Source organism: Symphalangus syndactylus, chromosome 18, assembly GCF_028878055.3.
Source record: "Symphalangus syndactylus isolate Jambi chromosome 18, NHGRI_mSymSyn1-v2.1_pri, whole genome shotgun sequence".
NCBI classification, from domain to species: domain Eukaryota; kingdom Metazoa; phylum Chordata; class Mammalia; order Primates; family Hylobatidae; genus Symphalangus; species Symphalangus syndactylus.
The window spans coordinates 20,449,879-20,511,189 of record NC_072440.2 but is presented as its reverse complement, the minus strand read 5'-3'; the positions used below and the strand labels follow the sequence as shown (position 1 = coordinate 20,511,189).

The following is a 61,311-nucleotide window of genomic DNA, read 5'->3' as shown; positions in this document are numbered from 1 at the left end:
GCACGCCAGACTGCTGTTCTCAAATACGGGTCAAATATTAAGAGAAGGGGGCAGAGGGCTGGAAAGCACCAGGTCCAAACTCCAGAGGGGTGGGTTGGGGAGTGCAGAGAAAGAGGTAGAATCATGTCGAGAGTCTGCAGCTGGGAACCAGACACCAGGTTTCTGCCTCCAGCTCTGCAACTAACCACCGTGACACCTTGACCCAGTCTCTGCTCCTCTTTGAGCCTCAGTTTCACAATATATGAAAAGGAGATAAGAATGATTTTATCACCGGGCACGGTGGCTCACGCCTGTAATCCCAGCAGTTTGGGAGGCCAAGGCAGGCAGATCACGAGGTCGGGAGTTTGAGGCCAGCCTGGCCAATATGGTGAAACTCTGTCTCTACTAAAAATACAAAAATTAGCCGGGCATGGTGGTGGGCGCCTGTAATCCCAACTGCTCAGGAGACTGAGGCAGGAGAATGGCATGAACCCGGGAGATGGAGGTTGCAGTGGGCCGAGATCGCGCCACTGCACTCCAGTATGGGCAACAGAGTGAGACTCTGTCAAAAAAAAAAAAAAAAAAAACAAGAATGATTTTACCATAAGGGTAAGGGACTTGGGGGAGTGGCTGGTCCCTAGCAGAGACTCTAAGGTGCTGCCGTTGTTACTCCATCTGTCCCTCCTCCTCCGCCAAGAATGCCGTGAAGGCAGGGGCTGGAGGTATTTGACTCTCAACACAGGTCCCACACTCATGGTGTCCACTCCTTCAGCAAGTTTCCTGAGGAATGGCTGCATTACAGTCAGCGCTTCCTTCAGGAAAGTACGGGGGCCATGAGAGGCCAGCACACACCACTGGATGAATGAATGAGTGAGTAAGCAAATGAATGAGTGAATGAATCCATCTGCCCAGTTTCTCCCCAGTGGAGGGGCTCCCAGCCTAGCTTCCTCCCAACCTGTCCCCCACTCTGCTCCCTTGATAGCTCTATGCCCCGCACCCGCCCTGGCCCCAGGTAGATGCAGCAGGTGGCCAGGGCTGCAGGTGGCCAGTGCAGAGGAGGCTCTTGCTCAGGGACAAATGTGCTGCATCCCACAGACTAGCAGCCCAGACACTGCCTGCGTGCTCTCTGCCCAGCCCCAGCCTGAGCAAGCCTTCCTTGCAGGCCCAGAACTCTTAGTGCTTGGTGGCCAAGAGTGCAGGCTGGCCTGAGAACCAGAGCAGAGGCCTCACTCACAGCCAGCCCTGGAGGGCCAGCGACTGGAGGGTGAGTGATTCCCAGGTCTGGAAACACCAGGGCCCTGCTCTGGCTTTCAGTACATTCACGTGTAGCACCAAATCTGATTCCCACGGCAGGATGAAGGCATTGTTAGGTGGGGAAACTGAGGCTCAGGGTAGGAAGTGTCTTGCCCGAGGTCCCAGAGTGAGACAGAGGCAGAGAGGAATAGGAATCAGGGCTCAGTTCTTCCAGCCTGCAGTGCTGAGGGGGTCCTCATATCTCCTTGTTTCCCCCATCACCCACACCCTGCCCCCCAGGCGCAGTGTCCCAGCACGAGTTCCTCGGAACCCCAGTTTCCTCATCATCAGTGTGGCTGACCATAGTTCCAGTTTCCTCCAACCGTGTGGCTGTGAGGATTCAATGACAGGCTGTCATTTGCATAGACATTTCTCCAAAAGAGATCTATGAATGGCTGATAAGTGCATGAAAAGATGCTCAACATGACTGCTGATTACGGAAATGAAAATGGAAACCTGTCCCTTCAGTGGTGGGACCATGTCACACCCACTAGCATAAAGACAGTGATCAAAAAGACAGAAGCCAGCGTTGGTGAGGATGTGGGGAAACTGAACTTCTCCCAGGTTGCTGGTGGGAATGCAAAATGATTCAGCCCCTCTAGAAACCAGTTTGGCAGTTCCTCAAAATGTTAAACATGGAGCTGCCACATGACCCAGCAATTTTCCTCCTAAATATTTACAAAGGAGAAATGAAAGCATACGTCCACACAAAGACATGTACAAGAATGCTCACGGAAATATTATTTTTAATAGTCAAAAGGTGAAAACAACCCAAATGTACATCAATGGATAAGTGGACAAATTGTGGTATGTCCTTACAATGGAATATTACTTGGCCATGAAAAGGAATGTTCTTTCCGGCTGCTCTAGTGGAAGAAATAACAAAGAACAACAAGGAATGGAGGAGTGACACATGCCACAACATGACGCTCACTGAAAGAAGCCAGTCACAAAAGGCTACACATTGTATGATTCCATTTATACGAAATGTCCAGAACAGAGAACTCTCTAGAGATAGAAAGCAGAGGAGTGTTCCAGGGGCTGGAGGAGGGGAACAGGGAGTGGCTGCTGATGGGTGTTGGGTTTCTTTGTGGGATGATGTAAATGTTCTAAAATTAGATTGTGGTCATGGTTGTACAACTCTGTAAATATACTGAAAACCATTGACTCATATACTTTAAGTGGGTAAATTTTAGGGTATGTAAATTCTCTCCCAAGAAAGTGCTGTAAAAAATGGGCTCGTCCAAGTCCAGGATGGACAGCCTGCGGTTCAAGCCCAGGAGGCAGGAGCTACTGTGGTTCTTATTCTTGCTATCTGCACTCTCATCTCTTTGATTCTTCACAACCACCCTGTAAGGTGGGCACTTGGCAGAGGAGGCAATTCGAGTTTTGGAGAAGGAGGAGCCCCAATACTTCCCTGGCCTTCTGGACAGACAACAGCAGGGTGAGGGGCAGCCTTCCCAGGGAGGCTGGCTGGGGGCTCAGTGAGCTTCAGTTCCACATGCTGGGGCTCTGTAGTAGACTTGGGCAGGGGGCACTCTAAGGTCTCCAGGCCTCTGACCCTCCTACCCCTCCCCACTCCAGGCCTCTGTTTTCCCATCTAGCAAAAGGGCTCCATCAGTGGTTTTCAAACTGTGCTCCAAGGCACCCTGGGGCCAAGAAGAGTTTGCAACCACCCCAAACAGAGGATGTCCCCGAGGTCCTCCTGGGACCCCACCCACCTCCCTGCCTCCCCTTCAGTCCTGGTCCACCCCTGAAAGGCAGGATGTGGCTGCCAAAGGTAGGTAGGGAAGAGGAAGGCGTGGGGGGCTGTGCGCAGGAATCTACATCCTGGGGACCCGGAGATGGGAACTCCAGGTGCCTGGAGCCCGGCTTCCGGCTCCAGCCTAGGGAAGAATCCTCGGCCGCCGCCTCCCGGGATGAAACCGCCTGGCTTGCAGCCCAGAGCCCTTCCCGGACATGCTGCCGGCATCTCAGCTTCCCTTCTGGTGGAGGAGACACTCTGGAGCCGCTTGCTCAGGGCTTGGGTTTCCAGGACTGGATCGTCCATGGCTGTGGCTACTGAGTCCCAGATACCCCAAGTATCCAGCAAGAGAGTGAAGCCAGGCCTGTGCCGAGCGCTGGGAACCCTGCGCATTCTGTTTGCATGAATTTAAGCCCAGCACACCCTTCTGCGGAGGAGGACGACCAGGTCGGGGGCTATACATGAGCAATAGGGAGTGGTGAGGCCTGAGGCCAAAGGGAGCACCCCTGGCCCTTCCAAAGTGGGCAGTGGCTACTTGGCTCCAGCCTGCAATGCCAGACTTTTGATTTTTCAAGACAAGCCAGAAATCTGGGTTATAATTTGAAATCTCCAGAGTTTGGAAAAGTTTTATGAGCAAAACACATCCACAAACGGGGCACAGCCTGCAGGCTACCCATGGGCAACATTATCTCCCGGATGGGTACAACAACTGACTTTTTTATTTTTATCTTTTACTTTTTTTCATTTTTGGTAGAGACAGGGTCTTACTGTGTCACCCAGGGTGGAGTATGGTGGTATGATCATAGCTCCCTGCAGTCCAGACACCCTGGGCCCAAGGGATCCTCCTGCCTCAGCTGCCCGAGTAGCTGGGACTACAGGCACACAGCACCATGGCCAGCTAAGTTTGTTTTTTTGGGTTTTGGGGGGGATGGTCAGGGGTAGAGATGGGGCCTCACTATGTCTCCCAGGCTGGTTTTTTTTTTTTTTTTTTTTTTTTTTTTTTGAGATGGAGTCACGTTCTGTCACCCAGGCTGAAGCACAATGGTGTGATCTTGGCTCACTGCCACCTCTGGGTTCAAGCAATTCCCCTGCCTCAGCCTTCTGAGTAGCTGGGATTACAGGCACGTGCCACCATGCCAGCTAATTTTTGTGTTTTTAGTAGAGACGAGGTTTTACCATGTTGGCCAAGGCTGGTCCCGAACTCCTGACCTCAGGTGATCCTCCTGCCTCGGCCTCCTAAAGTGCTAGGATTACAGGCGTGAGCCACTGCGCCTGGCCCCAGGCTGGTCTTGAACTCCTGGCCTCAAGCGATCCTCGTGCATCGGCAGCTCAAAGTGCTGAAATTACAGGTGTAGGCCACCGTGCCCAGCCACAAGCAGCATCTTGCAGATGAGAACACTGAGGCTCGGGGGAAGCAACACGTGCAGTCCCCGAGTGGTAAGTAGCCCAGCTCAGACTCAAGCTCGTCTCCGAATTCCAGATTCCAGGAAGGATGCTTCCATGAAGCTATTCCTTTGCTTTGAAAAAAAACAACCCTTCCCTTTACAGCCTCGTCAAATAACAATGGAACACCCACCCATACACCGCAGCTCAAGGAAGCTGTTTCTGTACTGATGCCTGCCATTCTCCAAGAAAAAACTCCGCCATTCACGGGGTGTGTTTAAGGCGGAGAAGAGAATACAAGTGCATCTCCCCGCGTACCCGCCTAGGGCATCTCTGGAAAAATATACTCAAATACTCAAGAAACGGCGGGGGAACGGGGTGGGTGGGGGACTTCTTTCTCACTGCATATCCTTTGAGTATTTTGATTATTTGGACATGTGAACATATTCGCTCTTCAGCAAGTAAATAGTTGTTTTGTTTGTTTTTCATTGTTCCCTCAATTCATTCTGAGCCTGGGACAGGAAGGGGCATTTGCAGGTGTCTCTGGGGCCCGGAGCCAACTCCCTGGGAGCTGGAGAGAATTGGGGAGGGGAATTAAGCCTGGATGGGACCCCCTGTGTGCCAACCACCCTGCAAATACCCACCCACCCCTGTGTGCACAAGTACACTTGGTCCTCACAACCACCCTAGAATGGGAAACAGTTACAATCCCCGTCTACACATGAGGAAACTGAGTCACACAACCAGAAGTTATAGAAGCCTGTTTGGAGCTTGGGGGCCAGGTCCTAGGCCCACCCCTGCTCCTCCCCAGGCCCTCCCGTTTCTCAGTTGGGGATCCACAGCCTGGGATCTGTCACAGCCCAACCCAGGCTCCAGGCCCCAGGCTCATTCTCCCGTTCCCTCTGGTGAGCTAGTGGGGCAGTTCTGGCCCCAGTGGCACCACCACACTCCTGCCTACTCAGCTGGGCTTGAAGCAGCTGGATTCCTTCCAGGAATGGTCCCATCCCAGGTCCAAAGACCATCTGGGCTCCATCCAGAGGCATTTCCACCCCAAACCTCCGGTGCAGCTGGGGGCTGCACACACACCCCTGCCCGCCCCATGGAGCCTGTGCCTGGGAATCCCTCGGTACTTCCTGCCCAAGGTGAGATTTGCAGGCAGGATACCCAGAGAACTCAAGGCGTCCCCTCGGGCATCTCACAGCATCGCCAGGAGGAGTTTGGCACCCCATTGACTCCTGTGAAGAGACCAGAGAGATTAGACCATTAGGTTAAAGTCACACAGCCAATGGACAGGAAGATAAACTGCTGTTATTCAGAGTCACCTAGACCTGCTTTGGGTTATGGAAGAAATATGCAAATAGGGCCGGGCGTGGTGGCTCGCACCTGAATCCCAGCACTTTGGGAGGCCAAGATGGGCAGATCACCTGAAGTCAGGAGTTTGAGACCAGCCTGGCCAACATGGTGAAACCCCATCTCTACTAAAATTACAAAAAAATTAGCTGGGCATGGTGGCAGGCGCCTGTAATCCCAGCTACTTGGGAGGCTGAGGCAGGAGAATTGCTTGAACTTGAGAGGCAGAGGTTGCAGTGAGCCGAGATTGTGCCACTGCACTTCAGCCTGGGTGACAGAACAAGATTCCATCTTGGGAAAAAATAAATAAATAAATAAACAAATAAATAAATAAATAATAAAAATACACAAAAATTAGCTGGGCGTGGTGGTGGCACAGGCCTGTAATCCCACCTACTCGGGAGGTTGAGGCAAGAGAATCACTTGAACCCAGGAGGCAGTGAGCAGAGATCGCACCACTGCACTCCAGCCCAGGTGACAAAGCGAGATTAAAAAAAAAAGAAATATGCAAATATGGCAAATCCATTCTCATTGGAAAGGAGTCATACTATGCAGATGAGGCTCCCCACTGCTCTCCATCCCCCTCCTCTGCTTCACTTTGCTTCCCAGCATCTACCCCTCCAGACGTGTCACAGGGCTACATGTGAATTACTGTCTGTCTCCCATGAGACAAGGACAGTGTCTGTTGTGTTACCCACTGAGTTGTGTTCCCAGCACCTTGAATGTAAAATAAGGAGATCATCCTGGATGATTTGGGTGGGCCCAGCACGATCACAAGAATCCCTGGATGTGCAAGAGGGAGGCAGAAGAGCGAGTGTCAGGGTCAGAGGGAATGGAAGACGCTGTGCTGCTGGCTTTGAGGGGCAGAAGGAACCCCAGGTCAAGGAATTCGAGCGGCCTCTAGGAGCTGCAAAGGCAAAGGAGAGCCCGTGAAGGCACAGGCCCTGCCCGCACCTTGACTTTAGCCCACGAGACCCACTTCAGACTTCCGACCTCCAGAGCTGTAAGAGCTCACATCCCTGTTATTTTAAACCACTACATTTGTGGTCATTCCTCACAGCAGCGATAGGAAACTGATAGGAAACTAATGCAGTTACAGTGTGGGCTCAAAAACACTTTCCTCTGAATTTACATTTGTTTTGTTTTGTTTTGAACTGTCTCACTCTGTTACCCAGGCTGGAGTGCAGTGGCACGATCACGGCTCATTGCAGCCTCGACCTCCCAGGCTCAAGCGATCCTTCCACCCCAGCTTCCTCAGAGCTGGGACCACAGGCGTGCACCATCACACCTGGCTAATTTTTTTTTTTTTTTTGAGATTGAATTTTGCTCTTGTCACCCAGGTTGGAGTGCAATGGCATGATCTCGGCTCACTGCAACCTCCACCTCCCAGGTTCAAGCGATTCTCCTGCCTCAGCCTCCCAAGTACCTGGGACTACAGGTGTGCACCACCACACCTGGCCACTTTTTGTATTTTTAGTAGAGACAGGCTTTCACTATGTTGGCCAGGCTGATCTCAAACTCCTGACCTTAGATGATCTGCCTGCCTCATCCTCCCAAAGTGCTGGGATGACAGGTGTGAGACCCCGTGCCCGACCGTGTTGAAGTGTTAGAAAGTGTGCTTCTTCATTGGTGTGGAGCCCCACCTGGTCAGCATGGATCCAACCCCCTCTTGCGTGTCCCTCTGTGTGGAGGGTGCTCACAGAGGACTGGCAGGCATCCAGGACCATTTTTCCTCTTTCACTATGACACACAGTGCCACGAGCGTGTCCATGAGCACAAGGGAGTGTTTCCTAAGACCTGCCCAGGCCGTTCCTCACTGTGGGGCCTCGCGGACATCACATCCCCTCTCTGAGCCTCAGTGTCCTCTTCTGTTAAATGGAGCATCTGATGGTCCCTCCCTCACAATGCGCTCTCCCTGTGCCAAGCTGGTGTCCTCTCCTGTCCTCTTGGCAGGGCCCTGCGGGGAGGCAAAGGACACAGCGGGAGACTCCACCCTGACGTTCAGCTGTGATCAGCGTGTCAGGCCCTGCCTGGCTTGCCCTGTAGAGCTGAGCTCCAGGGAAGGTCCAGCCCAAGCTGCACACGCACCAGGTTCACAGAATGAAAAATCAGTCATGCGTGCTTGGGCTGGGTCATCAGAGCCTCTGAGGTCAGGGGCTCCAGGAGGAAGGATCACAGTGGCACAGTGATGGGGACAGCAGGAAATCCGGGAACAGCCTCCACAATGGCCACCCCTTGGCTGGGGACTGTGAGCCAGTCACCATCCATGCCAGGCCTCAGAGTCCTCCCCTGTAAAGGAAGACAACAATGACCCCTCCTGGGCTGTGCTGGGGACCCAGCGAGGGAGTAAGATGTAAACAGAGATGGAAATGACACACTTCCTGGCCCTTAAGAAGCTCAGGTCTGGACATTAGTAAACAGGCTTTGACTTTGTAGAGAGAGTGGCTCCAAGAGGGAGCTGGGATCTCAGAGCCCCACCCCCGCTCCATCCAGCCTGGGGAACCAGGGAGGACTTCCCGAGGAAGGGGCATATGGAACCCTTGGGGCCGTGCAGCTAAGCCCGGAAATGCCCTTCTGCAGGAGTGGCCATCAGCCCTCCTGAGGCCCAGCAATGACCAGGCCAGGGCAGGAAGCCAACCAGGGGACTCCAGAGGGGCTTTCTGGGCGGAAGTGGAGGTGGGGTTCCTCAAGGTGGAGAATGAAGTCAGGGCTTGGCCGACCCGGCAGGTGATTCCTCCTGGCCAGCCCCTGGCCTGTCCAAGGAGGCGGTCCCACGCCCCAGGGCTGCCCCATCACCAGCCAGTGGTCAGGCCTGGGCTGCCTGATGCCCCCTGTGCTGACTCATGTCCGCCCGGCTGTCCCTGGCCGGAGGGAGGGGGCGGACCCTACTCCACACTTGACCTTATCAGGCCTTGCTGGTGTCCAGCTGCCGGGACGTGGGCAGGGCCTCGGCCTAGCAGGCACGACTCTGGACCTCTCAACTCCCTCCCTGCCCTGGTTGGGCAGGGTGTGCATGAGCTCATGGGAGCCCCAGGCAGGGCAGGGCAGGGCAGGGCAGGCAGGGCGGCTGCCCAAGAAGGGATGAGGCCAACAGCCTGGCTGGGGTGCCCCCGTGGAGCTTGCCCGGCGGCCCCCTGCCCGGCGGGACAGGGCTGGGCATGAGCTATTTTTAGTTCCTGAGTGGGCCCCAAATGTAGCAGCTGGTACCCTACATTCCTACCACACAGCCCAGCCTGGCACACAGGGCACGCACCCAGTATGAAGGCACACACATGTGGACACACCCACGCACAAGAACACTCCAACTGTACGAGCATACACATGAGCGTGAATGTGCAGTGGTGTGCACATGAGCATGTGCCCACATCCGTGTACAGAGACATGCTCACTCCACCCGCCTTTACACAGACACACCAACTGCTATTCACGTGTGTACAAACATGTGCACACCCACCTCCCACAGGCACGCTGACATACACAGAGGCCTGCACATAAGGCCCACCCAGGTGTACACTTCGGGGACACCAGCTGGCTGAGGGTCACTCAGCGACATAAGCAGCCCCGGGTCCCCGCCTGTGTGTGCACACACGGAGTGACAGCTTTAGAGACTTCCATTCCTTGCTGGCCCTGCTAACGATGCCCTCAGGGATGTCCCAGTCTGGCGGCTGTAAACAGGCAATGAGCACAATGGGACTCTTGTTCTTTCAGGCATAGCACAGAGGGCTGGAGGTGAACAGAGGAGTGGCGGCCCAGCGTAGGGTGGTCAGGGAAGGCTTCCTGGAGGAGGGGGTCTTTGAAGGAACAAGCAGGGAAGGATCTGCTTGTTTGAATGAACCCAGCTTAGACTGAGTAATTTTCTCTGCTTAGGGAAATAACAACCATGGCGGTAAACCTTTGTCACAGCTCCCATTTGCCACATACTTCCTCGGCACCAGGCTCCATGTGTGTCGTCTCATTTCATCCTCATGACAACCTTATGAGGCAAGTCCTACTACGGTCACCACGTGCAGATGAAGCCCCTGAGGCAAAGACGGGCCTTGACACGTGGCTGGTGAGTCTGATCCCAAAGCCCGTGTTCCTAACCCAGCCTGCAGGCACTGGTGGTGACTTTGTTGGTCATGGAGGGTGTTCCAGTTATCCATTGCTATGCTGCAAATGATCCCAAAATTTAGTGGCTTAAAACAAGAGTAATCATTTGTTTCTCTCACAGATCTGCAAGTCAAGCCAGGCGCCACAAGAAGGCACAGCACTGCTCTATGAGGCATCAGCTGGGGCAACTTCAGTGGGAGCTGGAGGTCCCATTGGCTCTACTCGGGCTGACAGCTGGCAGGAGTGGAGGGTCCTCTGTTCCTTCCCACACCAGCCTTTCCATGGGGCTGTTGAGCTTCCTCACAGCGTGGTGGCTGAGTCCCAAGAGGTGGGAAGCGGAAGTTGCAGTTTCTCATGGCCTGGGTCCAGAAACTGACACAGCCTCACTGGCAACATATTGATCAAGCATCCACAGAGCCCAGATTCAAGGAAAAAGTACATAGGCTCCCATCTTTCAAGAGGAGGAGTGTCAAATAACTGGGGGGAGAGCATGTTCTAAAACCACCAGAATAAGAATGGAGGGGACTCCAAGGCAGGCAACCAGTATCTAATGCAGAGCCTCCTGCCCTGTTCCAGACCTCAGAACTCCAGCTAGGGCCACGAGTCAGCCCAGTGCAGACCACAGACCACCCCCCACCCCTGCTCGTTTCCTTTACATTTTTTTCTTTCCTTTTTTTTTTTTTTTTTTGAGACAGTCTCACACTGTTGTCCAAGCTGGAGTGCAGTGGCACTATCTCTGCTCATTGCAACCTCTGCCTCCCGGGTTCAAGTGATTCTCCTGCCTCAGCCTCCCCAGTAGCTGGGATTACAGGTGCCCACCACCACACCAGGCTAATTTTTTTCTTTTTTTGTATTTTTAGTAGAGATGGGATTTCACTATGTTGGCCAGGCTGGTCTTGAACTCCTGACCTTGTGATCTGCCCACCTCGGCCTCCCAAAATGCTGGGATTACAGGCGTGAGCCGCCATACCCGGCTTTTTTTCTTTTCTTTTCCTTTTCTTTCCTTTTTTCTTTCTTTCTTTATTTCTCTCTCTATCTTTCTTTCTTCTTCTTTCTTTTTTTTTGAGATGGTCTCACTCTGTCACCCAAGCTGGAGGGCAGAGGCACAATCTTGGCTCACGGCAGCCTCAACCACCCCAGCTCAAGCAATCCTCCTACCTCAGCCTCCCCGGTAGCTGGAACCATAGACATTCACCACCACACCCAGCTAATTTCTTTTTTCATGTATTTTTTGTAGAGACGGAGTTTCACCATGTTCTCCAGGCTGGTCTTGAACTCCTGGTCTCAAGGGAGCCACCTGCCTCGGCCTCCCAAAGTGCTGGGATTACAGGCTCTGTTCACATTTTTCTGTGTGTGTGCCAAGCACAGAGGGGCCACTGTGTGTGGCTACAGAGGCCCAGCTGGCCTGGCACCTCGGCTGGAAAGGGGCAGCCTCTGGGTAGAAGAGCTGGGTGCCCAGGTGGGGAAGGCATTTCACTCAGCCCCTGCCACAGCTCCTGTGGAGCCCCAGAGTTCCAGGCTCCTGGGTCCTATCTCCTCTGCTTTCTCCAAGCCCATTCCAGGGAAACAGAAACCCAGACAGGGCTTGGGAGATGTCACTCCTGGGTCCTGAAGTGACACCCCAGAATAGATGCTCTCCTGAGGTCCCCTCTCCTAAAATTTTATAAATCTGGGGTTGGAAGTGCCCCATACTGTAAAATCCAAAAGTCTGTTTCCCTGCTTCTCTTTTTCTTATTTAGTTATTTATTTATTTTGAGATAGGGTCTCACTGTGTCACCTAGGCTGAATAGCAGTGGTGCAACCATGGCTCACTGCAGCTGTGAACTCCTGAGCTCAAGCGATCTTCCCACCTCAGCCTCCCAAGTAGCTGGGACTACAGGCATGTGCCACCACACCTGGCTAACTTTTGTATTTTTTGTAGAGACGAGGTCTCCCTATGTTGCCCAGACTGGCCTTAAACTCCTGGGCTCAAGCGATCCTCGCACCTTGGCCTCCCAAAGTGCTAGGATTACAGGCATGAGCCCCTGCACCAAGCCTCCTCTCCTTCTTAAGATTCTGAGTTTCTGTTTTGACTCAATTTGACAGCATCAGTCAAATTGCAAACGGGCTTACCCTTTGACCCAGCAATTCTCCTTCTAAGGAAACTTCCAGCCTCCAGAAATCATCAAGCACGTGCAGAAGAGATGAGGCAAAAGTGTTCACAGTAGCTTCTTGCGTAACCAAGGAAAACTGGGAGCTGCCCCCACCCGCACCAACAGCCAGAGCCATTTATGGAACGTTTACGGAACACCGCGTCTGGTATGTGCCTATGAAACTTCTGCATTCAACAAACAAAACTTCTGCATTCAAAACACCACATTTCAAAACAAAACTTCTGCATTCAGCATGCCACAGTCATGTGTGGAGAGCAGAGAGGAACCCTGGAGGGAGGAGCTGCAGACGGAGCAGGGCCGTGGGGCAGGTGGCTACTGGTTTTCTGTAATAAATTACCATACACTCGGTGGTGGAAATAACAGACATTTATTCTCATAGCTCTGGAGGCTAGAAGTCCAAAATCAAGGTGTCTACAGGGCCATGCTGCCGCCACGGCTCCAGGGGGGGCAATCTTTCAGCTTCTAGGGACCCCCGGGTTCCTTGGCCTGTGACCACATTGTTCCAATCCCTGCCTCTGACTTCCCAGGGCCCTTTCCTCTCCTGAGTCTCTGTTTGCAAATCTCCCATCCCTTTCTCTTGTAAGAACACTCTAACTGGATTTAGGATCCACCCCAACCCAGGATGACCTCATTCTGAGATCCATACTCTAATTACATCTGCAAAAATCTTTATTCCAAATAAGGTCATGTTCTGAGGTGCAGAATAGATGTGAATTTTGGGGAGACTCTGTTCAACCCACAACAATGTGGAAGGCCAATGTGTCTTCTCTATCATTTGGTCCTGCTGCAAGGAGGGTGTGTTTCTGGACCTGTGTATTATTTGTGTATCATTTCATTTATGCCTAGTGTTCCATTATTGGGAGTTATTTCTATCCTGCTGCTAAAGGTCATTGCCAAGGTCTGATTGTAAGTTTTAAAAATTGCAACCTAAGGCATAAATGGGTTAATTTTTTTTTTTTTTTTTGAGACAGGGTCTCTGTTACCCAGGCTGGAGTGCAGTGGCACAGTCATGGCTCACTGCAGCCTTGGCCTCCTGGTTTCAAATGATCCTCCCACCACAGCCCTGCTGAGTAGCTGAAACTATAGACATTCGCCACCGCACTCGGCTAATGTTTTTTAATTTATTTTTTTAGTGATGGAGTCTCACTATGTTGCCCAGGCTGGTCTCAAACTCCTGGGCTCAAGCGATCCTCCCTCCTCAGCCTCCCAAGTAGCTAGGATTTCAGGTGTGCACCACCATGCTTGGCTAATTTTTAAAATTATTTTAGAGACAGGGTCTCACTATGTTGCCCATTCTAGTCTCAAACTCCTGGCCTCAAGCGATTCTCCTACCTCAGCCTCCCAAAGTGCTGGGATTACAGGCATTAGTCACTGTGTCTGACCTCATTTTAACTTTCAAAAAGTTCTAAAATCCCAGAAGACAAGTTGTCTTCAAAGATCCTTTGCCTCCCAGGGTCAATGTCCCCAGTTTTCTGGGAGGCCCAGGGGGGCCCCTTGGCAATGAGGTGGAAATGGTCAGCATGGCAGGGTGGGCGCCTCTGACACCTGCCCTGCTGACCAGGCTGGAAGTTGCCGTGGCATCCTCAGGCCTCCAGATGGTGAGCCTACCTGAGTCAATGACGAGGTGATGGCCGACGTTCCCAGCCCAGCACTTGCTCCGGATAGGAGCTGGGCACCTTGGAGCATGGCAGGGCCAGGGAGTGGGGGACAGTGGACTGGGGGCTCTGTCTGGTACCAGCGGCCCACCTGCCCATGATAGGCTCCTCAAGGGTCCTGGGTAGTCACAGATCCCAACCCCTCATTTTTGGTTTTGTTTTGTTTTGTTTTGTTTTTGAGACAGAGTCTTGCTCTGTTGTCCAGGCTGGAGTGCAGTGGCACAATCTCATCTCACTGCAACGTCTGCCTTGTGGAATCAAGTGATCCTCCTGCCTCAGCCTCCTGAGTAGCTGGGATTATAGGCGCCCGCCACCACGCCCGGCTAATTTTTGGTACTTTTAGTAGAGACGGGGTTTCATCAAGTTGGCCACGCTGGTCTCAAACTCCTGACCTCAAGTGATCTACCTACCTCGGCCTCTCAAAGTGCTGGGATTACAGGCATGAGCCACCACACCAGGCCTCCAACCCCTTGTTTTATCAATAGGGAAACCAAGGCTGACAGAGAAGAAAGGGCTTGGCCAGGGTCACCTCCTGAATTAGGAACCATGTGGCCTGTCCCACTGCTGCTCAGCAAGAACCTCCCCAACCTCCTCCATACCCGCTAGGGCAGCCCCAGTGCCTCTGCCAGAGCGGCTCTGCATTCTCCCCAGCTCCCCCTGCGAGGGGAGCAGGAAATGACCAGCCCTGTGCACAGATGAGGGAAACTGAGACTCAGGCTGGCGGAGGGGCAGAGGGGGTAAGAACCAGTCAGCAGACACTAGGCTCAGATCCCCCCGCCAGCGCCCCAAGGACACAGAGACACCAGACTCCCCAGTGTCCCGCGGCGGGGTCCACTGGGGCTGGGAGGAGCCCTCCTAGCCCCGCCTGGCCTCTGGGGTTCTGTCTTCTTTCCTGATGGTGCCTTGCCTGTCTCCTGCAGGCTGTGCTGTGGCCCAGGGCCCAGGACAGAGCAGGGTTTGCTGGACCGATGACAGTCACATCCTTGCCTGTGCCTGTGAGTTTGGCAGGCTTCGTCTGTGTTTCTCCTTGCTCACATCAGGGGCTGGGAGACCGGGGTACTGCAGGGTGGGTACCCTGGTCGCAGATGCCAGGGGCACTCAGCCGAGTCCCTGTGGGTCTTGGGTAATTAATTAATCATTGGGCCATTTAAAGATTAACAGCAGAACGGTGGGAGAATGGCTTAACTCATGATAGGGGCACGGAAGGGGAGCTTTCCCTGTCCCTGTCGACCCCTGGACTCTGTGACATGGGTTAGGGAGTATGGAGGCTGGCTCTGCAACCCCACCCCTTCCTTCCTGTCCCCCCACCATCCCCAGCCTCTCCTGGTCCCCAAGGAGGGGTTCTGAGCTCACAGTGAGGGGCCTGAGGCATATTACATGGGCCAGAAAGTTCCAGGAGCAAGAACCAGCCCCAGCTGGGCTTCCCTCCACAGGCACTGGCTGGGCTGTGTGGCCTTAGGCGAGTCACTGCCCACTCTGAACCTCGTTTCAGAGGAAGGCACTCATAGCACGTGGTTGCAGATTGGAAGAGAGGACGTCCGCACTGTCCACGAGCTCAGCGCACAGTAGGTGCTCAGGACTTCCTCCCAGAGGCCCGGCCCCCCAAGTCTTCACATTGTGCCTCCTCGGGTCAGAGCCACTCTCCTCCGAAAATAACAGTCAAGTTCATTCTAACCCCCAGGCAAGAGAAAGGGTCCCTTTCTCCAAGGCCGGGTGGGGAAGATGAGTCAGCTTCCTCACCTGGGCTGATTCACACCTGTGTGGAGCGCGGGTGGGGAGGAGACAGAGACCATTCCTCCCTTCGCTCTGGGGCAGCCCATTCCAGCAGGCCTGAGCTGGAACGGGGAGGGATTCAAGATGAACCAATACCCTCAGAAGGGGTGATACGGTCCCAAGGCCCAGAGAGGAGCAAAGATGGATGCCCTTGCACAGCACCCCAGAGGCAACACCATGGGCAGGGAGCCACGACCCTGCTCCTTTCCCCAGCTGCTCCTCCACTGTTAGGTAACAGAGCCCAGCCCCACCTCCCACCAGCCCACCCAGCTGAGCCGGCCATCGCCCCTCCCTCCAAAGGTGCCCAAGGGGTCAATGAAACCCGGTGACTCAGGGCGGGAAAGACCCGTGAAGTCATCCAGCGGCCGGGGCCACCTCTTGAGGCTGTCCTGGCCTCTGGTCTCACCGGCCTGGGAGTTCCCCAGCTGTCTGCTCCCCTGGCTGCAGGACAGAGGCAGCCGCCGGTGTGGATGGAGCATGACCTCAGAGGCTCCCAGCCCTTGGCTCAACGCTGTCGGCCCCAACTGCAGGCCTCAGAGGAGCAGGCCCCTGGCCCGCCCAGCGCCTTCCTCGCGGCCCCACCACGGAGAGGAGTGAAGGAGACACCTCGAACGCGGTGTTGGCGCAGGGCCCAGGGCTTGGCTGGAGAGGGAGTCAGGGAACACTGTGATCATTTTTATGATCTGCGGGGCACCCACCTGAGCAGCCAAAGCTTCATCACTGTGTTCATCAGAAAGGTGACAAATGGTGTTGCCCATGACCCAAGGCCCCAGACATTGGAGGAACAGGGACACAGGCTCAAATCTGACCTTCCCCAGCCTTGAGGCTTGGACCCCTTCACGCCCCCTCTCTGGGCCTCAGTTTTCTCATCTGTCAAAGGAGCTGGTGAGAGCTGCCTGGCCTGGTGGCTGGGAGGACAAAATCAGTGTCTCAGCAGGAAACAGACAAGGGGGATGCGAGGAAAAGATCTTAGAGACCTGGCTGAGGGGACTAGATCCAAGCTATGCTAATGGCAGGAGCTGTTTCCATCCCGGAGCCGAGGACTCTGACAGCCAGCGAGAGCTGGAGGCAGAAAGAAGGCTGAGAGAGGAGCTACAGCTGTAGGGGCCGGCTGGGATGAGGAGGGAGCAGGGGACACCCCACTTCTCCCCATGGCACCCCTGTCTGCAGCGCCTCCCCCGGCCGACCCCACTGCCCAGAGAGCCCACTTCAGGGCACAGCCCGCGGGGAGGGGCCTGATGGGAATGCCCTCACAGCCAGCTCTTACTGAGCACAGCCAAGCTTCGTCCTGAGCCCTGGGGACACAGTGGTGCCCAAGACAGCCCAAGACCCCATTCCATGAGGAGAGAAAGAGGGAGAGTGAAGGAGGTGAATTGGGCAGCGAGAGATGTTTTAATCCAAGGAAAACCCTACAGGGCGATCAGAGACCCCTTAACAGACGAGGCCCCGACAGTTGGTGGCACAGGGAACCCCGACGCCCGCCCCCATCACTCTTCCAAGGCCCCACAGAGGTTGCTCAGGCTTGCAGGGGGTGGGGACCCAGGAAGGCTCAGTCAGCCAGCGCCCCCCTGGGCCATTCCAGGCTCTGAGCCGCCGCGTGGCGGGGGGGGCAGGCTGCCAGCCGAGGGAGCCCACCACAGGGGAGCCGTGTGCATTCCCAGACGGGCACATTCCCGGGCACATTCCTGCCGGGGAGCCACTCTGCCACCCGCACCGCCCTGCCTGCTCCCCGCACACAGTGCCCATTGTCTGCCCAGACACTTTGAGCTGCCGCCGCCCCCGGCCTCTGCCACATCCCCACGCCTCCCATTCCCGGGTGGGGCTCCACAAGCCCAAGCACCCCTCTCCCAGTCCCCAGCCCTGAAGGGCACCTGCCATTTTTCTTGGAATCAAGCAAGGATTAGAGGAGGGAAGTGACTTGCCCCAAGTCACACAGGCCAAATCCAAATCGAAATCCAAATCCCTGGACCCCCAGCGAATGACTCTTCCCTAAGAGCCCTTCCTCCTCCCAACCCTACACCCCTGGGCTGAGGGGCACCCTGGCTCAACAGCTTAGACCCTGCCTCCCGAGCACCTGCTGTGGGCCAGGCCCTGTGCCGGCCCCTGCAACCCTGCCTCCCTCACGGGGCCCAGCAGCCCTGCTGGGTGTGAATTTCCCCAGTATCGCACAGGACCAGGAAGCTGACTCAGGGCAGGGAGGAGTTTGCCAAGGCCACCCAGTGAGGAAGCCAGTGAGCCGAGATCCAGCCCGGCCCACGCGCTTTCCACCTCCTGCAGGGAACAGTACAGGGCAGAGCCTGCCGGGGTGGGAGGGACCGAGGGAGTGTCCAGGGGAGAAAGTGGTATCCAGACAAAGCCTTGAGGGGAAGGGCCCTGCTCCACAAAGGCAGGCTGGTCTGCTGAAGCGGGTAGGCCTTTGTTTGCTCATTCACCCAGCATGTGGATCCAAGCCCTAGACCAGGCACTGGGCTAGGATACAGGTGAAAAACAGGGTGAGGAGTCAGGACAGCCTGCCTTCAGGGAGATGGGTCAGATAATATGCACTCTCCAGGTCATAAAACCAGGGGGTCGGCCGGGCTCGGTGGCTCACGCATGTAATCCCAACACTTTGGGAGGCTGAGGCGGGGGATCACGAGGTCAGGAGTTCGAGATCAGCCTGGCCAATATGGTGAAACCCCATCTCTACTACAAATATAAAAATTAGCCCAATATGGTGGCGTGCGCCTATAATCCCAGCTACTCGGGAGGCTGAGGCAGGAGAATAGCTTGAACCCGGGAGGAGGAGGTTGCAGTGAGCTGAGATCGCGCCACTGCACTCCAGCCTGGCGACAGAGCGAGACTCCATCTCAAAAAAAAAAAAAAACCAGGGGGCCGCTGAGTCTAAAATATCAAGCGCCCCTTCCTTCCCACTCCCCACCCCTGGTTTCCATCTCTCCTTAGCACACACGGGGCCAGTTCTAACCCACTTCCGTGCCCATCAGTAGAGAGTCACTCTACTGAACTTCCCTGCTAAGAGGTTTTGCAGGCGCTGTTGCCTCCCACTGCCGACACCCTTCCCCCAGAGAGCCTCAGGGCTTCTCCCTTGCTTCCTTCAGGGCCCTGTTCAAACAAGACCACCCTATAAAAATAGCAACTCCACGCCCACCCCAGCACGCAGCACCCATCTCCCCCTGACCCTGCACCCGTATTCTGGTTCTTCCCATGATGTGATTTCCCACTTATTTACTTGCTTTTCATGTTTAATGTCTGCCCTCCCATCACCCCCGCTAGAATGGAAGGTGTTATGAGAGTTGGGATTTTTATCTGTTTTGCTGTATGAAGTAGATGCGGGAAGAATCAAGACTGATGATAAGATTATTTCAACTCAACATACCAGTAAAACCGGCTCCAAGATCAAGATAGAGAATATTTCCGGCCTCCAGAAGCTGCCCTGGCTCTCCCTCTGGTCAGTACCCACCCCTGCCCCCAAGGGTAACCACTCTCCCATCACCAGGACCCCGCCCGGTCTGGACCTCCGTGTCAGTGAGACCGGCGTGTGATTTTTTGCAGGCATGGGCTTTCTGCACTTGGCATGAGCTCTGCCCCTGCTGCTGCTTGTAGCCAGGGTCACCAGTGGGCTTTTACCTTAAGCAGCAGGTAGACAGTGGGGCTGGGGACAGCTGCGGGGATCCAGAGTTCTAGGAGGTGTGGCGGACCAGCTGGGCCCAGGACTGGGGTTGGAGGTGAAAGTCAGGCAACATCAGCTCATCAACGGCATTTCAAGCCGTGGAATTTGAGTACTATTGAGCTGGCCATGCCACTGATGGAATCGTTTCTTGCTGCTGCAAAATCGAGGGCCACATGCTACAGGTCAGGCCTTCTGCCCCCCTATCCGCTGTGAGGTGCTTGAAGGACTGGTTTGGAAACAGACCCCTATTTCAGAAGCAGAGTTGAGGCTTAGCAAGGGAGAATGACTGGCTCAAGGTTACTCGGCTGGTAGGTTTGGGCCAGGACTCCTCGCTCTGCACTGGACGCCGCTGCACTACCTTCTGGGTGTGCCAGTTTGGCATGGGGAGGCCAGGCTCACACCCAAATCAGGACGTAGCCTATCGTGAGGGTCTGGGTGAGCTGGGAGGTGTTCAGAATAGGAGAGCAACCCACAAAGGCTCCCCGGAGGAAGCAGGCTTGGTGCTGAGCCACAGGAGCCTGGGGCAGGGTAACCCCCACCTGAAGTCACTGTCTCCCCAGCAGTGACATCATTAGCAAGCCAGAATGGGCAGGGCACACAGCTGGAGGACCACGCAAGCTCAGGCGGGGGCCAGGTGGGCGGTTGGAAATACGTCACTAGCCGGGGGGGCCAACCCCCATCAGCGGCCATTGACCTCTAGAAGATGGCTGGGCCTCACACACCTTGGAAACCAGAGCAAGAGGCCATCAGGGTGGGGAAGGCGGCCCATCACCTCCTGTACAAGTGCCTCATTTTACAGGTAGGGGAACTGAGGCCCGAGGCAGGTCTTGACTATCCCAGGATTACACGGCAAGTGAGGGGCAGATGCAGGAGAGGGGTCCAGGCCTCCTCCCTCCCAACAGTGTTCTGTCTACCCTCCAAGTTCTGTCTCACCCAGCCAAGGGCCACTCTGCTCCTGCACTGCTGGGCTGGGGTGGTGGAAGAGATGGGAAAGTGGAAGAAGGCAGGGGCTGTGTTCACGAGGGGCCCCTGAGGCTGTGAGGATGGTCCATGCCCCCAGGGAGACAGGCTGGTGGAGGGGGAGGGAGCACAACTCAGAATTCATCTTCTTCCCCAACATGCTCCTCCCGCAGCCCTGTCTCCTCACCAGGCCCAGGAACTGGTGCCTCAGCAACTGCTGCATTTTCAGGAATTTTGCAAACTGGCTTCAAAACACAGCCATGATTAGACATCAAAGTATTTAAACTTACAATTCAGGGCCAGGCGTGGTGGCTCACGCCTGTAATCCCAGCACTTTGGGAGGCTGAGGCAGGTGGATCACTTGAGGTCAGGAGTTTGAGACCAGCCTGGCCAACATGGTGGAACCCAGTCTCTACTAAAAATACAAAACAAAACAAAAAACTAGCCAGGCGTGGTGGCACACACTTGTAATCCCAGCAACTCAGGAGGCTAAGGCAGGAGAATCACTTGAACCTGGAAGGCAGAGGTTACAGTGAGCCGATATCGCACCGCTGCACTCCAGCCTGGGTGACAGGGCAAGACTGTCTCAAAAAAGCAAAACAACAATAGCAAAAAAAACTTACAATTTCAATAAACATTCAAAACTCATCATCCCCAATTACTTGACCACATTCTCCTACGTATCTATGTTTTTGAGGTTATTTACATCTGTGGATCTGTGCTGGGAGACATGCCCCTCTCCCCAACCCCCAATGCAGAGACTTCAGGTTTCTAACTTGAACTTACCCATGGTGGGTATGTTTACACCACAGAAATTGGCAAATGTGGCAAGTTAGGGATCTAAGCCAGCCCCCACCCTGCCCAGAGAGCCAGTTGTTAAACATTAACTGGAAGGGCTGCAGTGGCTCACGCCTGTAATCCTAGCACTTTGGGAGCCTGAGACGGGCAGATCACCTGAGGTCAGGTGTTCGAGACCAGCCTGGACAACATGGCGAAACCCCATCTCTACAAAAAATACAAAAATTAGCCGGGCGAGGTGGTGGGTGCCTGTAATCCCAGCTACTCGGGAGGCTGGGGCAGGAGAATCACTTGAACCCAGGAGGCAGAGGTTGCAGTGAGCCAAGATCGTGCCATTGCACTCCAACCTGGGCTACAGAGCAAGACTCTGTCTCAAAACAAAAAAACAAACAACAACAATAAAACAAAAACCACTAACCAACATGCCTCTGCCCTTGTCCTATCCATCCACAAAGCTCTCCCTCTGGATTGTCTCCAGAATCTCCCCGCTTCCACCCCGTCCTCCACCCTTTCTCATCTGGACTGTTGCAGCTGCTCCTGGCTCACCTCTCTGCCTCCCCAAGGCCCTTTCTCCACCCAGCAGCCACAGAGTCTCACTCTGTTGCCCAAGCTGGAGTGCAGTGGCATGATCACAGCTCACTGCAGCCTCAATCTCACAAGCTCAAGCTATTCTTCCACCTCAGCCTCCTGAGTAGCTGGGACTACAGGCACATGCCACCTTGCCTGGCTAATTTTTTATTTGTTTGTAGAGACGGGGGTCTCACTATTTTGCCCAGGCTGGTCTGGAACTCCTAGGCTCAAGCGATCCTCCTGCCTTGGCCTCCCAGAGTGTTAGGATTACAGGTGTGAGCCACTGCACCCAGCCCAGAAAGACCTTTCTAAACTTAAAGAATAAATGACAAGGCTGGGCGCGGTGGCTCAGGCCTGTAATCCCAGCACTTTGGGAGGCCAAGGCGGGCGGATCACTAGGTCAGGATATTGAGGCCATCCTGGCTAACATGGTGAAACCCCGTCTCTACTAAAAATACAAAAAATTAGCCGGGCGTGGTGGTGGGCGCCTGTAGTCCCAGCTACTCAGGGGGCTGAGGCAGGAGAATGGCATGAACCTGGGAGGCAGAGCTTGCAGTGAGCCAAGATCACGCCACTGCCCTGCAGCCTGGGCAACAGAGCGATACTCCATCTCAAAAAAAAAAAAAAGAATAAATGACACAAAACAATAAAACAAAGATGCTGCGCCTGGCTTCAAAGTCCTGCCCTATCCTATCCCTTAGCTACAGGGGGTCCTGGCTGATGTGCCTTCCTCCAGGCCAGTTCCAGCCTCTCACCTTCTCCTTGGCCTCTCATTACACAAGCCTCCGCCAGACGGCTCCTCCAGGAGACCCTCCAGATCCCCCCACCCCCCATCTCCCTGTGGAAACAGCCCAGCCACTCACTGACCCAGCACCCACTGGATTTGTGTCTTTGCACAAACCTCTCTGTGCTAATCTTCCAGATTGTGTCTGTCCTCACGCTAGACTGGAAGCCCCGTGTGGTGTGGGCAGGACTTCTCTCTGTCCCACTCATGATGTCTCTCCGGCACCTAGTGCAGTGCCTGGCATATAGTAGATGCTCAGTAAATATTTGAGCAAATGAGTCCATAGGAGGGCACAGGACTCTAAACCTGTTATCATCGGTGCCCATGCAAGGAAAAGAAGGGTTGGGGGCATGGTCAGAACCCATCCCCCATTCTCCCCCAGCCCACCCCAGCCTGTTCTGCCAGCCCCAGGCCGTGGCTCCCTCCCCAACTCTCCCTCAGTCCAGACTTCCAGCATGTGCCTGGTCCTTCCCACAGCAACCCCTTCCCTTGGGGCTGGTGGGGAAGAGGCGGGAGGAATTCCTGGCCCCGAGTCAGAGGAGGTGCCCCGGCAGGCAGGCGGGAGGCAGCGCACACACGCCAGGGACTGCTCCGAATTCCAGCTCCCACGGGCCGCTGGGAGCCCGCCAGGCAGGGCTGGGGAAGGGCAGGGAGCCCCTCCTCGCAGGAGCCGGGAGGGCACGGGAAGCCTACGGCAGGACAAGGGAAGAAGTCAGCGTGGAGACAGGGCGGGAGGGCCGGCCTGATGGCCCACCACTCCCAGCACCCAGATGGGAAGACTGAGGCCTCCTGACGGCAAACTCTGAGCTCCTGACTCCTCCCAGGCCAAAGACCTGAGGCGGCCAGTAGTGCATGGGGAGAGGGTTGGCTGTGACCAGAGACCAAACATTCCGGGATGAAGCGGGGGCGTTTAAGGGCCGATTAACAGGAGACCCATGGAAAGAGCCCCAGACTGGCCGGGAGTCCTGGGCTATCCCAGCTCTCAGTGAGACCGGGAGGAGGCCCTGCCCCTGGCTGTGCCTCGACGCCCCACTTGCCCAAGGTGGCCCCAGCATGCTCAGCCACTGGGAGTTCAGTGGGCAACCGGAGAGGAGTCTCAGGGGAGGGCAGGGGAGGGCAGAGCTCCCAGGAGGCTCTCAGCCAGGCCCCTTCTGAGTCCCCTTCCTGTCCCTGCCCCCTCCCCTTCCTGGGTCAGGGCCAGGTGCGATGGGCTCAGGCAGCGGCCCCTCTCCAGCTGTCAGCGCTGGAGCTGCCGCCAACACCCACACCAGCACACCTGGCCTGCCCTGTGCCACCCTGCCACCCGGCCACCACCCCTTTCCCAGCTCCTCCCTGGGCCCCACCAGCTCTTGCGGCGCCCTCGGCCCACAGTGTGGTATCTCAACTCTGGACAGCTGGATCCAGACTTCCAGAACCACAGTGCTTTGAACTACAGAATCCTAGAACGACACATTCTTACAACCAGAAAATTCCAGGACCATCGACTACTGGGATATTTTCCATTCTAGTCCCAAGAATTCTTAGAACTAAGTAATTTCAGGAATGCATATCTTACAAAGATCAGACCATGGAAACTAGGACTTATAATTTTAGGAGCGAGGGTTCTTAATTCCCAAGTAACAATCCCATTGTCCCAGAGGATAGAAGCCCCGTGTTCTTCACACCACCCAGAGTAACAGACACCCAGGAGCAGAGCAAGGCGCCTTGGCTGGGGGCCATTCACAAGGCCTGTACCTTGTGAGCCTGCACCTGGAACAGAGAAGGCGGGAAGGGACAGGGGAAGACAGAGGGCACCTCTGAGCAAACCGGAGGCGCTGAGGGCCTCTCCTCCAGGCCCAGGGAGGCTCCCTCCACCTTGGCCAGGAGAGAGGAACCGAAGAGAAAAAACGCAGTTGATGCCACAGGGTTTGGGCGGCGGGTGTGTGGTCACCGGGGGTAGCAGGAGCTCTCGCCTTCCTGGCGGGAGTTTGGAATTTTCTCCTGGCAGGAAGGGCCCACCCTCCCAGGAATGGAAAACAATCCTTGGCAGCTGGCCCCTGAGGCGTGCAAGGTCTTTGACAATCAAACGCGATTGTCCTCCCTGCCTCACCCCCAGCACAGTGCAGGGGGGAAACCGAGGCAGAATCTCCGTCTAAATCAAGAATCTGAATCTGCCTCTGGCGGATTCCAGTCTTCCCCATCTGTGATCATGGAATGTCAGAGCCCAAGAGAGACACAGGGGTGGGGCCGGGTGAGTCCCTGCCAGGGCAGGTGGGAGCTGAGACCAGAGAGGGCAGTGGTTTGCCTGAAGTCACTCAGCAGGCTGAGGAGGTCTCTTATTGACTCCACTGAGGCTCACTTCCAGGGCCTCCTCCAGGAAACCTTCACAGGCTGCCCTTCCTGAGGCCCCTTTGCCCCTTAAGACTTTCTCAGCCACCGAGCCGGGAGCTCTGGCTTTTTTTTTTTTTTTTTTTTTGAGATGGAGTTTCGCTCTTGTTGCCCAGGCTGGAGTGCAGTGGTGTAATCTTGGCTTACTGCAACCTCCGCCTCCTGGGTTCAAGGGATTCTTCTGCCTCAGCCTCCCAAGTAGCTGGGATTACAGGCACCCGCCACCATGCCGGGCTAATTTTTTGTATTTTTAGTAGAGACGGGGTTTCACCATGTTGGCCAGGCTGGTCTCGAACTCCTGACCCCAGGTGATCCATCCGCCTCAGCCTCCCAAAGTGCTGGGTTTACAGGCGTGAGCCACCGCACCCGGCCTCTGGCCCTGTTTTCTAAGTGTTTGGTATGAGTGTCTCACCTTCCTGGCCTGGGCTGTGATGGTGCCTCCCCATCAGCCTGGAACCAGATGGAAACCATGAGCTGAGGCCTCCAAGCCCCTGCTCCGAAACCTCCCACAGCTCTGCGCTGCTCCGACAAAGTCCAATGCAGCCTGGCACTTGCAGGAGGTGGAACCTGTGGCTGCCCGATCCCTTGGTCCCACTGGGCATGGGTATCCCCGAGTTTCTCGCAGCCCTCACCCGTCCATCTCTCCCTCTGCAGGCTTGGCCCTCGCTGCCCCGTCCCTGTGGCCACTTTCTCTTCTTCCTCTTTCCTGGCCTGTTCGGCCTCCCCTGAGACCGCCTTCCTCAGGAGTCCCTGCCTGGGGTGGGACCCTTCCCCAGCCTGCCTCCCCAGCCCTCACACCACTGCTCAGCACTGGCAGCCTCTCCCTCTGCCTGGCGCCCCCTTCCTGAGGCTGGCCTGGGTCTCGCTCACACTGGATCTTAGACTAACCCCCGTGGTGAATGTGAGCTGAGGGCCGACTGTGGGTCTCAGCCGCTCACACGCCTTCATTCATCAAATCCTGGCAACAACAGGAGGCGGCCTGTTAATTAAAATTAACCAAGCATGGTGGCAGGAGCCTTAGCATCTCCATTTTTCAGATGATAAGACTGAGGCACAGTGTGGTTAAATCACTTCCTCAAGGTCACGCAGGAAGTGGTGGAGCTGGGAATGGAACCCTGAAAGTCCGCTCCAGAGTTTACGCGCATCCTGTCCTGTTAGGTCACTCTGCCCCAGGGGAAAAGGACAGAAGCACCCAGCCCCACAGCTCTGGGGAACCCACGTCTGGAACTCCTGGGCCAGAAACCACCTTGCTCTGCCCCCTCAGGCTCTGAGAGGTCCCTGGTTCCAGAATCCACTGCCCCCCACCCCACAACAGACACGCACACAGACAGACATACAGACACACGAGTTACACACAGACCCAGACACATGCCCTGGGCCCCGGACCGGCTGCAGGAAGCACGCAGCTGCCCAAGCCTTTTTCACTTCAGCTTTTCCTAAATTTGCTTTGAGGAAGTTGCTGCCGCCTTGGAGTTCTCCCCAGTCTCTCACGAGCTCCAGACCACATCTCTCCAGCCCTCCCTTCTCTGGAAGCCTGGGGAACAGAGACCCAAATAAAGGGCCCTGACCTAGCGGGAGTCGGGGAGACACGCAGTGACCATGACACAGAAGTGCATCCTGCTGCCGGCGGCAGGCGACAGTGCCTGGAACAGAGGAGGCAGAGTGGGGTGCAGGGTCAGGAGCCCTGGGGCAGCAAGGTTGCAGCTGAGAAAGTGGCCTCTGCAAATTTCTAGGGACGAGCATTGCAAGAATTGGGGAGAGCCAGTGCAAAGGCGCCCGAGGCGGGGACCAGCCTGCCGCATTGCAGGAACAGAGAGGAGACCTGTGTGGCCATGAGGCCTGGGAGGAGCGGGCCCTGTGCACTGCGGTGGCCTGAGCTCTCACTCTGCATCCAGCAGAGCTATGGAGGGTGTGCAGCAGAGGCAGGGTGTAATCTGATGGGGGTTTGTTCGACTCTGGCCGCCGGGTGAAGGATAGATGTGAGCGTCAAGAACAGAAGTGGGGCTGGGCGCGGTGGTTCACGCCTGTAATCCCAGCACTTTGGAAGGCTGAGGCAGGTGGATCATTTGAGGTCAGTAGTTTGAGACCAGCCTGGCCAACATGGTGAAACCCCGTTTCTATTAAAAATACAACAAAAAAAATTAGCCAAGTGTGGTGGCAGGAGCCTGTAATCCCAGCTACTCCGGAGGCTGAGGCAGGAGACTCACTCGAACCCGGGAGACTGAGGTTGCAGTGAGCCAAGATTGCGCCACTGCACGCACTCCAGCCTGGGCAACAGAGGGAGACACAGTCTCAAAAAAAAAAAAAAAAAAAAAAAAAAGAACAGAAGCGGGAAACCAAGCAGGAGGCCAGAGGGGCTTGGGCGCGCTGCTGTTCCACCAGGGCCATGCAGTCCTGACCATCTGGGTGACCCTGAGCAAGTCACCTCATTCATTCTTAGTTTATGCGTGCCTTCAGGCAATGGTTCTTTCAACAAACGTTCATTGAACTCCTACAATGTGCTCAGCAGTGTGCTAGGTGCAGAGGGTACAAGAATAGCAAGACAGACACAACCCGGGACCCAAGGAGGTCGCCACCTGGCTGGGAAGATGGACGTGGAGCACAAAGTGGGGAGGGAGAAGCAGAGAGTGCAAAAGAGCAAACATCAGGCAACCCTGATGCAGGTGGGGGTCAGGGAAGGCTTCCAGGAGGAGGTGACATTGCAGCCAAGCCCAGAAGGGCAAGTTGGGGTTCCCATCACAGACAAGAGGGAACGGCATTCCAGGCAGGGAGAACGGCCACACAGGAGCTCTGAGCATTGGCCTCCCGCTTCCCCAAGGGGCTTCCTCTCCTCTACCTCCCCAGGTAGACGAGCCCAGAGGAGCCTGGCTGTGGAGCCCAGTTTCTTCTCCTGTGAAATGGGGGTGACCTTTGTGCCTGCCGCCCCCTTCCTCAGGTGTGAGGAGCAAATGGACCATGCGTGACAAGAGCAGGTGCAATGCCTGGTTCATGGGGCGCGACGAGCCATGAGATCACTTCCCACACCCACCCACCCACCCATCCAGGATGGAGAAGGGAGCCCCCTGGGATGAGGTCCAATGGAGGATCTCGGGGAAGGCCTCCCACAGCCCACCCACAAATCTCTCCCTAACTCACTGCCTGCTGTGCCTGAAGTCTCTCTCACAAACTCATTCCGAGGTAGGAGGTCGGACTTGACTCCAGAGGCACAGCTCAGACACTGGACCAAATTGAGGACTAGCTAAAACAGGTCAGGGGAAGCACCTCCCCCTAAGACACGCCCACCAGTGTGCCATATCAGTTTACCATTGCCATGGCAACACCCAGAAATTGCCAACCTCTTCCACAGCATTGACCTAACAACCCAGAAGTTGCCCCCATGTCCTGTAAATTTCTGATAACCCGCCCCTTCATTTGCATATAATTAAAGTAGGTATAAATATGAGGGCAATCCTGCTTCTGAGCTGCTGGTCTGGGCCCACTGCCTATGGGGTAGCCCTGCTCCAGGAAGAGTGAGACCTCTGCTGCTACTGTACACTGTCACTTCAGTGAAAGGTGCTGTTTAACACCACCTGCCCGCCCTTGAATTCTTTCCCGGGAGAAGCCAAGAACCCTCCGAGGCTAAGCCCTAATTTGGCTAGCCCTTTCTTGTCCTGCATCAATCAATTCCTTGGCATCATGAATGCCCACCCTTCCTATTCAGGTTAGCCCTGGCAGGGCATCACTCAGCCTTCACAGACAGCTCAGCTCAAGCCCCCCTCTTTCAGGAAGCCTTCCCTGATTGCTAGAGCCCACAGCATCTCTCTTTGTCAGTCTTTCACTCTGCACTTCCTTTGAACTTTGGAGTCCCAGCCTCAGAGCTGAAAGGGCTCTGAGAAATTGTGCAACCCTGCCCTCCCCCAGCCTGAGCCCCCATGCCACAGACAAGGAAACTGAGGCCCAGACAGGCTTCACCAAGCCCGCATCATGAGTTCTCAGGGGAGCTGGGACAGGAGGCCACCCCAGTGCCCAGCCCGTTCACTGTCCACTATGCCACGCAGCCAGTGCAGACTGGGTGTGCCATTCGTTATTTATTTATTGTATTATTATTATTATTATTTTGAGACAGAGTCTCGCTCTGTCGCCCAGGCTGGAGTGCAGTGACACAATCCCAGCTCGCTGCAACCTCCACCTCCTGGGTTCAAGTGATTCTCCTGCCTCAGCCTCCCGAGTAGCTGGGATTACAGGCACCTGCCACCACTCCCGGCTAATTTTTGTATTTTTAGTAGAAACGGGGTTTCGCCGTGTTAGCCAAGCTGGTCTCGAACTCCTGACCTCAGGTGATCCACCTGCCTCAGCCTCCCAAAGTGCTGGGATTACAGGCGTGAGCCACCAAGCCTGGCCCCATTTGCATGTTTTTAACGAATTATAAAATCCTTCACAGATGCTGAAAGAAGGGAACAGCTATCTCGCTGCACCATGGGAGTTTCTCTGCAACTTGCCCTTTTTGCTCTGCACCGAGAGGTCCCTCCGTGAGGGGCGCCTGTGACTCCAGCTCCACCTGCACTGCCGCATGACGCTCCCAGGCCGAGGAGACAACGCTGTGCATGATGGCCTCAGGGCCAGTGGGCTTTTGGATGATTTCCAGGCTCCTGCTATTGATCAGGTTTTTAAAGATCAAAGTGTAGTGACCAGGTGTGGTGGCGCCCGTCTGTAATCCCAGCACTTCGGGAGGCCGAGGCTGCCAGGTGTGGTGGCGCCCGTCTGTAATCCCAGCACTTCGGGAGGCCGAGGCTGCCAGGTGTGGTGGCGCCCGTCTGTAATCCCAGCACTTCGGGAGGCCGAGGCTGGAAAATTGCTTGAGCCCAGGAGTTCAAAACCAGCCTTGGTGACATAGTGAGGCCCTGTCTCTACAAAATAATTTTTTAAAAATTAGCCAGGCGTAGGGCTGGGCGCAGTGGCTCACACCTGTAATCCCAGCACTTCGGGAGGCTGAGGCGGGCCGATCACGAGGTCAGGAGTTGGAGACCAGCCTGGCCAATATAGTCAAACCCATCTCTACTAAAAATACAAAAATTAGCTGGGCATGGTGGCACACGCCTGTAGTCCCAGCTACTCAAGAAGCTGAGGTAGAAGAATTGCTTGAACCCAGGAGACAGAGGTTGCAGTGAGCTGAGATTGCATGGCTGCACGCCAGGCTGGGTGACAGAGCAAGACTCCATCTCAAAAAAAAGAAAAAGAAAATTAGCCAAGCGTGCTGGCATGCGCCTATAGTCCCAGCTACTTGGGAGGCTGGGGCAGGAGGATCACTTGTGCCAGAAGGTCGAGGCTGTGATGAGCCAGGATTGCATCACTGCACTCCAGCCTGGGCAACAGAACGAGACTCCGCCTCAAAAATAAAAAATAAAAAAAGATCAAAGTCTGCCAACTCCTGAATTCAAGGCCTCGCGTAAAACAAGCTCACCCAAACAGGGGTTTCATAGGAGTGGCCAGTAGGTGCTTCATTCGTCCCTCTGTCCCAGTCTCTTCCACCTCCCAGTTCTTCACTGAGCACCTACTGTGTGCTGGACCCTGCTGGCTGCCAGGCCTGCCGAGGTAACCCTGAGACAGAGGCTGGGGAGGGGCCATGGTGGGAGGGCAGCAGCTTTGCAGCTCCAGCCTGTTGCCGCCAGATCACCCTATTGCCCAAAGAAGCTGGAAATGTGAGTTCTGTGTGAAAGGTCCTCACTTAGAAAGGTCAGCTCCCTTTAATTTTCTTTTGCAACTCTGAGGACCAAACAAAGCATAACTGCGAGCTGGGCTGGCCCTTGAGCTGCCAATTTCCAGCCCAGGCAGCTCTTTTCCACGCACCACACCAGGACTGTAGACGGGGACACCGAGGCACAGCCAGGAGGAAGGACGACTCTGGTGGTCCCGCACAGCTGAGGCACAGCAGCCTGGGATGAGCTGGCAGGCTGCAGCTGCCTAGTGAAGAGCCTTGAATGCCTGTGGGTGCTTAATAAAGGTTGGTAACGGTGACATATGAATACAGTTGGCCCTCAAGGCCGGGCGCGGTGGCTCACTCCTGCCATCCCAGCACTTTGGGAGGCCGAGGCGGGTGGATCACCTGAGGTCAGGAGTTCGAGACCAGCCTGGCCAACATGGTGAAACACCAACTCTACTAAAAATACAAAAATTAGCTGGGCGTGGTGGTCTGTGCCTGTAATCCCAGCTACTCGGGAGGGTAAGGCAGGAGAATCTCTTGAACGTGGGAGGCAGAGGTTGTAGTGAGCCAAGATTACACCACCACATTCCAGCCTGGGCAACAGAGCAAGAACCTGGATCAAGAAAAAAAAAAAAAAAAATACAGCTGACCCTCAAACAACACGGGTTTGGACTTGGAGTTTCCACTTCTTTTTTTTTTTTTTTTTTTGAGATGGAGTCTCACTCTTGTCCCCCAGGCTGGAGTGCAATGGCGCGATCTCAGCTCACTGCAACCCCCACCTCTTGGGTTCAAGCGATTCTCATGCCTCAGCCTCCTAAGTAGCTGGGATAACAGGCGCATGCCACCATGCCCGGCTAATTTTTGTATTTTTAGTAGAGACGGGGTTTCACCATGTTGGCCAGGCTGGTCTCAAACTCCTGACCTCAGGCGGTCCGCCTGCTTTGGCCTCCCAAAGTGCTGGGATTACAGGCATGAGCCACTGCGGCTGGCTTTTTTTTTTTTTTTTTTTTTTTGGTAGCGATAGGGTCTAGGTTGCCCAGGCTTATCTCCAACTCCTGGGCTCAAGTGATGCACCTGCCTTGGCCTCCCAAAGTGCTGAGATTACAGGCGTGAGCCACTATGCCCAGCCAGATTATCTTAATAACATTTTCTTTTCTCTACCTTACTTTATTATAAGACTATAGTATATAATACACGTAACACACAAAATATGTGTTAATCAACTGTTTTCACAGTCAACAGTAAGTTATTGGTAGTTAAGGCCAGGTGCAGGGTCTCATGCCTGTAATCCCAGCACTTTGGGAGGCTGAGGTGGGCGGATCACTTGAGGTCAGGAGTTTGAGACCAGCCTGGCCAACATGGTGAAACCCTGTCTCTACTAAAAATACAAAATTAGCCAGGTGTGGTGGCGGGGACCTATAGTCCCAGCTACTCAGGAGGCTGAGGAAGGAGGATCTCTTGAATCCAGGAGGCAGAGGTTGCAGTGAGCCGAGATGACGCCACTACACTCCAGCCTGGGCGACAGAGCAAGACTCAGTCTCAAAAAAAAAAAGTTATTGAGTGTTAAATTTTTTTTTTTTTTTTGAGACAGAGTCTCACTCTGTCCCCCAGGCTGGAGTGCAGTGGCATGATCTCGGCTCACTGCAAGCTCCACCTCCTTGGTTCAGGCCATTCTCCTGCCTCAGCCTCCCAAGTAGCTGGGACTACAGGCACACACCACCACACCCGGCTAATTTTTTTGTATTTTTTTAGTATAGACGGGGTTTCACCGTGTTAGCCAGGATGGTCTCAATCTCCTGACCTCGTGATCCGCCCGCCTCAGCCTCCCAAAGTGCTGGGATTACAGGCATGAGCCACCGCGCCCGGCCAGTAGTTAAGTTTTAGGGGAGTCAAAAGTTATACCTGGATTTTTTACTGCATGGGGGGTCACTGCCTCGATCCCCACATTGTTCACAGGTCAGCTGTATATGAATGTGCAATGTGGAGCCAGGGAAGCTGCTGAGGTGGGAGGTCCTGCCTCTGATTAAATGTATGTGTGAAACACTGGGAATGGTGGTTCCCAGGAAACAAGAGTGAAGCACTGGGCATTGGGCTGGATCTTGTGTCTGTCACTCCAGATCCTCAAGTCGCCCTTTCACCCACTGCTCTGTACCCCAGGATGCTGACTTCTGGGGCCCATATCAACCCAACTCCCTTGCCACTTCCAGCTGGGTTCAGCCATCAGTGTCACCAGCAGAACAGAAGGTTGGGGTCGGTGCTGTGCTGGTAAATGTCTAACAAGCAGCTCCCTGGAGGAACAGCCCTGATCTCTAGTGTCTGCCTATTTCCCTGGTGTAAATACTCCCGGTGTGGGTGGAGATGGTGTCACACGTGGTTGGGGGATGACATGGTGTCTTCATCTTAGGCCCTGGTGTTGCCATGCCAGTGTGTCCATAGGCCCCAGGGCCATGGGGGAAGATGGCGTGGCGTGTCAATGTCCCGGTGTGTTCCCAGGTGCTGGCATGGGGATGAGCTGGGGCTTTCACACCAGCTGGTCCTCCTCTGTGCTTGGATCCCCATCTATCAAGTGGGGGGTGACAGGCAGCTCCTTGCTGCCCCCTGTTGAGGGGTTTCTGTGCAATAAGGCACACAGTCCTGCCTGACCCAGTGCCTGGGGCCAGTAAGTCTTCAGTAACAGCGGCCATGGTGGCGACCATCGCCTGGGTCCCTGCTCATGCCCCGGGCTGGCTGACCAGGCTCAAGGACGGCCTGGGGTGGAGGCCTGCTGGAGAAGCCCACTGGGGAGGAGATGGCGCCCAGTAGGATGGGGAAGTTGGCGAGGCAGCTATCTTTAGTGCCTTCCCTCACAGCCGTTTTCCTCTGCCAGGCTAAGCGGGACTCTGGTGGGGACCGGGTGGGGAGGGGCCACTTCTCCATAGTCACATGAAGCCCAGTGACCTGGAGGCCAGCTGTGCAGGCTCAAGGCCCAGCGAGGGTGGGGCTGGCTGTGGTACCAGGCTCCAGGAGACCTCATCCATAAAGAAGCAGGGGCCCACTGCAGGAGCCTGGGAGAGGGTAGGGGGCGAAGGAGCATTGGGGGTCGCAGTGGCTGCTGGGAAACAGTGTCCCTCCAGTCCTCGCCCAGAGCTTTCGCAGCCCTCCTGCGCCAGGGCAGCGTGGTGTGAATGGTTGTGTGCTCGTGTCTGGAGCCTGGATTTTATATCCCCACCTCACAGCTCCTAAGAGTCTGACCTCAGAGACTGTGACTTTTTTTTTTTTTTTTTCTTGAAACGGAGTCTCGCTCTGTCGCCCAGGCTGGAGTGTGCAGTGGCGCAATCTCGGCTCACTGCAAGCTCTGCCTCCTGGGTTCACGCCATTCTCCTGCCTCAGCCTCTCCGAGTAGCTGGGACTACAGGCGCCCGCCACCACGCCCGGCTAATTTTTTTTGTATTTTTTAGTAGAGACGAGGTTTCACTGCGGTCTCGATCTCCTGACCTCGTGATCCGCCCGCCTCGGCCTCCCAAAGTGCTGGGATTACAAGCGTGAGCCACCGCGCCCGGCCTAGAGACTGTGACTTAACCTTGCTGAGCCTCAATTTCCTCCCTGTGAAAACAGAAGTGATGCCGGGCTCAATGGCTCACACCTGTAATCCCAGCACTTTGGGAGGCCAAGGCGGGTGGATCACCTGAGGTCAGGAGTTCAAGACCAGTCTGGCCAACATGGTGAAACCCCGTCTCTACTAAAAATACAAAAATCAGCCAGGCCTGGTGGCGCACCTGTAATCCCAGCTACTCAGGAGGCTGAGGCAGGAGAATCGTTTGAACCTGGGAGGTGGAGGTTGCAGTGAGCTGAGATTGCGCCACTGCACTCCAGCCTGGGTAACAGAGTGAGATACTGTCTCAAAAATAAATAAATAAATAAAAAATAAATAAATAAATAAGGTAAATTTGGGCTGGGCAAGGTAGCTGAACGCCTTTAATCCCAGCACTTTTCGAGGCTGAGGGGGGAGGATTGTTTAAGCCTAGGAGTTCGAGACCAGCCTGGGCAACATGACCCAGTCTCTACAAAACATACAAATATTAGGCCAGGCGCGGTGGCTCACGCCTGTAATCCCAGCACTTTGGGAGGCCGAGACAGGCGGATCACGAGGTCAGAAGATCGAGACCATCCTGGCTAACATGGTGAAACCCCGTCTCTACTAAAAAATACAAAAAAATTAGCTGGGCGTGTTGGCGGGCGCCTATAGTCCCAGCTACTCGGGAGGCTGAGGCAGGAGAATGGCGTGAACCCGGGAGGCGGAGCTTGCAATGAGCCAAGATCATGCCACTGCACTCCAGCCTGGGCCACAGTACGAGACTCCGTCTAAAAAACAAAAATACAAATATTAGTCAGGCATGGTGGCACACAACTGTAGTCCTAGCTACTCGGGAGGTTGAGGTGGGAGGATCGCTTGAGCCTGGGAGGTCAAGGCTGCAGTGAGCTGTGATCGCACCATCGCACTCCAGCCCTAGGCAACACAGTGAGACCCTGCCTCAAAAAATAAAAATAAGGTAACTCTGAAAGAGTTGAGTACAAACCTTGGCACACCGTAGGTGCCCAACAGATGTGCCCTCTCCTCCCTTGAACCAGCATTCATTGGCTTTACCGACCCCTGGTAGCCTAGAGTGAGGGTGAAGAGATGTCTGGGCTCACGTCCCAACCCCACCAATCATACAGTGTCCCTGGGGAAGTTATTCATCCACAAGCCCCAGTTTCTTACTGTAAAATGTGATCGTAACAGAAGCTGCCTCAAGGAGTGAGCCTGATGACTTTCTCTGTGTGAAATGCTCAGTGCCTAATACAGAGCAAGATGCTCACAATTGTTGCTGCCTGCTGTCCTGCGCACTGCCTTGACCTGTGAGTGCTGCTGATTGTGGGTGAGCAGCTGGTGAGGTTGGGCTCTGGATGGTTCCTGGATGCTCCCTTTCTCCCTCACTCTCAGGCCCGTGGAGTTACCGCAGCGCCCCATATCTGTGGTTTCACTTTCCTTGGTTGCAGTTTCCAGCAGCCAGCCACAGCCCGAAAATATTGAAGAGAAAATTTCAGAAATAATTCATAATTTGACATTGCATGCCATTCTGAGTAGGGTGATGAAATCGTGCAGCGATGAGCGTGACTCATTCCTCTGTCCAGCGTCTCCGCACTGCAGGCGTTCCCGCCCGTGAGTCACTTTGTAGCCCTCTTGGTGATCAGAGAGAAAAAGCCTAATCCACAGAGGGTTCGGTACTATCCGCGGTTTCAGGAATCCACTGGGGGTGTTGGAGGGTAGGCTCGCTGATAAGGGGGGGCTACTGTAATTTCCTGCCTCCTGTGAGGTTTGCATCAGGCCCATCTCCTGTCGGTGGCCTGGACTGGGCTCCTAAGACTGCTCCTGAAAGGGAAAGGGACTTTGGGCTCCTGGGAACTGCCCAGGAGGCAGGGCAGGGGGATCCCCAGAAGCTGCAAGTAGCTGCATTCTCAGCTATGGGGTTGAGAACCAAGGGGAGGAGGGTGAGCTGCCAGCTGCATGGGGCTGCATCTGGGCAGGGGGACAGAGAGCAGCACAGCCCCTGCCAGCAAGGCTGTCAACGAGGATCTAGGCAGCGAGCAATTTGGGGTGAGCCCACAAGGTGACGGCCAGCCGCCCTCCCCTCCACACCCCGTGGCCGTCCCCAGGTGAGCTGAGCCAAGTCCCTGGCTCCGTCACACCTTTTAAGGCAAAGGCAGCTCCCGCCACCACCTCCCTGTTCCCACTTGCTCAGAAATTCCCAGCAGGTATTGTTTCTTTTTTTCAGGAGGAATGGAATGAGACTTCTTGTTCTGTCACCGCAGGATTCCGGCGAGACCTGTCTAGGGGTTCTGGTGAGAGAAAAGCGTGACAGAAAGCGCATGCCAGCAGGCACTTGGAGATGTACCCTCGGTGACATGCACAGGCAACGGCAGCCGCCCCACCCACCACAGGCCTCCGCTCGGGACAGCCGGGCACACGCACAATACAGACGATGCCCAGAGACGCAGAGACCCCCAACAAACCTACTCCATACTAGGGAGACAGGAGATCCAGCTGGGAACGAGCCCATATCATGAAGCCCCTCCCTCAGGAGCTCATACGGGAGCCCAGGAGCCTTGTCCCACCCCAGGGCCTTTGCACTCACCGTTCCCTGCCGGGAGTGAGTGTTCCTGCACAGGGCTCCACGGGCAAGATCCTTGACACCTTTCAGATCTGAGAGGCCTCCCCGACCCCACCCACATGACTCCATCCCAGTGACCTGTTTGATTTCCTCACAGCCATCTTCACTATTAAACTGCGTTTTTTCTTGACAGGATCTTGCTCTGTCACCCAGCCTGGAGTGCGGTGGTGCAATCATGCATGGCACACTGCAGCCTTGACCTCCCAGGCTCACGCGGATCCTCCCACCTCAGCCTCCCAAGTAGCTGGGACTACAGGCACGTGCCACCACACCCAGCTAACTTTTAAATCTTTTGTAGAGACAGGTCTCACTATGTTGTCTCAAACTCCTGGGCTCAAGCCATCCTCCCGTATCAGTCTCCCAAAGTGCTGGGATTACAGATGTGAGCCACCACACATGGCAGGCAAGGAAGGGCTGTGGGGCTGTCAACAGCAAAGGCTCAGCCCCCAGTCAATCCAGGCTGCCCGTGAGAAAGGCTTTCTGTGCATTTGGGCACATGTGGACAGGTACGGGTGTGATGCCAGCCTCCACTTGCAGCCTGCAGGTGTGTCTGTGGTACTGGATGCCTGTGTGTGTGTCCTGAGCCTGGGGGCAGATAGACAGACTACCCCTAGGGGCCTTTGTTCTTTGCATCCTGTCATCCTGGCCATACCCCACAACTGGGTACAGAGCCCTGGACAGGCAGCAAGGCTCGGCCAGGACATCTCAGACCAGCAAACCCTTTCCTTTCTGGGCTGGGTGGGCAGCGGGGCTCCAGGCCCAGCCTAAGGGATGGGGAAGGGAGGGGACAGGCTGGGACCCCTGCCCACTCAGCATCCCCACCAGGACGAGATCTAACCAGGGAGACTGACAAGAGGCAGCACCCAGGAGACCAGGCAACCAGGTCTCACACCTGGCCCTGCCACTAAGGTGCCTGGTGGCCTTGGGACAACAGGTCCTGACCCATTCCAGCTGTGCACTTGACTCCCATGACTATGGGGCATCCAAAGACCCTGATGCAGAAAGGAACACTGCCCAGTCCAAAACCCCTAACAGGGCCCTCTTGCAGGGCACGTGCCGCACTCACCCCCTGGTGGCTCCAACCTGAAGTGCAGCTCCAGTCACCTAGGCCCAGGCTGCAGAGCCAAGGATGGGAGGGGCTGCAGGAAGGAGGGTTCTGCCTTGAGACCAGCTGCCTCAAGCCAAGCTCAGACGGGGCTGGAGACAACAGGGTGGAGACACACGTGGGGAAGGTTCCTGCTGCACACAACTCAACTCTGACCTGGCCCTGCCTCAGGACCCACGTGGCACTTATCCGCTCTGCACCTGGATGACTTCAAGTTTTTTTTTTTTTTTTTTTGAGACGGAGTCTCGCTCTGCCAACCAGGCTGGAGTGCAGTGGCGCAATCTCGGCTCACTGCAAGCCCCGCCTCCCGGATTCACGCCACTCTCCTGCCTCAGCCTCCCGAGTAGCTGGGACTACAGGCGCCCGCCACCACGCCCAGCCGACTTCAAGATATTTTAGTGCTCCACCCCGCACCCTCGATCCACAGGGAGGCAGCGACAACTTGGGCATCTCCCCACCTGTTCTCCCGCAGTCCCACACACGCCCCGAGCCCACAGGTGCACCCTGCACGCTGATCCTCAGATCACAGCTATTGCCAATCCAGTTAGGGCCCCGGCGACTAGCAGGCCTGCCAGACACCGCTGGGTGGACAGTCAGCTGCCGCAAGCTGAAGACTCTATCCACAAATAACTCAGTGAGGGATGGAGTACAGCACAGCGCCTGCACACAGCCACAGCACCTGAGTCTGAAGGAGCAGCTTCGACGGCATCAGGGAACCTATATTCCACACCCTGTACTGGTAGAGCCTAGGTGCAGCTTGAGCAAAGATGGGGAGTCAGCAAGTGGGTCCAAGCACCAGGGTCTGTGCTGGGTTTCACAGAGATCACCGGCCTCCAGGCCAGGTCACAGGGGTCAGCCCAGAGCCTGGAGGCTTCCTTCAGCTTACAACAGCAGCCGCACCCCAGCATCCTGGGCTCCAGGGACTGAGGGCAGCAAGCACTCAACATGCAAGTCAAGAAAGCAAGTAAGCGCCCAGGGGGGCTGGGGTAGAGGGGCCATCTCCAGTGGGAACAGGGACTGCACCAGCCAAGTCCCAGAGGGCAGACCCCAGCCCACAGGGGACACAGCCCTCTGCCACACATTCCAACTAGGCTTCCAGCTGCCGAGCCCGGGCAAGTCCCTTAACCTCTGTGCCTGTGTTCATGTTCTCCCAGTACCAGACTTGGGGTGCAGATTACAAAAGCACCTGAACAAGCCTTAACTGGAAGCCACCCTTCCCTGGATTAATTTAAAACCAAATGAACTTTTTAAACAAGTAACAGACCCCAGGGTCTGCCTGCACATCAGCATCAAAGGCGCCAGGGAACATCCAGGCCTCCTTGTCTCCTTCCCTGTCTCCACAGCACTGGCATCACCCAAGCTGTGCAAACAGCAGAAACCCAGCTGCCTCACCCTGGTGACAAACATTTGCACAATGCCCACTGCTCCAAGCTGGATTTCTACAGCTCAGCGGCAGAACCAGGCCCAGCTTTTACCTCCCTCCAGGGACTGAGGGTGGGGGACAGAGTGGGAGGCCAGAAGGCAAACCCAGCGAAACTACAGAAAGGAGGGCAGTGGCCTTGGGGAGCACAAGGCACCTCAAGGGCCCCCATCTGCCTCCCCAGTCCCCGCCTCTCTCCTGAAGAAAGAGGCAAGATGTCAGTGGAAAATAACTTTTATTGAGACTCCACCAACTGCAAAATCTGTTCCTGGCATTAAGCTCCTTCTTCCTTTGCAATTCGGTCTTTCTTGAGTGGTCCCTGTGAGGAGAGAGGCAGTGGTCAGAGGTAGAAGATGGCAGGTGACAGCAGATGCCCACTCTAGAGGGGACCAAGACTCTGGGCCAGTCTCCACAACCACAAGAGAAGCCTAAGGCATCAAGACCACCCCTACCCCGGCTGGAGCCAAAGGCAAGCGGCTGGCCAAGCCACCGCACCCAGCAAGGTGGGCAGGCAGAGGTGCTCACCATGAATGCTTTCTTCTCCTCCATGGTCTGGAAGCGGCCATGGCCAAACTTGGAGGTGGTGTCAATGAATTTAAGGTCAATCTTCTCCAGAGCCCGCCGCTTCGTCTGCACCAGCAAGGACTGTGGGCCAAGAGGGGAAGGGATTTAGGATTATGAGGAGCCAGGCTTTCCTCAGCACTTGGTTCACAGCGCCCCTGCATCTGGGAAGGCACACGATCAATTCAGCCTCCCCCACCACCCGGCAGATGAGGACACACTCAAAGCAGCAAACAGCCCAGCAAGGCCAGCCTGGGAATTTCCTCATCCCAGGACTTCAAAGCCAGTGTGAAAGGACTGCCAACACCCTCTCCTTCCTCTCCTCTCCCACCACAGGGCCACCAGCGTCTGTGGCCTTGGATCCTCCCTCTACAAGAGCCCCCCCATGACAAAGCAGGACCTGCCTCACCTTGCGAAGGGTGAGCACCCGCTTCTTGGTTCCCACCACACAGCCTTTCAGCATGACAAAGTCATTGGTCACTTCACCATAGTGGACAAAGCCACCCTGGAAAACAAGGGCATCGGATCAGCACAGGCCCAGGAGGGGATTTTGTGCAGATGACCCCTCCAGGTTCAGGCCCTCCCTGACCACAGGGCTGTTCTCAGAAGGAAGGCAACAAGGAACGGTTCCGCAGTCTGTCTCGGGCGCTGTGCCCAGCGCACATTCCAGGCCTCATCACTGAACAGCTGAGCCTGAGACCCCACTTCTCACCAGCCAACCCCAACGAGTGGACTCAAATGACAACATGCCACTTACAAGGGACACAGCTAGGTGCTGTGCTGGCTTCAGTTAACGATCCTGCTAGCAGCTCCTAGGAAGCAGCCTATCCCCAAAAGCACGAGGCCTGGGGTGGCGCCTCACAGAGCAGAACACCCATTACTTACCAGAGGGTTGATGCTCTTGTCAGACAGGTCATAGTCAGTGGAGGCATTGTTCTTGATCAGCTTGCCGTCCTTGATAAGGTAGCCCTGGCCAATCTTATAGATCTGAATGAACAAGAAGGGTGTAAGGCTGGGGCATTAGGGACAAATAACCCAGACGTGCCGGTGTGCTGACCTGCAAAGCACTCTAGGAAGGCAGCTGAGGCCTCAGTCCCAGCCACAGCGTATCCCAAGGTCAGAGCAAAAAGGTGGCTGGCCCTCCAGGTTCCTTTCTGTAAGGTGGCTGGACTAAAACTAAAGATCCTGCTGTACAACACAGGAGGCCTGTCACCCCCCTGGTAGTGGCATCTGGGACCAATAAGGCTAGTATCCCCAGCCACACCAAGTCAGCCGCACCACAGCCACTTTACAGGATGGCACCTTACAAATCAAGATGGGCCAGAACAGACCCATGAGAAGCAAGCCACTGATGTCCACATGATGCACAAGCTACAGTCAATGAAGCAGCACCGACAGGCACAGAAACCCCACTCCCCATCATGGGGTCATCTTCCCACCCCCAGGGAGCCACTCTCAGAACCTCACCTTCTTGTTGATCTCGGTGCGGTGATGGTAACCTTTCTGCCCAGCGCGTGCCACAGAGAAGGCTACCCGAGCAGGATGCCACGCCCCAATACAGGCCACCTTGCGCAGGCCTCGGTGGGTCTTGCGGGGCAGCTTCTTGGTGTGCCAACGACTGGTGACCCCTGGAATGGATACACATTATCGCACCTCAGTGCCCAGCACCTCCCACTGACCCCTTCCTGCCACTCAACAATTACCAACCATGGCTGGGTCATCTGAGGGAGTGGTAAGATTATTTCATGTGCATTACCCACAGGTCTCCCCTGTCAAGCTGGATAGGCTCTGGGGGTGTAACCCTGAACTCAATTCTGAATGGATGCTTTTTAAGGCATCCATTAGTTTAAGCTCCCCCATCCACAGGGACTGACATAATTCCAAGCTCCCCTTTGCAGTTATCAGTAGGCTACGAAGAGCAAAGGGTCCAGGAACATGTTAAGAAGTTGTCCCCTGGCCCTCTGCTACCCCAGCCACTTCTGACCACAAAGCTGTTCTCAGAAGGAAGGCAGTAGAGAATGGTTCCACACTGTCTGATTCGGGCACTGTGCCCAGCGCTCACTCTGAGCCTCATCACCGAACAGCTAGGCTTGAAACCACTTCTCCCCAAGGTTTGCACAGCAACTCAAGCCACTGCAAAGCTCACCTTTGTAGCCTTTGCCCTTGGTCACCCCGATGACGTCGATCATCTCATCCTGTCCAAACACTTGGTTCACAGGTACCTGCTGCTCGAGCCTCTCGCGGGCCCAGTCCAGCTTCTCTGCCACAGTGCCTCCGTTCACCTGGATCTCCATCAGGTGGGCCTTCTTCTGGCGCAGAGGGAGCAGGCGCATCTAGGAGGGGGTAGACACAGCTCAGCTCCAGCTGCCAGCGCTCCTCCCACAGTAGAGGAACTGCAGCTCCATGCGGCCTGATTGATGTCAAGCACATGGCAAAAAGCCAGTAACTCTGAACAAGTCACTGAACCTCACCAAGAGGAAGGAACTTTCATTTTTGCCAACAGCAACAACTTAACTTTGGATACTGGTGCCTGAGTTACTGTCAGGATGAGTGGACAAGGCCCACACCACAGGCAAACAACCAGATCCCAGCACCTACCAGCCCAATGTTCCTATGGCTGTCCTTTGGGTCAGTTCCTTTTGGAGTATTGCAGTGGTTTTACCTCAGCCACCTACACTTGCCCTAGTGACAAGCCTGCTTTTAAGAGAGCACAAGCTCTAAGTAAGAAAATGCATCACCGGGCGCAGTGGCTCACGCCTGTAATCCCAGCACTTTGGGAGGCCGAGGCAGGCAGATCACCTGAGGTCAGGAGTTCAAAACCAGCCTGACCAACATGGAGAAACCCCATCTCTACTAAAAATACAAAATTAGTAGGGCGTGGTGGCGCGTGCCTGTAATCCCAGCTACTCAGGAGGCTGAGGCAGGAGAATAGCTTGAACCTAGAAAGCGGAGGTTGCGGTGAGCTGAGACAGGGCTACTGCACTCTAGCCTGGGCAACAAGAGCGAAATTCCGTCTCTAAAAAAAAAAAAAATGCATTTAAGCATAAAGCTTTCACTCAAGGACAGCCTAGCAATGTCCTGACAAAATTTCAATGGTGGACATTCACTCTCATCTGTGGCCCTCACCACGTGGGGTTGTACTCAGCACTTGAGATCAGCCAGGATAACCAACAGGACAGCAAGAGGCACCCACTCTAACCAAGTCAATAAAGAGCCTGCTCAGCTCACCAACTAGGTTTCCCGGAGAGCAGCCAGTACAGTACCTCACAGCCGACTTTCAGGCAGGCATTTCAGTGTTACAGGTGAGTCACCAGTTGGGTCAGCCAGTTGAATTTGAAAGGGGAATGGTTCCCTTGCTAAGGGCCAGTAAGGACACAGTGCCCTCTGCTGGCAAGGGAGAAGCCTACCCACAAGCATGCGGGCACGGGACCCCCATGATCACATAGGTCACTTCTAAGTGGCAGGCCAAGCCACCCTGGGGCACTGCGCTCACCTGGGTGTGGGCAATGACACGGATGACTTGGCAATATTTCTTCATGCTGCTGAAGTCCTTCTCCAGCTGCTTCTTGCCATCCTCATCCTGCCATTTCTTGCAGTACTTGGTAAAGGCCTTCTTCTTAGATTTATGCCTTCAGGAGCAGAGCAGAGTTGGGGAGGGGACCGGGTGCAGGCCTTCATCACCCGTCCGAGGGGTGAGCGGAAGGCACACTGGCACCACGGGGGGATGGGGCTCATTGCCGGCTTCTAAGGAGCCTTTTCCACCGGCAAGCGGAGCCTGGATGGAGCTCATCGGGCAGAGCCGAGCGGAGCTGAGCAGAGGTCCACAAGGTTAATGTAAGTTACACGCATTCTAACAAAATTCTTGCTCCGGGAGGAAGCAACCTTTCTGCCTTGGGGGAGCACCCACTCAGTGATGGAGGAAATGGGATATTCCACCCAGGGCCAGAGGCCCTTGCCACCCCTATAGGGGTGGAATTATCCTGCTACCTCTCCTGGTTTCTAGTTGGACTCCTCAACCAACTGGGTCCTCAGCCACCATCCACTAGCCTGGACTCAGAATAAGGGTGTTAGCTTCCGGCTGAAACCAGATGGCTGGCCAAGTCTGATCCCAGGTATTTTTCTGTTCAAGAGGCAAACTAAACCCGAGACAGCAGCTCCCTGCCTGCTACAGAGCTGAGAAACCACACACACGCTGCCCCCTGCTCTCCAGCTCCCAAGCTAGGAACTACATGGCCTCCTCCCTTACCAATTCTTATAGAAACGCCTCTTGCATTCATCACTGATGTGCTCAGCGAAGACAGTCTTGAAGGTCCGGAGGCCTCGAGGGGTTTCCACGTAGCCCACAATGCCCACAACCACCATGGGTGGCGTCTCCACAATGGTCACAGCCTCCACCACCTCCTTCTTGTTCACCTCTGCAAAAAAAAGCAGTAGTCAGACTTGGCAGGAGCCCAAGCAAGGGGTGTAATGTTTTCTAGAAAAATGCAAAGTGCCCATTTAGGCCGGAAGGGCAACTGGGCCCCACACCTGCAGCATGGACTCACAGGGCTGTCCTTACTACCTATTTCTCATTCAAAGCACATTTATGTTCTTTAAACAAAAAATATCAGGACCCTAGACAGCCAAATACCTGTCCAGCTTCAATTCTCTTCTACAGAAACCTCTGGAGGCAGACAAGAATGCTATTTATCTGGAAAATTCAGTGTCCTAAATATAACTGGGACACAGAAATAGCTCTGAGCTCAAAGATTAGTCAATATCAACTGCCTAACATTAATGTCTCCATAGCTCAGCAACCAGTGCTGTTAGAACACACACAGGTAAGTGGCCATTATTCAAGCTTTCAGGTGAAACTCACGTGAACAAGCAAAACATGAGGCAGTTCTTATGCCAGCCTCAGCAGCTCCAACCCCCAACACTAGTGTTACTTCTCTTTGCTAAGGCTCCTGGCAAATTTACTATGCTCTGAAACCAATACCCCACACCGCACCTAAAGCAAACAGTGCTGGCCATCTGTAGCCTTGGAACATTAGTCTTGAAGTTGAGCATTCCCGTTCTGCTGTCACAGCAGTTCTGACAATCTGTAACTCCTGCTTAAAAACAAGTCTGCCCTCTGCTAGCAGCTTGACTCCATCTCTACAGTTTCCCTCCTCCTCCACTCCTATTCCTCCAACTTTTAGGATGCCTGTACATACTGGATCCTGGCCTGTCGACTTCCCGCACGATGTGAGTCATGCCAGCCTTGTATCCCAAGAAGGCTGTGAGGTGGACCGGCTTGGACGGGTCATCCTTAGGGAAGCTCTTCACCTTCCCACGATGCCTGCTGCTGCGCTTCCGAGGCAGGAAGCCGAGGGACCCATGTCTGGGAGCGGAAAACTTTCTGTGAGACTAGAGGGGAAAAAAATCACCGTCAGCACCCATATCAAAGCAGTGCCCCCTTCTCTAGTTCCCAGGGGCCTAAGTTCCAAATCTCAGCAATACTGAATCCTGACCAGACACCCAACAAGCCAAGTAAAAAGTCATTATCTCTTCCAGGCTCGCACATGTCAAGAATGCTTTTGTATTCGACAAAATTTAAGCTGAATCTTATTTCAAATCCTCTCAACCTGTAAGAAAACGAGCCATCCATTTTTTTCTCTAACACTACACAAAAATACACTAAGTAGTGGCACTAAAAACTGCTTAACAGTTTATGTGCCAATTAGCAAGGTTTTGACCGCTAAAGAAAGGGACTCCTGGGACAAACGCTGGGTAGCAGGTAGCAATGCTACGCTATGGGCTGCCTCCGGCGCCCAGACACGAATTACACGGATACACGTAGGCCAGAGAACTCGGCAGAGCCAAATCAGAACATGACAATCAGCACACAGTTTCTGTCCGCCCGTCAATAAGTTCATCATCTGTGGTTTCTGGGAGCTCCAGAGGCCTTCGGAGTGCACCAGCGGTCCCAGATATTCAGGAGGACTCCGCAACACTCCCCTCCCCCAAGCTTCTTTACCTCCCAATCAGAACGGCGCCGAGAACCCCCATCCAAGGTCCTTCTACCCAGACAAGCAACTTATGGGCCGTAATACCAATTAATGATAGAATTGGTGAGATCAAAACTCAGAAATGACTCAGGGCTTTAAAAATGCCGGGCCTCCGAGTCTGCTCCCACCCTTACGGCCTCTCTCCGGCCGACCCGCAGGCCCAAGGCCAGTCCTCCAAGCGCTCTTCTCCACAAGCCTCTCGACTTTCCAGAAAATAGGCCAGACTGAAGTCCCCGCTGGGTCGCCCGTGCCCCTAGAGCAAGCCCCCGGCGCCGGCCAAGACGGGATGGCGGCGATGCGTCGCGGATTCAGCCGTGCCGACGCCGGTGACAATGAAACAGCCGCCATTACAACACGTACCATCACGCCATCAAATCCCGCCGGTAGAGGCCGGTCGGCCTTCGGTGCCCGCTATATAAAGCCAAATCTGGCCCCGCCCCTTCCGGCGTGCGAGCGCGCCCCCGCGGCAGACGTCGGGTCGGGGGAGGCGTACCGAGCGCCATTTCCGCGCCCGCTCTTCCGCTCCTAGCTTCCGTTCAGAGGTGGACGTCAGCTTCGGAGACAGAAGTTAGGCGCTCTACGGCGAGGGGTCGGGTTCAAACTTAGTGAAAAGCCGCGGAGACGTGGGCTAAGGGTTGATGTGCCACAAGTCTACGGCGTCCGGCAGCAGCCAAATTTGATAATAACGAAGAAAAATGGCTGCGTCGCTTTTCCTCCTGTGATATGCAGCTATGTCTGGAATTAGCGAAGAAAGACTGAAACTCTCGTTTCCTGGCACCCACGCTGGTTTTGCCGCGACACCAACTTACCTTTAATACCTTGGATCTCAGGCATCCCTCCTTCAAGCCCTATCTCTGTCATTTCTCCCATGTTAACGCAGTGGCCCGCGCTTGATTCTGAGGGTCTCAGGAGCGTCCCAAGCCTGCGGAACGGCCTCACGACCTCGGGTCATGCCGAGTCCAGCTGCCCAGCCTCCCGGAGCCTCACGCCTTCCAGACCTCTGGATCAGCGAGGGCTTTCGCTGATCTCTGCCTGGGCTCCAGGGTGACTCGGATCCTGACCGATTCCCTGCCTCCAGGCTCGTCCCCTACAAATCTTTTTTTTGAGACAGAGTCTCACTCTGTCGCCCAGGCTGGAGTGCAGTGGCGCGATCTCGGCTCACTGCAAGCTCCGCCTCCCGGTTCCCAGCTCAAGCAGTTCTCCTGCCTCAGCCTCCCGAGTAGCTGGGATTACAGGAATGCGCCACCGTGCCCGGCTAATTTTGTGTGTGTGTGTGTGTGTGTTTTTAGTACAGATGGGGTTTCACCATATTGGCCAGGCTGGTCTTGAACTCCTGATCTCGTGATCCGCCCGCCTCGGCCTCCCAAAGTGCTGGGATTACAGGTGTGAGCCACCGTGCCCGGCCCCCTACAAATCTTTCTAAGAATCAAGTATCTCGTTACTTTCCATGGGCGCCTCGTTTCCTCGGAATTAAGCATCAACTTCAGCGGCCGCCAAAGACGCTCCCCTAACCGTCTACTTCGGCCTCATGGCTGCGCCAGAGCACACGCTCTCATATCACCTGCTTCCTCCGTCCAACCCTGTCATCTTCTTTAATTCTGGGCCTGGCCTTTGCTCCCACCGTCGTTTAAAAAGCATTCTCTCTTCCGGGCGCGGTGGCTTACGCCTGTAATCCCAACACTTTGGGAGGCCGAGACGGGCGGATCACCTGACGTCAGGAGTTCGAAACCAGCCTGGGCAACATGGCGAAACCCCGTCTCTATTAAAAATACAAAAATTAGCCAGGCACGATGATGTGTGTCTGTAATCCCAGCCACTTGGGAGGCTGAGGCGGGAGAATCGTTTGAACTCGGGAGACGGAGTTTGCAGTGAGCTGAGATTGCGCCAGTGCAATCCAGCCTGGGCGACAGAGTGAGACTCCGTCTCAAAAAAACAAAAAATTATCCCGCTTAATCCTCACACCATTCCCAAAGGACATAACTGATAGATCTTCAATCCATTATTAGAAATCCTGGGGGCCACATATGTTTCAAAATTCAGCATTTCTTGAGTTTTAGAAAGGTAATATGGTGCACATACTGTATATTATGTAATTCAGTACTTTTTAAAGAAAAACAATATTCCGTAAGGAAACATGAATATTCACATGGAGTGGGACAAATATAAATAGACTCACATCAGTTCAAGGCTGACTTTGCTGCTAAAAAAATGCATCAGTTTACTTTTTGCTGCCAAATAATTTAAGAAGGTTTTTAAAATTTCAGAATACAGGCCAGGCGCGGTGGCTCACGCCTGTAATCCCATCACTTTGGGAGGCCGAGGAGGGTGGATCACCGGAGGTCAGGAACTTGAGATCAGCCTGGCCAGCACAGTGAAACCCCGTCTCTACTAAAAATACAAAAATTAGCGGGTTGTGGTGGCTGCACGCCTGTAGTCCCAGCTACCCAACATGGGGTTTTGCCATGTTGGCCAGGCTGGTCTCGAACTCCTGACCTCAGGTGATCCACCCACCTTGGCCTCCCAAAGTGCTGGGATTACAGGCATGAGCCCCCACGCCTGGCGTTGTTTTTTTTTTTTTTTTTTGAGACAGAATCCTGATTGGTCACCCAGGCTGGAGCACAGTGGCACGATCTTGGCTCACTGCAACCTCTGCCTCCCGGATTCAAGCAATTCTCCTCCCTCAGCCTTCCAAAGTGCTGAGGCAGGCGGATCACCTGAGGTCGGGAGTTCGAGACCAACCTGACCAACATGGAGAAACCCTGTCTCTACTAAAAATACAAAATTAGCCGGGCGTGGTGGTACATGCCCATAATCCCAGCTACTCAGGAGGCTGAGGCAGGAGAATCGCTTGAACCCAGGAGGCAGAGGTTGCAGTGAGCCAAGATCGCATCATTGCACTCCAGCCTTGGCAACAAGAGTGAAACTCCGTCTCAAAAATAAATAAATAAAAATAAATAAAAAATAAAAATAGGGATTCAGCACAACATTGGGTTAGGCCTCAGTTTCCTTATCTGTCAAATGAGGAATTCATTCATTCATTCAACAAATATGTACTGAGCCTACTTTGCCTAGCCCCGTGCAGGGCTCTGCAACATGGAATAAAACAGAGGTGGGGTTGGGACCCCTGCCCTGGAAGAGATCAGTCTACCTACATCATAGCTATGAAACAGAGGCCTGTGCAAAAAGAACTGGTGAATTTCCCAATTTATGGGCAGGGTCATCAGGGAAGCCTCAACCACAGAGATGTCATTTGAACCAGGCTTCAAAGGATTTTTATTTGTCAAGCAAAAAGAGCAGCTCTCCAGGCAGTAGGAACAATGTGTGCAAAGGCAGAAAGGATAAAAGACAGTGGCCTGCAGAACTAGCTGTGATTTGGCACAGCCAGACTAGAAGACAGTGGCAGGAGGCCAGTTTAGGAAGATAGGTAGAGTTCAGACCTAAAGTTTCCAGCTGGAAAACATCATCCTGAGGCCAGTGGAATGCATTGAAAGCCTATGAACACCTGTGCACTTATTTTTATTTGTATAATAAGACAGGCTCTTGCTATGTTGTCCAGGCTGGTCTCCAACTCCTGGGCTCAAATGATCCTCCTGCCTTGGCCTCCCAAAGTGCTAGGATTACGAGTGTGAGCCAGCATGCCAGATCAGCACCTGTGCATTTTAGAAGGGTGACTTTAAGGGGCCAGCTGGATTAGGAGAGGATGGAAGGAGTTTTCACTGTTCTGCATAAGCCACCAACATAGGCACCTGGCAAAGGGCACTGAAGGTGAATATACAGAAGAAAGGGGTGAGTGGCCAGGTGCGGTGGCTCACGCCTGTAATCCCAGCACTTTGGGAGGCTGAGGTGGGCGGATCACAGAGCTCAGGAGTTCAAGACTAACCCGGCCAACATGGCGAAACCCTATCTCTACTAAAAATGCAAAAATTAGCCAGGCGTGGTGGTGCAGGCATATAATCCCAACTACTTGGGAGGCCGAGGCACAAGAATCACTTGAACCTGGGAGGTGGAGGTTGCAGTGACCTGAGATCACACCACTGCACTCCAGCCTGGGCAACAGAGCAAGACTCTGTCTCAAAAAAAGGGGGGGGAGAAGAAGAAGAAAGGAGGAGGAGGAGGAGGAGGAAGAGGAGGAAAGGGAGAGAGAGGGAAGAAAGGAAGGAAGGGAAGGGAGACAGAAAGAGGGAGAGAGAGGGAAGAAGGGAAGGAAGGGAAGGGAGAGAGAAAGAGGGAGAGAGAGAGAAAGAAGGAAAGAAAGAAAGAGGGAGTGAGGGAGGAAGGACGGAAGGGAGAAAAGGGAGAGAAAGAAAGGAAGGAAAGAAGGAAGGAAGGAAAGGGGATGAATCAGATGTTAAGAATGGACAGGCTCTGGAAACTATTTGTATGAGTCAGGGTGGGTGGGACAGAAAGCAGCAAGTATGGGAATCAGGATGTCCATTTTGGATATTGGGTATGTGGTGTTATTTTAGAAGGCAGAGTTTGATTTATATGTGTAGGGATGGATTCATTTATGGGGTTAACTATATCCTTCCTCCTTTCAAGTACAGATGTAAGGCTACATACCAAGACATATGCAATTCATCGAGGTAAAAGTAAGGACATGGCCAGACGCGGTGGCTCACACCTGTAATCCCAGCATTTTGGGAGGCCAAGGCGGGTGGATCATGAGGTCAGGAGTTTGAGACCAGACTAACCAACATGGTGAAACCCCGTCTCTACCAAAAATACAAAAATTAGCCGGGCGTAGTGGTGCACACCTGTAATCCCAGCTAACTCAGGAGGCTGAGGCAGGAGAATCGCTTGAACCCGGGAGGCGGAGGTTGCAGTGAGCCAAGATTGGGCCACTGCACTCCAGCCTGGGTGACAGAGCGAGACGCCGTCTTAAAAAAAAAAAAAAAAAAAAGTAAGGGCATGATGGAGGGATATAAGAGGAAGCCGGAAGTGGGATCACGTCTAAAATACACATTATGGATCTCTGTATTTGTGCCAGAGGTGGTCCTCTCATTTGGTTTGGAGTTTCTGTGTAGCCAAATAAAAAAGATGAATATGGCTAAACATGGTTCACAATATCCACATGATAAAAGCAAACCAGTGGCCAGAAAGAGTCTGCTGTTCCTGAAATAAGGCTTGAAAGACATTTTTCCCCAGGGGTCCTCCTCAAGGGTCCAGGGTGGTACAGCCGATGATGCCTGGAACATCAGCCCACAGTGAACACACAATGGCCGTGTATGCTTAGTGCAGGCCAAAGAACTCACGGCGACATGCTGATCCGTGTGAGCTGTTTACAAGAGGCCAAAGTGAGCGGGTTAAATGATATGATCACTGATTGCCAGTTTAATGCAAAAATCAAATCCAGAGTCTGAAAAGAAATGGGTTAACTTTATTTACAAAGAGACTCCTACCGATTTTTTTTTTCCAAAACGGAACTTGTAGTAAGCAGCAGCAAAGACTCCAAGGTTTTGCTCACATACCTAAAGGGCAGATGGTCTCTGCTGCCAGGTAAAACCCAAGGTGTACTCTAACTTTTGTGGGAGATTAGGAGGACTTGAGGAGGAGGAGAATGGAGGAAGCAGGAGGGCAAGAGAGGAGTTGGGTGGGACGACAGTTTTGCCTTGATGGTGTTTAAAGCTCTGTGTTCCCCCACTAGCCTGGAGGCTTCATGTTGGCAAAGCATGTGTCTCCTCCCCATGTGCTCTGCCTCCAGGCAGAGCCTAGCATACAGAAGATGCTGAGTCGCATTTGTCAGATGAGGGCATGAAAATAGTGGAACCAAACGAGGACATTACAGCTGCATTTTCTTTCTTTCTTTATTTTTGAGACAGAGTTTTGCTCTTGTTGCCCAGGCTAGAGTGCAACGGCGCAATCTCAGCTCACTGCAACCTCCGCCTCCCGTTTTCAAGCGATTCTCCTGCCTCAGCCTCCCGAGTAGTTGGGATTACAGGGGCCCACCACCACGCTCAGCTAATTTTTGTATTTTTAGTAGAGACTAGGTTTCGCTATGTTGGATAGGCTGGTCTCGATCTCCTGACCTCAAGTGATCTGCCCGCCTCGGCCTCCCAAAGTGCTGAGATTACAGGCATGAGCCACTGCGCCTGACTTACTATTATTTTTTGAGACAGGGTTTTGCTCTTGTTGCCCAGGCTGGAGTGCAATGGCGCGATCTCAGCTCACTGCAACCTCTGCCTCCCAGATTCAAGCGATTCTCCTGTCTCAGCCTCCCGAGAAGCTGGGATTACAGACACCCGCCACCACGCCTGACTAATTTTTGTACTTTTAGTAGAGATGGGGTTTTGCCATGTTGGCCAGGCTAGTCTCAAACTCCTGACATCAGGTGATCCACCCGCCTCTGCCTCCCAAAGTGCTGGGTTTACGGGCATGAGCCACTGTGCCTGGCCTACAGCTGCATTCTCAATGGCTGCCTGCCTTGCCCATTATGGGCAAAGCAGTTATGCCCTCTCTTGGACATAAGTTCATATCCTGATCTTTTGTGCTGTCATTGATTGTTGCAAAACTACCCTGCCCAGATGACAGAATGTTTGGTCCAGAGGGTCAGCTAATATGAGCTTGGGGCATGAATGCAGCCTCATGTCCCTGGGCAGGAGCCTGGGCACACAGCCTTTGGGTCGTGAAGGCCCCTTGCTGTGCTTCTCCACAGGGAGCTGTGGGGGAAATGCCCCACAGAATGGGAGCGGGCTGGGTAGGGAGGTCTGGCAGGTCCTGCTCCCACTCCTGCTGCTGTGTGGCCTAGGCCTGGTGAACTTGTATGCATCCCTGCTGGGGCTGCAGGCGGAGATGGCAAATCCAACCTCCCACTGGCTCTCGGTCTCCATGCTGGGCATCTGCGTCCTGTGGTGCAGCAGCCTGCCAGTGGCTGGGGGTCTCATCCTCATCCTGTCCCGGAGACTGTGCATGGAGGTGATGCTGCCTGTCCAGCGGGCCTTGTGGCAGCAGCTGACTGTTGTGCAGATCTGGAACCTACAGCTGTTCCCCACCCTGATCCATGGAGCCTGCCGCTGCACCTCGCATCTCCGGCAACACCTGCGGTGGGAGGCCGGCCCAGCCGTGTTCTCCGTGGCCCATTGGGCCTACTACAGCCCGGTGGGCTTCCGCCACGATAACAGCAAGGTGTTGGAGCTGCTGCTGCAGGCCGTGCTACAGCACATGGCCATGTCCCTGCTGGCCTGCTGCCTGGACAGGCTGTGGGTGGCCGTGGGATGGGTGGCCCAGGCCGTGTGGGGCTGTGGCCTGCAACCCCTGGAGAGGGCCAGGCTGTGCTGGGCAGCCTCCACAGACCTGGATGCAGTCACCACTATCCTCCCAGCAACCACCATCCCTTTCAGCCAGCGCTTCCCCGGACCTGACCCGGCCACCATGAGTAGGCTCTCACCAGCCTTCATGAGCCTGTTCATAGTGGTTGGGGTCAAGGATGCCAGCGAGGGAGAAGAAGGCTGTGGCTATGGGGCCACCAACATATCCCTTAGCACCAGGTTCCGGAGCAGTAGGACAAGCAAGATGACCTTGAAGTCTTCATCCAAGAAGGCCCTCGCACAGCAGCTCAAGGCGACCTGTCTCCTCATCATTCTTCTGTTTATCTGTGCCATGTCTCTCTTCGTGCAGAGCTTAAAATAAGGTGATTAACTGTGGGCCGGCCCCCGGTATGTTCCCTGCCTAGCTTTGTCAGGGGGAGATAGAATGGCGACAGATCTGTCCACTTAGGCCTTTACTGGGCCGAGGGGCAAGGTGGGTTGTTCCCAGTATGCAAGACACATGCATCCCAGGGGCTGGGCTGGGGGACCTAGTCTCAGCCCTGTCACTACTGTGTATCCTTGCGGAGGTTCCTTCACCCTTCTCAGCCTCAGTTCCCTTTCCTGCAAAATATAGATAATAGGACTCTGAGGAGAGGGGATCTATAAAAAGGTGTCATTTGTGAATTGTAGCATACTCTTCCCCCTCTAATTACTTGAACAAATAGTGCACAAAACCTTCTTCCTTTTTTTTTTTTTTTTTTGAGATGGAGTTTCACTTTTATCACCCAGGCTGGAGTGCAATGGCGCGATCTCAGCTCACCACAACATCTGCCTCCCGGGTTCAAGCGATTCTCCTGCCTCAGCCTCCCAAGTAGCTGGAATTACAGGCATGCGCCACCACACCCAGCTAATTTTTGTATTTTTAGTAGAGACGGAGTTTCTCCATGTTGGTCAGGCTGGTCTCCACCTCTCGACCTCAGGTGATCCGCCCACCTCAGCCTCCCAAAGTGCTGGGATTACAGGCATGAGCCACCACACCCGGCCACCTCTTTTCTATTAAAGAACATAAAAGAAGTCCTGAATAAATGGAGAGACATCACCAATTCATGGATGGCCTGACATGTCTTTAAAATGTCAGTTGTGGCCAGGCGCATTGGCTCACGCCTGTAATCCCAGGACTTTGGGAGCCAAGGCGGGTGGATCACCTGAGGTCAGGAGTTTGAGACCAGCCTGGCCAACAAGGCAAAACCCTGTCTCTACTAAAAATACAAAAATTAGCCAGGTGTGGTGCCACACGCCTGTCATCCCAGCTACTCAGGAGGCTGAGGCAGGAGAATTGCTTGAGCCCAGGAGGTGGAGGTTGCAGTGAGCCAAGATTATGCCACTGCACTCCAGCCTGGCCAACAGAGTGAGACTCTGTCTCAAAAAAATAAATAAACAGGCCAGACGCGGTGGCTCACGCCTGTAATCCCAGCACTTTGGGAGGCCGAGATGGTGGATCACCTGAGGTCAGGAATTCGAGACCAGCCTGACCAACATGGTGAAACCCCATCTCTACTAAAAATACGAAAATTAGCCAGGCGTGGTGGCGCATGCATGTAATCCCAGCTACTCAGGTGGCTGAGGCAGGAGAATTGCTTGAACCCAGAGGTTGCAGTGAGCCGAGATCGCACCACTGCACTCCAGCCTGGGCAACAGAGACACTATGTCAAAAATAAATAAATAAATAAATAAAAATAAAATGTCAGTCGTGACCAGGTGCAGTGGCTCATGCCTGTAATCCTACTGCTTTGGGAGCCCGAGGTGGGTGGATCGCCCGAGGTGGGTGGATCACCCGAGGTCAGGAGTTCGAGATCAGCCTGGCCAATATGGTGAAACCCTGTCTCTACTAAAAATGCAAAAATTAGCTGGGTGTGGTGGTGGGCGCCTGTAATCCCAGCTACTCAGGAGGCTAAGGCAGGGGAATCGTTTGAACCCAAGAGGCGGAGGTTGCAGTGAACCGAGATTGTGCCACTGAACTCCAGCCTGGGCGACAAGAGTGAAACTCCATCTCAAAAATAAAATAATAAAATAAAATAAAATAGTCATCTCCATAGTAATCTGTAAAGTCATTAGGATTTCAACCAGAATCCCAAGGGATTTGGGCAAGAGGTCGGGGGATGGGGTGACTCATACATTGATTCTAAAATGTATACGGAAGGCCAGGCATGGTGGCTCATGCCTGTAATCTCAACACTTTGGGAGGCTGAGGTGGGAGGATCACTTGAGCCCAGAAGTTTGAGACCAGCCTGGGGAACATAGCAAGACCTCATCTCTATTTTTAAAAAATTAGCTGGTCATGGTGCTACATACCTGTAGTCTCAGCTACTCAGGAGGCTGAGGAGAGAGGATCACTTGAGCCCAGGAGTTCAAGGCTGCAGTGAGCCAAGATGGCACCACTGCACTCTAGCCTAGGGCAGAGCAAGACCCTGTCTGAAGAAAAAAAAAAAAAAAAAAAAAGGTACGTCCACCTACAACCTGTGAAGGGGGGTGGCTGAGATATGAGAATCGCTCGAACCTGGGAAGTGGAAGTTGCAGTGAGCTGAGACCGTGCCACTGCACTCCAGCCTAGGTGACAGAGCGAAACTGTCTTAAAACAAACAAACAAGAGTTCAGTGGAGGAAGGAACTGCAGATGGAGGAATGTGCCAAGACCCAGCTCGATATCCCTCTAGGCCCCTAGTACTGGTGGATTTTAATCAGTGGAATAAAGCGATTTAATCTGTGATGTAAGAGCCCCCTGGCTGCCGGGCAGAGAACAGATTCAGGGTAGCTGGGATTCGCCATGTTGGCCAGGCTGGTCTCGAACTCCTGACCTCAAGTGATCCACCCGCCTCGGCCTCCCAAAGTGCTGGGATTACACGTGCTTGTAGTCCCAGCTACTTGGGAGGCTGAGGCAGGAGAATTGCTTGAACCTGGGAAACGGAGGTTGCAGTGAGCCAAGATTGCGTCATTGCACTCCGGCCTGGGGGACAGAGCCAGATTCCATCTCAAAAACAAAAGAGGCTGGGCGCGGTGGCTCACGCTTGTAATCCCAGCACTTTGGGAGGCTGAGGCGGGCGGATCACGAGGTCAGGAGATCGAGACCATGGTGAAACCCCGTCGCTACTAAAAATACAAAAAATTAGCCGGGTGTTGTGGCGGGTGCCTGTAGTCCCAGCTACTTGGAGAGGCTGAGGCAGGAGAATGGCGTGAACCCGGGAGGCGGAGCTTGCAGTGAGCCGAGATTGCGCCACTGCACTCCAGCCTGGGTGACAGAGCGAGACTCTGTCTCAAAAAACAAAAACAAAAACAAAAGAAAAAAAAAAAGAAAACCACATTCATCACCATCAGAGCTCTTGGGTATCCAAGTGTATTGTCAACAAGCAGTAATATTTTGAAAGGAAAACAGATGTGCTGTCATCCAGGCTTTGGCATTCCACTTACAGAGCACAGGCAGAGTAGACGTAGCATAATTCTTAAGGGCCTTCAGATTTTCAGAATTATCAACGAGCAGTTGGCTTCAACTTAAACTCACCAGGGCTACACCAACTCCTGACAAGAGAGTTAGCCTGTCCTTTGAAACTTTGAAGCCAGGCATTGACTTCTCCACTCTAGCTATGAAAGACTTCCTGGCATTTTCTTTTGATATAAAGCTGTTTCATCTAATTGAAACTCTACTGTTTGGTGTAGCCACCTTCATCAACGACCTTAACTAGACCTGGATAACTTGCTGTGGCTTCCCCATGATCACCTGCTGCTTCACCTTACACTTTTATGTTATGGTGACAGTTTCTTTCCTTAAACCTCATGAACCAACCTCTGCTAGCTTCTGCTTGTCTTCTGCAGCTTCCTCATCTCTCTCAGTCTTCATAGAATTGAAGAGAGCTAGGGTCTAGGGCCTTGCCCTGGGTTAGTCTTTGTCTTTTTTTTTTTTTTTTTTTTTTTGAGACAGAGTCTCGCTCTGTCACCCAGGCTGGAGTGCAATGGCTCACTACAACTTCTGCCTCCCGGGTTCAAGCAATTCTCCTGCCTCAGCCTCCCGAGTTGCTGGGATAACAGGTGCCTACCACTGCACCTGGCTAATTTTTTGTATTTTTAGTAGAGATGGGGTTTTGCCATGTTGGCCAGGATGGTCTCAAACTCCTGACCTCAGGTGATCCTCCTGCCTCAGCCTCCCAAAGTGCTGGGATTAGAGGTGTGAGCCACCAGGCCCGGCCTACTCTTTGGTTTAAGAGAATGTTGTGGCTGGTTTGATCTTCTATCCAGACCACTCAAACTTTCTCCACATCAGCAATAAGCCTGTTTCACTTTCTTATCATCCACGTACTCATTGGAGTGGCACTTTTAATTTCCTTCGAAAGCTTTTCCTTTGCATTCAAAAGTTGGCTAGCTGCATAGTGGAAGAGGCCTAGCTTTCAGGGTATCTCAGTTTTTGACATGCCTTCCAAATTAAGCCTAATCATTTCCAGCTTTTGATTTAAAGCAAGAGACATGTGACACTTCCTTTCACTTGAACACTGAGAGGCCATTGTAGGGTTATTAACTGGCCTAAATCCAGCCTGTCTCGGCTGTTGGCATGCTTTCCTCACTAAGCTTAATCATTGCTAGCTTTTGATTGAAACTGAGAGACAGGACTCTTCCTTTCACTTGAACACTTAGAGGCCATTGAGCAGTTATCAACTGTCCTAATTTCAGTACTGTTGTGTCTCAGAAAATAGGGCTGCCCTACAGAGGGAAAGAGACAGAGAAATGGTGAGTCAATAGAAGAGTCAGAACACACACATTTATCAATTAAATTCACCATCTCGGGCCGGGCGCGGTGGCTCACGCCTGTAATCCCAGCACTTTGGGAGGCTGAGGCGGGGGGATCACGAGGTGAGGAGATCGAGACCATCCTGGCTAACACGGTGAAACCCCGTCTCTACTAAAAATACAAAAAAATCATCTGGGCGTGGTGGTGGGTGCCTGTAGTCCCAGCTACTCGGGAAGCTGAGGCAGGAGAATGGCGTGAACCCGGGGGGCAGAGCTTGCAATGAGCCAAGATCGTGCCACTGCACTCCAGCCTGGGTGACAGAGCGAGACTCTGTCTCAAAAAAAAAAAAAAAAAAGATGGCCTGAGACTCCTTCCACGTACTTACTGTTTAGAATTCTGATGGCCATGTTCCATGTTTCTTTTTCTTCCTTTTTTTGAGACAGAGTCTTGCTCCATCTCCCAGGTTGTAGTACAGTGGCATGATCTCAGCTCACTGAAACCTCTGCCTCTCCCCAGTTCAAGAGATTCTCCAACCTCAGCCTCCTGAATAGCTGGGATTACAGGCGCACGCCACCACACCCAGCTAATTTTTGTAATTTTTTAGTAGAGAAGGGGTTTCACCATGTTGGCCAGGCTGGTCTTGAACTCCTGACCTCAGGTGATCTGCCCTCCTCGACCTCCCAAAGTGCTGAGATTACAGGCGTGAGCCGCTGCACCCAGCCCCATGTTTCTAATCCAACCAGAACCTGCTGCTATGTTATTGCTATCATCTGAATGTTTGTGTTCCCCAAAATTCATATATTGAAACCTAATCACCAGTGTGATGGTGTTGGGGCAAACTGAGGAACGGAGAGAATGATATGAGAGTACAGGAGGATTTTTTTGGTTTTGTTTTTGACACGGAGTCTCGCTCTGTCGCTAGGCTGGAGTGCAGTGGCACGATCTCGGCTCACTGCAACCTCTGCCTCCCGGGTTCAAGCAATTCTCCTGCCTCAGCCTCCCGAGTAGCTGGGACTACAGGCGAGTGCCACCACACCCGGCTAATTTTTTGTATTTTTAGTAGAGACGGGGTTTCACCGTGTTCGCCAGGATGGTCTCGATCTGAGTACAGGAGGATTTTTTATTTCAGGTATGCACCAGCTCAGTGGACTCACATCCAAAAAGCTGAGCCTAGAACAAAGACAGAGCGGGGTTTTTATAAGCTGGCTTACAAAAGTAAAAGAAAGGCAGCTAATCATATGATAGGTCACATAATCTGTAGTATAGCATAACTTACGGCCTTGCGTAGCCGGTGGCTTTGTAGCTGCATTGAAAGAAAAACAAGAACTGGCTAAATACAGACATTTGTAAAACATAATCATGCTTAAGAAACCAGGGAAAGGAGTAACAGTAACATAATTTGTCTTTCTTTTTTTTCCTTCAACTTTGCCCTGGAGGGGAGGTGTCTGGAGCCCACTCCTTTGGCCTTGGCTTCTCAAACAGTGTTATCATATAACTGTCCTTGAAGTGAGCTTGCTGTACTTTCCTTTGCTAGGCAGAGGAAAACTTGTTATTTTCCTTTTAACCTTGCCTTGCCTGTTACTTTTCTTAGAGTGAATGAATGCATATTTACTTTTAAATTTCTGCCTCAATGGTATTGTTACGGGAAAGGGGTCCAGATCCAGGCCCCAAGAGAGGGTTCTTGGATCTTGCGCAAGAGAGAATTCAGGGTGAGTCCATAGAGTAACGTGAGAGCAAGTTTATTAAGAAAGTAGAGGAATGGGCTGGGCGCGGAGGCTGACACTTGTAATCCCAGCACTTTGGGAGGCCAAGGTGGGCGGATCACGAGGTCAGGAGATCGAGACCATCCTGGCTAACACGGTGAAACCCCATCTCTACTAAAAATGCAAAAAATTAGCCGGGCATGTCGGCAGGCGCCTGTAGTCCCAGCTACTCGGGAGGCTGAGGCAGGAGAATGGCCAGAACCTGGGAGGCAGAGCTTGCAGTGAGCCGAGATCACGCCACCACTGCACTCCAGCTTGGGCGACCGAGCGAGACTCCGTCTCAAATAAAAAAAAGAAAAAGAAAAGAAAGCAGAGGAATAACAGAATAGCTACACCATAGACAGAGCAGGGCTGCTGATTGCCCATTTTTATGGTTATTTCTTAATTATGTGCTAAACAAGGGGTGGATTATTCATGCCTCCCCTTTTTAAAATTTTTTTTATTTTTTACTTTTTATTTATTTAAGATGGAGTTTTGCTCTCTCACCTAGGCTGGAGTGAAATGGCACAATCTCGGCTCACTGCAACCTCCACCTTCCAGGTTCAAGCGATTCTCCTGCCTCAGCCTCCCGAGTAGCTGGAATTATAGGCACCGGCCGCCATGCCTGGCTAATTTTTGTATTTTTATTTATTTGTTCTTTTTTTTTTTTTTTTTTTTTGAGACAGAGTCTCGCTCTGTCGCCCAGGCTGGAGTGCAGTGGCGCAATCTCGGCTCACTGCAAGCTCCGCCTCCCAGGTTCATGCCATTCTCCTGCCTCAGCCTCTCCGAGTAGCTGGGACTACAGGTGCACGCCACCACGCCTGGCTAATTTTTTTGTATTTTTAGTAGAGACAGAGTTTCACCACATTAGCCAGGATGTTCTCGATATCCTGACCTCATGATCCACCTGCGTCAGCCTCCCAAAGTGCTGGGATTGCAAGCGTGAGCCGCTGCACCTGGCCAAATTTATTTGTTTATTTATTTATTCATTTATTTATTTTTGTGTTTTTTGGAGACAGAGTCTCACCCTGGAGTGCAGTGGTGCGGTCTCAGCTCACTGCAACTACTGCCTCCCAGGTTCAAGCAATTCTCCTGCCTCAGCCTCCCAAGTAGCTCAGATTACAGGTGCACGCCACCATGCCAGGCTAATTTTTGTATTTTTAGTAGAGACAGACTTTCACCATGTTGGCCAGGCTGATCTTAAACTCCTGACCTCAGCTGATCTACCCACCTCTGCCTCCCAAAGTGCTGGGATTACAGGCATGAGCCACCAGGCCCAGCCAACAAATTTAACATAACTGAAAATATATAAATAATGTTTTCCTACCAAATGTTAAAGCACCAGTTCTCAGAGTGTGGGTTGCAGACTCCTAGGGTTCCTGAGATACTTTCAAGCGAACTGCAAAGTCAAAATTATCTTCACAATAATACCAAGATATTATTTGTCTTTTTCCCTGTGTTGACATTTAAACTAATGATGCAAAATAATTGTAGGTAAAATTTCTGGCTCCATAGTATGACAAGGCAGTGGCACAAACTACATATGTGGTCATGATATGCTTCATCTCCCTGCTATAAAAGTAAAAAAAAAAAAAAAACACTTTTACTTAAGAATGTCTTTGAGGCCAGGTGCAGTGGGTCACACCTGTAATCTGTAATCCCAATCCACTGGGAGGCCAAGGCAGAAGGCTCAATTAAGGGCAGGATACCAGTCTGGTCAACACAGCGAGACTCTGCCTCTACAAAAATATTAAGAAATAAAATTTTTTTTTTTTTTTTTTTTTTGAGACAGAGTCTCGCTCTGTCGCCCGGGCTGGAGTGCAGTGGCGCAATCTCGGCTCACTGCAAGCTCCACCTCCCGGGTTCACGCCATTCTCCTGCCTCAGCCTCCGAGTAGCTGGGACTACAGGCGCCCGCCACCGCGCCCGGCTAATTTTTTGTATTTTTTAGTAGAGACGGGGTTTCACCGTGGTCTCGATCTCCTGACCTCGTGATCCGCCCGCC

The 61,311-nt window shown here is 53.7% G+C and overlaps 1 protein-coding gene, 1 long non-coding RNA gene and 4 other non-coding genes across 7 annotated transcripts; all 6 read right to left on the bottom strand.

Moving 5' to 3' along the window:
* Positions 1-3,879: 3,879 nt before the first annotated feature.
* LOC134733498 (uncharacterized) lies at positions 3,880-27,779 on the bottom strand. The gene is made up of 3 exons (XR_010117040.1): positions 27,701-27,779; positions 5,564-5,634; positions 3,880-4,970 (listed from the first exon to the last, which is right to left on the bottom strand). It is a non-coding gene; the product is annotated as an uncharacterized lncRNA (long non-coding RNA).
* Positions 27,780-39,176: 11,397 nt separating this feature from the next.
* Positions 39,177-45,998, bottom strand: RPL3 (ribosomal protein L3). 2 transcript variants are annotated; one of them, XM_055254240.2, is made up of 10 exons: positions 45,909-45,998; positions 44,715-44,907; positions 43,766-43,934; positions 43,013-43,148; positions 41,666-41,852; positions 40,987-41,147; positions 40,405-40,506; positions 39,929-40,024; positions 39,484-39,603; positions 39,177-39,277 (listed from the first exon to the last, which is right to left on the bottom strand). In XM_055254240.2, the coding sequence occupies exons 1-10, from the start codon at positions 45,909-45,911 to the stop codon at positions 39,233-39,235; spliced, it is 1,212 nt and encodes a 403-aa protein (XP_055110215.1). In that variant the 5' UTR covers positions 45,912-45,998; the 3' UTR covers positions 39,177-39,232. The 2 variants fall into 2 exon arrangements, with proteins under 2 accessions (XP_055110215.1, XP_055110216.1); XM_055254241.2 differs by having other exon boundaries at positions 41,666-41,822; positions 43,130-43,148.
* Positions 40,115-40,207, bottom strand: LOC129468720 (small nucleolar RNA U83B). Its single transcript, XR_008652798.1, has one exon. It is a non-coding gene; the product is annotated as a small nucleolar RNA U83B (small nucleolar RNA).
* Positions 41,510-41,604, bottom strand: LOC129468721 (small nucleolar RNA U83B). Its single transcript, XR_008652799.1, has one exon. It is a non-coding gene; the product is annotated as a small nucleolar RNA U83B (small nucleolar RNA).
* LOC129468728 (small nucleolar RNA U82P) lies at positions 43,149-43,203 on the bottom strand. The gene has a single exon (XR_008652805.1). It is a non-coding gene; the product is annotated as a small nucleolar RNA U82P (small nucleolar RNA).
* On the bottom strand, positions 45,361-45,424 carry LOC129468700 (small nucleolar RNA SNORD43). The gene has a single exon (XR_008652778.1). It is a non-coding gene; the product is annotated as a small nucleolar RNA SNORD43 (small nucleolar RNA).
* Positions 45,999-61,311: the final 15,313 nt, after the last annotated feature.

Bases quoted from the DNA above. Each gene is read 5' to 3' on its own strand.
- RPL3 (XM_055254240.2), bottom strand. The intron at 41,853-43,012 runs GTGAGCGCAGTG...ACCCCCTCCTAG, and splicing joins GTGTCATTGCCCACACCCAG to ATGCGCCTGCTCCCTCTGCG. The intron at 40,507-40,986 runs GTGAGGTTCTGA...TTGTTCATTCAG, and splicing joins GCACCGAGATCAACAAGAAG to ATCTATAAGATTGGCCAGGG.